We start from the raw sequence: 72,089 nt of genomic DNA, 5'->3' as shown, positions 1-72,089 counted from the left end.
TCCAGAATAAAGAAAAGAACAAAAGAACAAAAGAAAAAAGGAAGATGTTCCCACATATTGGAACAAACAAAGGGCAGGTCGCTCAAAAATTGGATCAAATTCCCGAGCTCCGCCAATCCCGTTTCATTCAATATTGCAGAAATAAACAAGCGCCTACAACTTGCAAGCATCAAGATTCGGATCGAAGTCTACAAGCAGAATCAACTAAGACTCAAGATCAAGTTGCAAAAGAATTATAGATAGGAATTTTGTAACTAGCGGTTGACAGGCATAAATAGTTAGTTCAGTTTCAATTTCCTTTGGTTGTAATAAGGCGGTCAGTAAAGCAACAGTGGCAACAGCAACAGCAGTAACAACAAACATTGCAATCCCACGGTAGTCCCAGCTACCAAAATTTCCCGAACTACATTAACCTGATTCCCCTTTAGCCAGGGATATGTAGGAAACCTTTGAAGCAAAGGTTCGGTTAAATCTTTTTCAAAAAATGCTTCACACGGAGTACTCGGATGGGCAAAAATCGCTCGCTTTATCTTTGCACGAAAACCCTTCGTGTCTTCGGGCAAAGAGGGGCAGCTGTAAGCACGTGATTTTTGCCCTATATGAGAATTACTCCCAAAAAAATTCAAAATAAAATGATTTTCCTTGGTGTGCAATTTTGAGTATTTTTGTGACATTTTTGGATGATTATTTGTATTTTTCCTTGCATGTTTATTTGTTAAATTAATAAAAATACAAAAATATGTCACATTTTGCAGGTAGGATTTAATTCTACAATTGTTAGTAATTAAGTTTGTTTTACAAAAATTAAAAATTACAAAAATAGGCATCTTTTGCATTTTTAGCATTTAATGTCCAAATATACAATTTTATGCTTAGTTATTACTTAATTGTGTGTTAATTGTTATTGGGAGTTAATTTGCTCTTTTATAACTTAATTTAGTTCTTAATAATAATTTAAGTATTTTTATAATTTAATTTTAGAAAAATAAAAGAAGAAAAGAGGGCAAAAATACAAAGAAAAATCGGATTGGGCCACTTCTTCAATTTCAAACCACAGGCCCAAACAATTGTCCAACCTTTCCCACGACCCGGTCCACTTCAAACCGGGTCGATCCGGTCCGCCCCATTAACCCAAATACCCAACACCCCTTCTTCATTTGTGTCCAACACAAAACAAAACAAAAAAAAAGACAAACACAAAAACCCTAAAACCTAAGAAAAACCATCCGCCCCCTCTCTTCTTCTCCAAAAATCCAAAACCACCCACCTCATATGGCTGCCCCTGGCAGCTTCTCCAAGCTCATCCATGGCTGCCCTGCCTATCCCCTCAACACACACACACGCACGTCATTATTCATCACCCTCACGACCCCAGAACAAGCTCCAACACCATCGTCGCTGCCTCGTCGAGCTCGAGCATGAACTCGCATGGTCGTTGGTCGCCATGTCTTCATCTCCTTCGTCGAAGGCGACACCTCGCCATGAACGACCCCTCAAACGACCAAACAACCTGCTAGCTGCTGCTGCGTACCTTCCTCTTCGCCGCTGCTGCTGCTTCTTCTCCTCCATACTGCCCTCCCATGGCTGACCCTTTCTTCGTCGACGACCACTCATCACCATGGTCGCTTTCTGCTTCGACGAGCAGCTGCTCCCAGCCAAACGACCCTACTGTGCACGTCGAATAGCTGAGGCTAAAACAAACCCCGCTGTTGCGTCGTCTGCCTCGCCGCTGCTGCTGCCCGTCGAGCAGCCGGTCCGAGGCCACCCCGTCGCCGCTGCTGCGTCGTCAACCTAGCAGGTCACATTGATTTTGCTGCTTTCATCTTCTTCGCGCAAACAAACCAAACGCACCCCCAGCTGCTTCTGTTTCACCACTGCTGCCCGCGCCATTGCTATTGCTTCGGCGTTGCTTCAGTTGCTTCTTAGGTTCGTCTTCGTCGTCGTTTGTTCGAGTTTTGGTCAAGGTTTGTCGAAACAGTTCATACATATTTCGTTTCGATCCGGTTAGTAGATTTCGAGTTTTATTTTGTCCGTATTTCGTTTTGATATTTCTCGAATCTAAAATCGTTAGATATTTGATTTTTTGTTTTGTTCATGTTCATATGTTTTGTTGAATTAATTTTCAGATTTCAAATGGAAATTTAATTAGTTGTTTTTCATGTTTATTTCATGTTTGTTTTATTGTTTAGGTAAATATTTGTTAGTTTAATGTTTGTTAGATTAAAATTGAAATTTAATTAATTATTTCTTCAATTTGTTTCATGTTGTTGTGTATTTTCCAGAAATTATTAATGTTGTTAAATCATTTAATCCGTCATGTTTGTTGTTTAAAATAGATTTTAATGCATGTTTATTCATTGTTTGAAATTCGTCCAGTAATTTAATTTGAGTTTGTTTTGTTTTTGATTTGTTGATTTAGTTTGAATCATGTATTTGTGTTGTTAATATTGTTGTTTCCTTGCTCATCCATTTTTGGTCTAAATTAACCAGGATTGGTTCCCGATATGGTTAATTTATTTCCATTAATTTGGAGTTGTGTTGTTCATCATGTTCATATGATTTGTTGTTGAAGATTGCTGGGAAATTGGTCATCTTGGCTATATTTTGGTTGAGTTATGATTAATTGATTGTTTAGAGCTGATGGGGGTAGTTTGGTAAATTGCAGTACGTTCAGGGGTAAAATGGTAATTGCAATAAGGTCGGAGGGGTAGTTTGGTAATTGAACATTATTGTAATTCTTTATGTTAAGCATGAGGGACAAAATATAATGGGGTGGAGTTTGATATAATTGTTTAACATAATGGGGGACAAGACAAAATGTAATGGGGAGGAATATTGTAATTCTTTATGTTAGGCATGGGGGACAAAATATAATGGGGTGGGGTTTGATATAATTGTTTAACATAATGGGGGACAAGACAAAATGTAATGGGGAGGAATATTGTAATTCTTTATGTTAGGCATGGGGGACAAAATATAATGGGTTGGGGTGGATGTATTTATTTAATGTAGTAGGGGACAAAGCATGCCATGAGGGAATAATTTCGGGTTGGGGATTCAAGACAAAGGTCTTGCTATATATATAGGGTCATTTGACACTTTAAAGAGGAGGAGGAAAGAGAACTAATACTTGAGAGAAAAAAAAACTTAGACTAAAACTTTGAAAGATTTTTGAGGATTATTTTGAGAGAGGAACACATTCTGAAAATTTGAAGAGAGTGTGATAGAGTTTAAAAAGAGAAAACAAAAACAAAGTGAGAAACGAGTTTAGTTTCGGGTTTTAATAAACGCGTGGTTTGTTGCTGTTTAGTTGGGTTACAAACTTTGGGTTTGTTCTATTTGAGTTGTTCGGTTTTTCTTCAAAGTTTTCTGGGCCTTGAATCTGATTCGAATTGCTGTTGTTGGGTTGCTGTTGTTGCTGCGTATTTACACTATTGCTGCTTCTACTGATCTTCGTCTTCTTTCCTTGCTTTCCAAATACCAGGTACACAAACTGATACACTGGTTCATCTTGTAAGCCACTCGAAGCATGAATGCAAAAAATGAGAAAGATTTGAAGTTGTAATTTAATGTAGCCTTTTCTTTCTTTTCTGTCTGTATGTAGAATATTCTATGTGTTGCCATGCAAACTCCTTAAACAACTCACTTTTGGAACTTAACCATAATAACTCGAAAGTATGTAAATAAAGTAGGACCTTATCTTCATTTATTTTAGAAAACAAAAAAATAGAAAATGTAGTCGTGCTAAGATTACCCTTTTAAAAAAATAATGAGACGAGTCTCGCCAAATAAAAATGCAAATTGCGGGGCCCTCAATAATTGATCATAATAAATACTTAGAATTTGGGATGGACTGTTTAGTGAATTTCATTGCCTTCCCCGAAGATAATAACGCGTTAAACTCTTTAGGCGCAACTTAATTAAATTACATTCTTAAATTCGGGTGCGCATTTATGTGACCCAAATTCAAATCTCAACGGAGTCGAAATGTGTTAACAACTACGGGTGCATTGATTGTGACGTGGTTCGAGATGCATTTTCACGACGTTGCAATTCTATAAAAATAAATGATAATAATAAAAGCGGTTTAAACTTAATAAAAGCACATAAGTCACAACATGTATTTAAATCAGATATTTAGCCATTATAACAATTTAAGCGACCGTGCTAGAACCACGGGATTCGAGGGTGCCTAACACCTTCCCTCGGGTCAACATAATTCCTTACTTAGAATTTCTGGTTCGCAGACTTCATTTGGAAAAGTCGAAAATTTCCTCGATTTGGGATTCAAGATAAACCGGTGACTTGGGACACCAAAAGCCAAACCTTTCCCAAGTGGTGACTCTGAATTAAATAAATAATCCCATTTCGAATATTGTCACTTAAATTGGAAAAACTCCCTCGCGCATTTATCCTTCGGGGTAGGCGCGCAAAAAGGAGGTGTGACAGAAGGAAGGTTAAGATTAACAAGTTCAATGGCAAATATTTTGGATTATGGAAAATGTAAATAGAGAATTATTTGTACCAGAAAGAATTACACTTACCTCTGACCGGGGTAAAACCAGGAATATGGCCTAAGCGAATTGGGATCTATTAGATCGCCAAGCTCTTGGTGTGATTCGTTTGACGCTAACACGAAATGTTGCGTTTAACATCATTAATGAGAAGATCAATGTAGGCCCGATGAAGGCGTTATCAAATATGTACGAGAAGCCATCTGCTTCAAATAAAGTTTATTTGATGAGTTCGATTATTCAATTTAAAGATGACATAAGGTGGATCTATTACGGAACATATCAATGAGTTTAATGTAATATTAACTCAATTGAGTCGAAGTCAGGGCATTGATTCTAATATCATCTCTACCGAAGAGTTGGTCTGCAAAAGTAACTACAGTTAGCAGTTCATCGGGAAGTATCAAACTCAAATTGGATGATATTAGAGACTTGGTTCTAAGTAAAGATATTCGCCGAACAGAATGAAGTGATTTCCCAGGATCTACTTTTAATACCGAAAGCAAGGGGAGAAGCTGCCAAAGAGGACAAAGTCATGGTCGTGGTAGATCAAAGTCAATGAGAAGAGGACAATTCTAAAATCACAAAGACATTACTTGTTGGAATTGCCATAAAAAAGGTCATTATAATAGTCAATGTAGAGATCCAAAGAAGAAGAAGAACGACCAATACAAGGATGATAATTCAGTAAATGTAATTACTGAACAAGTCGGTAATGCACTAATTAGTTGTGTAGATAGTCCAATCGAATCTTGAATTCTTGACTCAGAAGCATCCTTTTACTCTATCGCATGTAAAAAATTATTGCATAATTATATTGATGAAAAATTCGAGAAGGTTTATCTAGAAGATGGCGAACCGCTAGATATTGCTGGGAAAGGTGAAGTTCATATAAAGACTTCACAAGGGACACTATAGAAATTGGAAAATGGCCGACATGTTTCTGGCCTCAAGAAAAATCTGATATTTATAGGTCAGATTGATAGTGAAGGATACACAATGGTATTTGGTAACGGATCATGAAAAATAACCAAAGGAAATTCAACTGTGGCACGAGGCTTCAAGAAGGGAACACTATATGCAACTGAAATACAAAGGGATATTATAATAATAGTTGATCATGGTCGTAATACAACATTGTGGCACAGGGGGCTCGGGCATATGAACGAGAAGGGAATGAAGTTATTGGCATCCAAAGAAAAGTTGCCAAACCTAAAGCGTGTTGAATTAGGTTTGTGCGAAGATTGCATTTACGAGAAACAAAAGAGAGTTAGTTTTTCAAAGACGAGAAGGACGCCAAAGAAAGAGAAGCTGGAGCTAGTGCATACATATGTGTGGGGACCAACTCTTGTAACTTCTCTGGGAGGGTCACGCTATTATGTCACCTTCATTGATGATTCCACAAGAAAGGTATGCGTTTATTTTTTGAAAAGTAAATCTAATGTGTTTGTTACCTTTAAAAGATGGAAAGCTGAAATTGAAAAACAGACAAGTCTAAAGTTAAAATGCCAGAAGTTTGACAATAGAGGAGAGTATGATAGTCAAGAGTTTAAAGCGTTCTGCTCTGAGAATGGGATCAGAATGATCAAGACAATTCCTGGAACACTGAAACAAAATGATGTTGCTGAGATGATGACAGAACCCTGAATGAATGAGCCAGAAGTACGAGAATACATTCTAGATTGCCAAAGTATTTTTGAGTCGAGGCTGTTAACAGACAACTTACCTCATAAACAGGGGACCTCTCTACCGCTGAATTTTGAAATTTCCTGAGGAGGTATTGACAGGAAATAAAGTAACTCTCTCACATCTAAATTTTTTTGGTTGTGTTGCTTATGTGCATGTAAACTTTATTATAGAGATAAGCTTGATCCTAAAGCCAAAAAAATATTTCTTTATTGGCTATGGTGATGATAATTTTAGTTATCGATTTTGGGATGATCAGAATAAAAAGATCCTAAGATACATGAATGCCACATTTAATAAAAAAATGTGATGTACAAGGACAAGCTTGAAGTAGAACCAACTAGCACCAGTAAACAGACATATGAAACAGCTGAGTTAGAAGAAATCTCAGAAAATGAAGTGGCTAGAGCGATTACAAACTGATTCTGAAATTGAAGATGAAGAACCAGATGCCGAATCTGGATCAGAATTAGGGGTGTTCAAAAACCGAACCGTAACTGTTAACCAAATCGAACCGGTGGCTTATCGGCTTATTGGTATCGGGTTATCGGGGTAATGGATGGTGAACAGATTGAGATTTTATAATTAACGATTTAACGGTTTGGGACGAATTACTTAATTTTTTTATCGGATAAACCGTTAACCCGTAAAAATTATTTAAATTTCTTGTATACATGTGTTAACACATCAGCCTAGTGTGTCTTCTTGTTCACTTGTGGAGGGTATTTCTCGCTATACTATTTTCCTCTTATTCTTGATTCTTATTAAATAAAGTTTTACAACATATTGTGAAAAGTTATTAAATTTTTTGCTATGTTACAAGATTTTATCTCATTGGAAAATGCCTTTGAAAAACAATTGAGGCTTATATAATTGCATTTCAAAGCATAATCATGAATCTTGCATAACTTTTACCCACCAAAGGATATGCATTATGATTTGAAACGAGGCTTTCACTCTTTATTGTTAGCCTCTTTTTGATTCTGCAAAAATATTTTATTTATATTTATTTTAGTTGACAATGTATGGTACAATTTTTAGCTTTAGGTATGTCCAAATTTAAAATAATACAATTAAAAAATATGAAATAAGATGGCCTGGCCAAATGATTATCCCATTAAAGTCTGTAGGCATGTAAATTTTATTAGAATTAAATTTATTAAATAATTTGGATTATGTTTTAAATTCAAGATATATTGATCCAAATAAATATTATGGGTTAATATAATTGAATTAATTATATAAGACCAATACTTATGGGTTAAATAAATAAGTCTTAATCCATTGGGCTAGCCCATTTAATTGGGCTAAAGTGATGAGCTCACTTCATTAAGCCCAAGATGTCATCTTCCTAGAGACCCAGTTTGGTGCCACGTGTCAAATGACGTGGCACACCAAGTCAAACGAAAGAGCCAATAAGATATGTCACGTGTCAAAATGACAAGGCATGCCAAGTCACATTAAATGGCCAATGAAACTGCGCCACATGTGCAAGTGACATGTTCTGACCAATTAAATGTGGTCATGTCACACTTCAATTTGATTGGTCGGAAAGAGTTTATTTTTATCACAACTTCTCCCTTCCACAACAATATATAGGGGTTTTTATAACCCAGAAAAGGCACCAGAAGTTATAACAAGAAGCAAGAAAGAGCTCGTGGATCAAATGCCACAATTCTCTGCAAACTGCAAGTGTTCAAGCATTCAAGCACTTCAACACAAATTTTAAGTATTCAAGATCAAGAACAAAGTCAAATTAAATACAAGGCGTTCAAGATCAAGGCTACTTGTTCGTGATACAATTCATGGCAACAATCAAAGTGTTCGCGACAGATAAATCAAATTAAAATTCAAGATCAAGCTCAAAGGCCCTTAAATTTATACTAGAAAATAGAATCAGAGGAATCATAGAGATTGTACACTCAAATATTCGAAATAAAATACTACGATTGTTGCGATATTTTTCGGTCTTGATTTTATTTTATCGACGCAAATTTATTGTCTACAAAGTCAAAAACAAATAATTTTAAATAAGAATGATGCCCTACGGTACAGATACGAGGATGACTTTTATACTAGAAGCTGTTATTTTAATTTTGCCGGTTGAAGTTGGACTACATATAATTTTAATTTTCATTGTCACCTAGTCTTAGATTTAAACGATACACCGCTCGATAACCATCCGATAATTGCTAATCCGATACCGAATCGCCCGCTATCTTATTGGTTGGCTAACAAATTAATACATTTAAAAACCGATAACCGATAAGCCAAACCGTTAAGCGTATTATCTGCCTCGATAAGAACCCCTAATCAGAACCAGAACCAGAGATAGAATCAGATGCAGAACCAGATCTGGAGTCAGGACTTGAATCAAATTCGGGATCAATTACTCTTGAACCTACATAAGGAAATCTAAAAGAGCCACGAATGCTCCAGATAGGTTAACTCTCTCTCTCTCTCCCCACTATTTACTTTTGACTGATGCTGGAGTGTTGAAGCAATGCAGGTGATAAACCCTGATAAGTGGAAGCTAGCCATGAAAGAAGAGATGAATTTTCTTCAAAAGAATAAAACATGGATACTTACAGAGTTACCAAAAGGAAAAAAGGCATTGCAAAATAAGTGGGTGTACATGGTCAAGGAAGAGCATGGTGGTAAGAAGATATATAAAGCACGATTAGTTGTAAAACGCTTTCAGCGGAAGGAAGGAATTGACTACATGGAGATCTTTTCTCCTGCAGTCAAATTAACCACTATCAGGTTGGTGCTAAGTATCGTAGCAGCAGAAAATTTGCATTTGTAGCAGCTAGATGTTAAAACTGCTTTCTTGCATGGTGACCTTGAAGAAGACATCTACATAAAGCAACCTAAAGGTTTTCAAGTTTCTAGTAAAGAAAACCTTGCTTGAAAACCTTGTGTCTAAGTTGAAGAAGAGTTTGTACGGTTTGAAACAAGCTCCTCGACAATGGTACAAGAAATTGATGGATTCATGCATAACAATGGTTTCACGCGATGTGAGATGGACCATTGGTGTTATAACAAAACTCTTGACGAATCCTATATCATTTTACTATTGTACGTTGATGATATGCTAATTGCAGGAAAGTGTTGCTCTATCTGCCATTGAAGCAGAGTACATGGAAATCTCAGAAGCTGGAAAGGAGATGATTTGGCTCAAGAATTTTCTTAAAGATCTAGGTAAAGAGCAGGACAATTGCGAGCTTTTCAGCAATAGCCAGAGTGCAATTCATCTTGCCAAGAATCCAATGTTTCATGCAAGATCGAAACATATCCAGTTGAGGTATCATCATATCCGAGAGTTGATACGTGAAGAAACTCTTTCACTACAGAAGATACCAGGATCGAAGAACCCGACAAATATATTGACCAAAGTTATCGGTTTGACAAACTGAGGCTCTGCACTGCCTCAGTTAGCCTTCGAGATTGATAATATGAAGGCGCCAGCAGAGGATGACAAATATTTTTTTTATTTTGATGTATATGGGTTTAAGGAGAGATTCTAGGACAAACTCATGTGAGCAAAATAAAAAAGTAAAAAAAAAAAAAAGGAAGTAAAGATAGAAAGAGACCGAAAGAAATAAGAGTAAGGAAAGGCAGGCTGCAAAATGTGAAAGAAGAATTTGACGTGCAGTTTGTAGTGTCGTCCTCTTCGTATTCACATTCGCTGTAATTTTTTTCCAGTATTCGTTCTGCCTATAAATAGGCATCCCCTTCTTCAATTGTATATCATCCCCAAATTTCTTCTTTCTCTTCAGCATAATAAAATATTCTCTGTGTTACCGTGGAGTAGGCAAAAATTGCCGAACCACGTAAATTTTGTCTTGTCATGTTTTGCGAGTTTTTATTATTTTTCTCTTGAAATTATTATATACTTCATTTAGTCCGACACGCTTCCCAACAAACCAAACATGAAAAAATTGGAAAATATTTTTGTTCGTACCAAACACACACTTTCTCTTCATTACTATATCTATGTTTTCAAGGTTGAAAGTAGCTTCAACAGAAATAATTTTGACCCTTTCCTATGGGTTAAACTGAACTTTCAGAGAGATACAGTCCTCTCCACGGCTCATTTTCAACGGAGATATGAGGATTTCGTTGCTTTGTACTCTCATAGTTTTGCTGGATCAAACATAATGGACATCAACATATAACCAAAGAATTTTCCTACGGACACATTGGTTTGTTCAAGATGGGGAAATTCAACAACTTTAATCCTGCTTCTGTGTTGGAACTCCTCTTGCAGTGGCCAAAGCAACTAAATATCAATCTAGACCTATTTAAGGAAACTTTAATAAAACATTTTCTTAAGACATTATCTACGTCCTTGTAAATGGTAGAGATGTGTGCAGAATGGATCAAAATGGTAGCGATGGATCGGAGAAGTTGATTTGCATGTAGTAGTCTACTTGTTCTTCTAGCTAGCTAGCTCTTGATAGTACACATTGATCCAAATTGTCATCATCATGTAAAGACATGAGTGCTCCCGCTAACTCATTAACATTCAGGGGTAATATATGCAAATGATTATTGTTGAAGACAATTGGAAATTAGTATTTTTGGTGTTGTAACAACAAAAAAACCATTTCCTGGAGATCTGGTTATATTCACTAAGAGCAACAGTGATGATGTTGTGATCACCTTGAATGGAAAATAAGCACGACATTATCAAGAAAATCTTTTACGAGCAAGAATAAATGTTGTTATATGCAAGAAATATACGAAGATAGCTTTAGTCGCCACTACAAGACGTCCCTTTTACTAGCTAGCTGGCAGTTATTGGATTTTTAAATGACAATAAGAAAGCCGCTAAATATATAAATTAAGACATTTCTGCGATGACTTTAGTCGCAAATTTAATCGCCGATAAATGAATATTGCTAAAGCTCAATTTTTTACTTGCAATAGTCGACATCTTTATTGTTATTGTGTATTCATTGATAAAATCTTTATTGACACCAAATATAGAACAAGATGTTGATTAACTAACTACTGGCAAAGAGTGTAGCGAAAATTTAACTACTGCTAGTGGACATATTTATTATTGCTAATTTTTTTTTTTTGTTATGGTGTTGTAGTTTTTTCTCGTAGCATATATACTTGAATGTTACTTAGTACTACTCCCTTTTACATTGTTACACATCAAAAAATACAGTTACAAATAAGCTTGTCAATCTAGTAACACAAGATTTTTTTTTTACCGAACTAATGAAAGATGGTTCGAATCTCAAAATTCATACTGTTATACAGACATTATTAGAAAAATTCAAGGTTTAATTACACCAAGAAAAGTGCTCTTCCCCTCATTTTTAGATTTTCTTATGATTCATAGTTCATATTAATGCAAAGAGGAGGGTTCCCAGCTTCTTTTACCCTACTTTTACTCATTAGGCTTTTGTAAACAATGGGGATTAAAGTGCATTATAAACATTATTGTAAAAGAGGATTAAAGTGTATTATAAACTTTATTTTCCACTTAGTTCGCCACTTCTCCTACTTTTACATTTATAAGGCATATAGTTTTTTTTTTTTTTTTTTTTTTTTTTTTACATTGTAACGGGATGGGTACCCATATCGCTTTTAGGATTGTGGAAGTACGAGGTGGTCTCCCTTTCTCTATTATAAAAGTTGTTCAATTTATATACTCACTTTGAGCTCCAATAATTTCTTTAACAATTATACAAAAAAAAAAGAAAAAGTTTTTTTTTTAAGAAAAGAAGAAACTAGAGAACAATAACAACAACCCAGTAAAATCTCATAGGTAAGGGGTCTGGGGAGGGTAGTGTGTACGCAGACCTTACCCCTACCCTGATGGAGTAGAGAGACTATTTCCGATAGACCCTCGGCTCAAGAAATTGAAAAAGACGAAAAGAGATAATATATCAGTACCATCAACAGAAACCATAGAAATAATAACAGCATCATAAGAACCAGAAAATAGATGAAACGCAATAACGATAACCAGTAAATAAGGTCCGGTGCTATGAAAAACGGAAGAATAGTGTGAGCACAACATTAACCACTAGCTAGCAGTCTAAGACAAATCCAATCAGACTAGCCTCACATCCGGTACGAAGTAGAAAAATGCCCAACTACCTCCTAACCTACAACCCTAATGCTCGACCTTCACATCTAGAAAAGTTGTATTGAAATTTATACCTTCATGTTGCACCCAAGAATCAAGTCCAATAGTTAACGAAACGAATTGAAAACCATGAAATCTCATGTTTGAATCTCATTTCTTCCCATTTAAAGTCTTGGACAAAGTTATATGAAATTAATTGAAATACAAGCAAGTTGGTCCTGACAGCACCATTATAAAATAAACTTTCATACCTTCATGTCCATTTTTTCGACTTTACATTTTGTGCGACACTTGGTACTATTATGGCTTCATAATCTAACTAAATCCCTACTAATACTCTCGTTAACATGTACAAGAGGGGCAATTACGAAGAAAAATTGTGTCCAAATTTCTGCACAAAACCATCCTTTCAATTCCATCAACCAATGCAAGATTCCCCACATTTGTCTCCTTCCATAATTAATACTATCCCGGCTCAGTTCTGTTATTTTCCTCCTCACTGAACCGGTCCATGTTACTAGGTTCAACCAAATGTAATTGCATTTTTGGCTCCCATTCCATTTTTTTTTTCTCTGAAAATTCAGAGCTAGTTTTTCCCCATGAGATCTATTGGTTTGAAGGGGGAAATTAATTAAGAGAAACAATTTATTTATAATAATAACAATATTAAGAAGAAGAGAAAATGGCAGGAGGAGCCGATCCTGGTGCAAGGGAGTTGGATCAAACACCCACATGGGCTGTGGCTTTGGTCTGTGCAGTTATTGTTCTTATTTCCATTTTATTGGAAAAGGTTCTTCATGCTGTTGGAGAGGTATTTTTTACATATCATCCTTTTTTTTTACGTATAAATTTTTATTTATGTGATTCTTTCTTGAATTTCCCTTTCATATTTTGGTCATAGAATTCTCAAAAAGATAAGTTTTAAACAATTACATTGAGAGAACTACAAAATGTTGTCCTTTAGCAGAAAATAATGAGGTTCGTACGTGGCGCGAATTCGAATTAATCGAGCCAATAATTTCGAATACAGGATGGTTAAACAAAAAAAACATTTGGTTTAATGAAGGATTTGGACACTCTCATATCACATAGAAGTTGATTCTCTAGCAATTGAAATTGATATGTGATATGTTACATTGTTTGTTATTTTTAAATACAGACATTTGAGAGAAGACGAAAGAGTGCATTGGTGGAAGCATTGGAGAAGATTAAGGGTGGTAAGGGTTTTGTAATAATTAACTTACCAAATTTTTACTATTACTTTACATCAAGAAATTAGGAGGGGTTTAACTAATTAGGGATTCCCTCATAATTAATGGTTTTCAATGTTGTTGTAGAGCTTATGGTTCTGGGTTTTATATCGTTGCTTCTGACGTTTGGACAAAACTACATTTCCAAAATATGCATACCTGTAAAGGTTGCAAACACTATGTTGCCATGTCCTGCTCAGCACGGACATGGTCATGGTCATGGTCATGGTCATACAGGAGAACATCATCGGAGGCTTCTATGGGATCATTTTAGGATATTAGCAGCTGATAGTCCTGCCAGAGCCTGCAAGCCTGTGAGTACCTTTTCTTCGATTAAAACTTCGATATAGATAGTCAAGATTCATATAGTCGGCTACAACTTCTTGGCATTGAGGTGCAATTCTTGTGTATACATTAATAGTGTAAATAATTATACTTTCAATCAGTGACGGATTCAGAATTTTTAAATCATGGGTGCTTAGTTATTTTTTATCTAAAAATTACTATTGAGACTAGGTGCTCAAGTAATATATTTATATGAATTACTAATTATTTTATATAAATAATAGTGTGTGTGACTCCAAAAGTAATGGATGCTTAAGCACCCAAAACCTATAACATGCATCCGCCATTGCTCTCAATGTAATTTAGTTTGTTGTAACAGGTAAGTTACCTTATTTTCCAGGTTACAAATCCCATACATATGGTTACCTGTAATTATTTTTAGGTAGCCTGATTGTGAAATCTTTTTTACACTACCAGCATATTGAAGTTAATTTTTCTTTTTGTGCACCTCGATTATCGGGTGATTCTGCACGCAAATGAAAAGAAATCACCTACCTTTTTGGTCTATGTTTGAATTTAAACTCCGATTTCCATAATTTCACTCACTTCATTAACCGGCACAACTAGTGACGTACCTTTTGCATGATTTAACAAACTTGACTTCCAGATTTCATCTGCTTAGAGTAACATGCTAACATCCTACTCATTTTCTTCTACTCCGTTGTCTGCTTCAATAAATCATCAGTAAGTTGTTACTAAATTTATTTTGATACTGGATTATCATTAATTAAACCAAGAAGGTTATGGATTATCGTTTTCCTCTTTTGCTTAGATTGCTTAAATAAATATTCCTCGAAAATATACAGGCTAACAGTAATCACATTGACAGGGTCACGTTCCACTAATATCCCTCAATGGTTTGCATCAGCTACACATCTTCATATTCTTTTTGGCCGTGTTCCACGTTATTTACAGTGCCATTACTATGCTTCTTGGAAGATTAAAGGTGAGAGTTTTTCCGCATTTTCAGTGTACCGAGGACAAAGTTTTACCGTTTTAGGTCTATCAAAATATCGTTGCTCGCTGTAGTTGCAGCTTTGTTTGAGGATCAAGATTGGTTTGAAACACCCTCACAATGTTAATTCCAACTTCCACTTTTGTACTAAATACTTGAGCATTATTAAGAGACTAAACTTTATCATTGTGACATGCAGATTCGAGAGTGGAAAGAATGGGAAAAGGAAGTTGAGCATGATTATGAAGCATCCAATGGTATGGTGTGAAATCATCATGACTTAAATTCTTTTTGCTTCTTATATGCCCTAGTTTTATGCAGGCATGAGATAGTTGATGAGGCAAGTTATTGTTACGAAAAATTATTCTTGAAATTCAAGAACTACTAGGTGTCGTGTTCGGTGATATTCATGTGATTTTTAGGATAGCTATGTGGGTGCGTGATTCTTATGTTATTTAAGTGTGGATTTTGTGTTTTTAATGTGATCAAGTTCATATTTGTGTATATATGTGAAAATGGTTTGAAGAAGTAAGTTGAGAAGAGGCGCCTATAAACATATGAATACCCCTTTGTCCTTGTCATTTGGCAATCAAGTGAGTTGCAAAGAGTTCTCTCAGTAACAAAGTATTCTCCTCCTCTCCTCTAGCAGTTCTCTTCCTGTAACAAAGTAGTGGAGAGCCAAAAGTCCTCGGAATTGAAACAAGAGTGCTGAACAAAATAGAGAGATGGACCACTTGGTTTCTAATTTCGTGGAGTCACAAAGAAAATTATGAAAATTTGGTGTCTTTGCATGAAAGCAATGCTTGGCTGTGCGGAAAATAGTTGAACAGGGGCTTGAGAAACCGATAATGAAGACCTTCGTCTCAGTATTAGAAGGATATTTTGGCAAAGACAAGGAAAAAAAAATCAACAAGTCTCGCTCTCAAGTGTCATCCATCAATATTTGGGTGATACTATGTTTGAGAAGGCGGCCAATACAACCACCTCAAAAGAAACTGGGAGGTTTTGCAAAATTATCTCCAATGAATGGACAAGGTGAAGAAGGTAAGGCTTCAATCTTTAAGGGGTATTTTGAAGCTTGAAGACTGAAAGAATTCAAATCAATTTTGGATTATTGTACAAGGGTGATGGCCTTTTGAATAAATTGAACAGATATGGATCAGTTAAAAGTAGAAAACATTCATGAACATCCTTCATTCTTTGACAAGAGCAACTTTGAAAGATGACTGAGGTGAAAAAGATCAATAGAGGATGTGGACAAACGTACTATTTGTTGTCAAAGAAAGATGTAATGGTAACAAATCCAACAATGAGGAGAAAACCTAATAATCATTTAAAGGTCGTGCTCATGATCGGGAAGAGGAAGAGGTCATGGTTACTAGCAAGAAGCAGAGGAAAACATAGGTATGACAAATCTCAGATTGAATGCTTTAGTTGTCATAAATTTGGTTATCACTCCTAAGACTGTCGTAGTAATATTGAAGAGACCCAATCTTGTTGATCACAAGAATAAGGAGACAACTTTGTTGCTAGCACCCAAGTAGGATGATAAGGATACTTTTAGTCCGTGGTATTCTGAGAGTAGCATCAAGCAAGAAGTCAGTCATTGGCATGACACATGCTGCACCGGGCATTATCGTTGAATGTGGCCTGGCATCATAAGCCAATGCCTTCCCCTCTCGACATATCATTAGGCCTTGGGCTTGCATGTTACACCCCGAAAAACATCTAGTTACGACATTATCGTTGTATGCGGCCTAGTGTCATATGCCAATGCCCTGCCCTGAAGTGGCTAACAAGCAACACCCTGAGAATATATATTAAGATGGTGGCTAAGCTTGAAGTAGAATGCTCTAAGCTCAAGGCATTTATTCTACCAGCTAAAGCACAAGTCTAATGATACTTCCTTGGTTTACGTTGAATCTTTCACTGATAGTTTGTTATATATTTAAGAACGGTTGCAATTAGTAGCCGCGACATGAGTAGTTTGGGGACAAACAATCATGACCAGTACAAATTTGACTGCCTGTCTGGATTGAATAAACATAAGCGTGAAGAGCCTCATATGAGAGACTTAGAAGCATCTATGGAGATAAATCTGATGGATGATTTTCTTGGAATGGAATGCTTGCAGCACTTAGTGATGAACTCACAATAGTGAACCCATTTAAAATCTGAACTTGGAGCCAAGATGTGAACTAGAGGAGCTATTTATTGGCAAAAATGGAGGCAGAGATGTTAAAGCTAGATCTGGAAGTAACTGAGTGCAAGGGCGAGTTTAAGATATCTAAAGAACAATTAGAAGAAATAAAGAATTACCCCGTCTACTGAAAAAAAAAACAGTTTCCACACCAAGGAGTACTACAAATCATTAGAACCTATCCTATTGAATTATATACATATCCCTGTTCTGGTATCTTTAATGTTGCCAAGGGAGGTGAAGTAGACCAAACCAAATTACAGATATTTTATAAAATCAGTCAAGTTAGAAGATTTTTAAGGGGGTGTCAGGAAATTTTAATCTTGAAACTCTAGAACTACTAGGTGCCTGTTTGGCGTAATCCATCTGACTCTTAGGATATCTATGCTAAGGTGCATGACTCTTATGTTACGGAGTTGCATGAATCCTGGGTTTCCGATTCGGTAAAGTTCATAGTGTGCGTGAGTGAGTGATTGTGAAAGTCAGTTGCAGAAGTGAGCTTACAACATTCTATTGAGTTACAAGGAATTCTCTCTAGTCAAGTGTTCTTCTTTCTATCACTCTTCTTCTCTCGTCTAGCATTTCTCTTCCTTTTTACATTTATTTCCCCTTGGGCTCAGTGTGGCATGACATAAGATATTCTCCAAAAATGCATTTTCTTGGTGAATCATTTACCGATAAAAAACTATTGAAAACATCTTGCTTAAGAATATATATTGCATTAGATGAGGTGAATGACTTATAACCTTTTAAAAGTATGAACAATTTCCGATTCAAATCTTCCTATTCCTGTTACATACATTTGCTCCAATCATGCAAAGATTAGCTTCATTTTTTGCTATACACTATCGTCATTGAACACCCATTCCCCGTGCCCCTTGCTATCCTATTGTTGGATTTTGTTAAGTCCAACCATTCAGGCGAAAGTGATCTAAGAACTCTTCCTTTTTGTAGGATACTTTACATTTCACATTAAACCAAGAGGGATTTAATCTTTAATTCTTCACCTGTATTTCTTTTCTTTCTTATATGACCTTTCTATGCAGATTCCTCAAGATTCAGGCTTACAAAAGAGACATCATTTGTTAGGGATAATACCAGTTTTGGGACCACCCCTATCCTTTTCTACAGTGTAAGAAAAACTAAACCAACCGGGTTTTTCTTTTTTCTTTTTTGCATATTTTATCAGTATGTTTTGGATGAATGAATGGGGTTTTTGATAGGTTTATCTGTGATAATAAAAGTCGATTGTGTTTCACTTTAAGTTTTCTGTACAATTACTTATACGGTGGAATTAGTTGGTGATACAGTAATCTAACATAATGTAACGAGTGAAATGTTGTAATACGACCATTGCACGAACTATTATTTCATCTTCTCTAACTAATTTCCCACTATTTTCAGGTGTGCTTTTTTCGGCAATTTTTTAGGTCAGTTCGGAAAGCTGACTACTTGACCATGCGCCATGGTTTCATCTCGGTGAGGTTCACAAATTCAAGGCTTCTTACAATCAAATTTGGTTCTTTTGCTTATTGATTTCCTCTTGTTGCAGGTCCACTTAGCACCTGGAAGTAAGTTTAATTTTCAAAAGTACATAAAAAGATCTCTAGAAGATGACTTCAAGATTGTTGTGGGTATCAAGTACGTTCTTTTCGACGTGAACTAAAGAACATTCATCTTTTTTATGTTTTCATTTTATAAAATAACTTAAGTCTTTCTCAGGTTTTGATGCGCTACTAATGATTTACCTTTGTTATAATTGCAGCTCATTGCTATGGTTTTCTGCAGTTGTTTATCTTCTGATGAATGTTCATGGTAATTCTAGCAATCTCGATTGTTTCTATTAAGACATATAGTCTCTTGAAAGTAATTTCGATCAGAAGAATTATATTAGTTTTGATTTTGAATACAAATATATTGTGTTTCAGGATGGCAAGCTATGTTTTGGCTGTCCATATTGCCTCTAGTTGTAAGAAATCCTTATCATTATTTGATTACTTGTTTCATTCTACTTTGTTTTTAACGAAGAGAGAACTAACCACTGGATTGGTTAAAGATAATATTAGCAGTTGGGACAAAGCTTCAAGCAATTATAGCTCAGATGGCTCTTGAAATTCAAGAAAGACATGCTGTAGTCCAAGGCATACCTCTTGTCCAAGTTTCAGACAGACATTTTTGGTTCGGCAAACCAAAGCTTATTCTTCATCTTGTCCATCTCACCCTCTTTCAGGTACTCCGCGCCACCTCCTGTATCTAACGTCTGCTGTTTGCGCATCTTTGAAAAATAACATTAATGAGTTATATATAACTCCAAGTAAAACAAGTGAGAGAGATTAAGAGGCTAAAAATATGAGAGCATGAATGTAGTCTGGACTGTTGAAGGAAATTGGGAGACTGCAGAGCAGTTTTAGATTTCAACATTATTGCGAGACCAAGTTGGGGTTTTCAATGAATTTAGGTTCTAAAAGTAGTAGAGATTTAGTACAGAGCTTATTCTTTTCTGTTAAAACATTTTCATGATGTTTTTCGTAAATAATATACATAGAAGAATATAGTTTTCTATATCTGGAAGCTTAATCTTGGTGAGCTTCCATGTGGGCAATGCTTTTGTCCGAGATCTTGCTTTCAAAAGATGATCATTGGAAGCAAATAAAAGGGCAGCCCGGTGTGCACTAAGCTCCAGCTATGCGCAGGGTCTGGGGAAGGGCTGGACCACAAGGGTCTATTATACGCAACTTTATTACGCAAGATGCTGTTTCCACCTAAGTTGCTCCGACATGGCAGTTTAGGTGCCGTACCCGTGTCGACACGTCACTAGTATGGGTGTGGGTATGGGATCCGTACCGGATCTAATCAAACAATTTCGAGTACTTTGACCACGACGGATGGAAAATTCGAGACGAGATACAATTTGGTTCCCAAAATCAGAATCCTAATAACTAGGGTAAAGTTGAAGAAAATAGCATACATTATTTAAGAAATCAATCATTTACTTATCTACAACTTGAGAACAAAAAAGAAATCCACACTTTATAATCTATACTTGAGCATTTCACATAATTTCTCATAATTTAGAGACATTTTTTATATTTTTATTTTTTTGAATTATTTTTAGCCGGATCCTTGCACCCGTATCCGTACTAGGATCCATATCCCCGAATCTTAGAATTTACATCTCGAAGGATCCGATCTCTAGATCCGTACCCGTATCGGACATCCGCACCCGTGTCCGAGCAACTTAGGTTTCCACAGCGAACCCTTGACCTCCTGGCCACATGGCAGCAACTTTACCAGTTACGCCGAGGCTCCCCTTCCATCTTTCAAAATATGACCGTTGGAAGCAAATATTAAGCTAAATTTTTTCCTTTATGTTTTGCAGAATGCTTTCGAGATCACCTATTTCCTTTGGATATCGGTAAGGACACTTTCCTCAATTTCTTTTTCATTTCCATTTTTTTGTTGTTATATGTGGTGTAACATGATGATATTCCATTTTCTGCAGTATGAATTCGGGCTTCATTCCTGCTTTCATGATAATTTTTATCTCGCCTTATTGCGAGTTGCTATAGGGTAATGAACAAGTACTTATCTTCATTGTGTTAAGTTCCAAAAGCAACCAATTAGTTGAAGTTCCTTTACCATACACTCTTACTCTAGCTGATAAAAGAGTTGCTTGTCAGGTTAGGTGTTCAAATTTTGTGCAGTTACATTACACTTCCGCTGTATGCGCTAGTTACCCAGGTAACTAAAAGTTACTTATTTCATTACAAAATAAACTCAAAAACATGTTAAATACTTCATTTTCTTTCTTTTTTTGGAATTTTCAGATGGGATCAACTATGAAAAGATCTATATTTGATGATCAAACTTCCAAGGCACTGATGAATTGGCATAAAAATGCAAAAAAGAAGAAACCTACAAAGCCTGGAACAGTAGAAACACGAAAATTAGGAAGTCCAGGGGACTCACCTGAAACATCCCCGAGCACGAAAGGTGGTCATCAATCCAGAATAGAAATGTCTAACATAGAGCCATCGTCCTCTAGTCAGACCGCCAACATTGTTGCTAGTGTGGACATTCCAGAGGAAATACCTCACAACGATGGCAGGTCACGGTCCACGAACCCTGACCTACTTACAGGTCCTTGATTGGGACAATGAGCAGAGATAACTCATGTCACATAAAAAGGAAAGAAAGAAGGGGAAACGTATATTAATGTTGAAATGCTGTAACTTGAGCCAGAGATTGGCCGTTACCCTGTTTTTCTGCGCAACATTGCAGAGAAACTAGCTTTTTTGCCCCAAATTCCAGTTTGATGCTCAATTTTGTAAACTTCATTTGTACTATTATTAAAAGAGAAGTAACATGTACTTGTGAAGGCTATAAAAACCATGTTACCCTTAAAAGTGCCTAGTTATACACAATTTGAGTATTAAATCCCATGTCCTATCTTACCAGCAATAGCATTAAGGTATCATAGTGTACTTACATACTAGTACCTTTACTCCACTGTAAACTTAGATATGATATGTCTCTTGGGATTGAAGGCTGCCTAACCATAATAGGATTTTTTGGATAAATTAATCCGATTGATATATGCTTCAACTTATTGATTCCCAATTGCGAGTCTAAATATTGTAGACTGACACTTCAAAAAAAAAATTAGGGATGGCAAACGGTGCAGTAGCAGGGCAAACCTACATAAACTCTCAAAGATTTCAACCTGCTAACTTCGCACAACCAGTTAAACTATACTGCTGTCATGCCTTCATTATCACTTTTTCAGAAAAGGGGAAATCTAGCGAGTAGGGTCTGAAATGGCGTGTGATAATGTTCTTTCATCTCAAAAATTTTGCGTCTTTGTCATTATAAAAGCTCGAGGGTTCTTTGCAAATTTAAGTTTTTCGTGACCCTGGTTCATCAAGGCTATAAAAGAAAAACAGAACCTCCACAAGCTATCAGAATTTCCCAATCTGGAAATTTCTGAGATCGCTTGATTGTCACCCCAAAAACAAAACAAAAACTTGAACAAAAAAGTTCCAACACAGAATGACAATGAGAAGATGATGGCCGTTTCAAATTCCAAAGGGCATTCCAAATGTAGAAGAGAACCATTTAACACTTCTTAAATATTTTATATAATAATAGATTAACCAACCAGAAAAAACTATAGGAAAGAAAACAAACAAAACATTCTAGAAAGTATACGTTGTCTACAAAATCTTCCATTTGCGCTCCACAGCATTTGTGATCATGGATATGCAGTATGCAGCACTCAATGGATAATCAGAAACTGCAAGATAAATTAAAGACGAGGTTCAGTTGCAGTAAAAATGCAATAATTTGCGACGATGATAATTTCCCATAGAAGAAACAGTATGGACCTAGTTTAGCATTTACACAGAATATGCATACATACGTCGCTTCCAGAGGGTAGGTAGAAATGAAGGAGCCTAGACTATAACTCGTCACTTATATGCATAGTGAGCTCTCATATTCTAAGATGCAGTTTAGAGCCTGTATTGCTTCAGAGTTGACATGTGATACTGAACCAACCAACTCATAGGGAGAGAACAATCTCTCACTTTACAATACATTTTGTATGGAATATACTAGAATAACATCACAAAATCAAAGATTATGTGACATTCCAACCATATCTACATTCAAAACCAGCCACAGCCAATTTAATTTTCATTTGCCAAAGTAATAAGTGGCTCTCAAGAAGTACTTCTACTCTCAAGGAAGATCAATAGTACCCTAGTGTCATCAATTGAGCATACAGACACAAGTAACAGATGTACGAAACACTCCTACACGTTAAACACTAGCTACGCAAATCAAGACAAAGGCAGAAAAATCACACAATAGCACTCTAATTGTTATTGGACAAAAAATTACAAGAAAAGAGGAATATTAGCTTACTCGATAGATAATCTTCGACATAATCTTTATCAATTTTCCCGTGGGCCATTGCCCCAACCTGCATATGTCAAATATCCAGAAAACTATAACTTCACACAAAAGGAAGTTGTCTATAGAAAATTACACTAGAACATACCACAAAAACAAGGTTCATGTCCTTGTTGATGCCATTAACATATTCCTGAATATCCACCAGCTTCTCAGAACTATGAGAGAGGCCTGATGCATAAGAGAAGTGGTGTATTAGTCAATTGTCAAGAGCATTCCATTAGAAAAGAGAAGGAACTAAAATAGATAAATTATTCACCTATCTTTCTACAGTCAATGGGTAGGTGCTTTGAAACAGGGTTTTCTATAACACGTAACAGTTTCTCTCGCTTACCAACAGCAGTTATGCTCCGGTTTAGTAGCAGCTGCACTGAATTTGAAGCAACATCAGAAAACAGCAAAATTAGACAAATCAGAGATGGTAATAAGCATGAAAAGAGATGGGTGAATTTTTTTGCTCAAGGTAATTTAACTTACACATAATGCCAGCAAATCGTTTAAACGTCCTAGGAATACGAACATGAGGTTTTACTTCAAATAGGTCACCTTTCTCAGTCTTCACATACAAAGCTTTTAATCTCCCAGCTTTATTCACTCGGCTATCTAAAATTGAAAGCATTGCCTGTGAAAGGAAAGAAGAACTTATATAAATTCTTTCGGAAAAAGATGAACTAGGATTTTTAACTAATTGCATTGCCTCATAAAACAATCATGAACTTTTTGCGATAATTAATTGCAAATGAAGTTTGTGAACACCAATTCCTTTCTTTCATTAGCTTTGGAACTAACTTATTTTGCTTACGTACTAAGGACTGAAAACAGATGGAAGCAGTAATTACTGTCCCAAAAGGAGGGAGGATAGGGCAAGAAAGCACTTTCACAAAAGGAGGCTTGGGCATCAATTAAAATGTTTAGATCCTACAAGTCCCGAGGTGGGATCAAGCAAATATAGCTACATCTGATCTTCTTCCTGCTTTCTCCCTTCCGCTAGAAGGATCTAACAGAAAGTGGATCAGTAGAAGGTTAAAGAGGAAGCAACAGCTCTCCACTGCAATTTCATCTATGCTCCCAGTTCCAATAAACAGTCAGAAACTGAACCAGAAAGAAGTAGAATAGAAGCAAGATCAACTGACAAACTCACCCTAAAGAACTAACATCAAGCAAAACATGGAAGGGAAATTCACAGCCAAACCAATCCATAACTGCATCTTTTCATGTAAGGTAACGGAGAGGCTTTAGAAAGAAATAAAGCTTACAGACAAGACAACATCCGACAGTTGATATTTTCAAATGTATAAATCAAACAATCAGGATAAAGAGAAAGAGCCTGAGTTGCACAGAACCGGAGGGTGGTGGGTTGAGAAGGCATCTGATTTCATATCCCCCCCCCCCCGCCCTCCTTTTTAACACTTAATAGTGGCTGAAATTTAATTGTGAAGTGTTGGTTGGGCACCTAAGAGAAAAACACGTTTACCCACTTATCCATAGTCCTAACTCTGTCATGTTCTCTAAACTCTTCAGTAGAATTTTCTTTTTGATCTCTTGGACATAAAATACCAATTATAGATGGACGGCATATATAAGATGCTGCCCCAATTGCAAAGTAGATTATAGAGTTAAATAAGTGGACTCTAGAGCAGGATTGTAAAAAGCACTCGCTTCCTCACTTAAAGCGAGAAGCGAAGCGAAGCGACCCCTTACCCGCTTCTGCTATAGGAAGCGACTCAGGTAGACAAAAGCGTGCGCTTCCCACTAAAAAGCGAGAAGCGACGAAGCGAAGCGAATCGAGTGAAGCGTGCGCTTCTTTGTTTTAAACAACTGCCAGCCTATTTAATTAAAAAAGAAGGGTGTTCAGTGTTTTTTTATTAAAACACGACCAGCAGCAACAGGAACTAGGGTTCCCTTCTCTTCTTCTTCTTCTTCTTCTTCTTCTTTCAGCGTCCAAATAGCAGCGAAATGCTGGCGATCTTTTCTTTTTTACCTTCGGTTCTTTTTTCTAAGTCTTCTCCTCTTCGCTGAAATGCTGCCCAGTTCTTCTTCCATTGTTTTTATGCTGCCCAGTTTTTAACAGAATGGTATACTGCCCTTCCTTTTATTTTAATATTTTTTTTAAATTCCGCTTCACTTCAAAAAAGCGAGCGCTTCGCTTCTCGCTTTAAGCGAAATGGGGGTTGTCGGTTTTCCTCCTTCACGCTGTTCACAACACTGCTCTAGAGTGAATAAGCAAGATGTTGCCTTTTCAGCAAGTTAGACTTCAGAAAGGCATATGCATGATGCTTGGGAATATGGCATTTGTCAGAAGATGGAGAACAACTGGAAAAGGTTATGCGTAACTATGTAGAGATTCCATTCTAATAACAAAAATTGCCAGAGGAAGAAACTGGAGAGTTTTGGAAGGAAAAGAGAGATCCATAGTGCAAATGAAAATGATTTTGTTGTTTATCATTTACATTTGGAGCACACATGATGTTCCCACTTGTATAATGACGGGGTAAATAAAAGAACTCATCTTAATAGAGTTTGAAAGAAATCATCTTTGTAAAATTTGTTTTTTTAATAAGGTAATTAAATGTCATTAAAAGGCATCAAGAAGATACAAATATTACAAAAGAGGGAAAAATGTCAGCTACAAACGGCAAAAACTATCATAAGGGTAACGAGCTGACAAATTACAGGGCAAAGATTCACCCAACTAAAAAGGTTAACCAAACATTTAGCTTTTAGGGAGCTCCTAGAAGTTGAATACCATCATAACATATGTGGTTTCTTTCAATCCAAATAAACCAAAAACTATAAGCAGGCGCCATAAGCTAGATATGCTTGATGTCTTTATCAACTCTCCTGAGACCCCATGCTTCATAGACCTCTCTGACACTATTAGGCATAAACAAATTCAGTTCAAATATGAAAAAACAATCTTTGTAGAATTTTTTTGTACACATCTCATATCGGGAAATTCTGTTTTTTTAATATAAAAAGATATACGGAGTATTATTTATGAGATGTGTACTTATGGACTAGAAAAATAAAATCTAGAGAAAAGGTAAGCGTATGTATGGTCTAAAAGACGCGGGTGTTCTCATTCCTAATTTCATCTTCTCTTTCTCGTTTAATACAACATCATATTGTATCCTTAAAAGAAATAGAAAGTTCCATCAGAAAAGTGAATGTGTAATCACTTATAAGTCTAGATGATTTTTTTAGAATAATCACTAGTAAATATATATATGATCAAAGAGCAATTAAAATGACTACTTGGAGATTTTATGGCCAACTACCAGATATCTCTTTCCTTATCATTATTCTTTTTTAGTAATTGGGGCACTGAATAATCACAGGTTACTCAGACTCAACTTGAACCTGTGATCGTATCTCAGCTTGCTTGTTTTAGCTTTGGCCGGACAAATTGACCAACTTAGTTCACTCATAATAACATATCAAGTCTCTACTCATGACATACTACTTTCACTTGCAGGACTCAATACCTGACCAAGCCACTCCACCAGACAAAAGTTTTGACACATGCAAAAATTGTCTCAAATGACACACTTAAAGTCTGAAAGTCTACAGGAACATCATACTATAGGTAACAAGATAGGCAAAAGTCAACTAACCTGATGAGCAATATCAGGTCGATAATCAGAAGGGTTTCGATTATTCTTCTTCAGAAAGTTGGAATGTTCATCTGAGTTGAGAAGTTGGGAAGTCTGCATAAACAAGAGGAAGATATCATTACACACTATAGGGTAACTCTTATTCCTTTATATTTATACACAGACAAAGATAAAGACAATTAATAAGATGAACTGTAAGAGCATATACCGAAGATAATCAAAAGCTACAAGCTTCTTGTAAAGCAGACTGTGTAATCAAAAGCAAAATTGAACAAAGAAAAGACAGACCTTACCTTTCCAATTTTAGCAATTTCCAGAGAAGCTCTTTCGATGATGAAAATAACACCAGGTTTGGTGCTTTGATCAGTTGAAACAGCCGGAATACCAGCCAGTAAATCTACAACTCGTTCTGCTGCCTCTGCCTCTGTGTCTGCTTCTGTTCTCCCTCTTTTTCCTGACTCCTTTTCCTCTATTTCTTCCTTATCATAATTCTCTCCTTTCTTTTTCCTCTTTTCCCCTTTTACTTTGTACGCTCGCACCATTTCAATTTCTTGTCACACCTTCAAGGAACTGCAACGGCGGCTCTAGGGTAAGGCAAATGAATTATTTTAAGGCCCCCAAATATTTATTTAAGGCCCCAACAATTACTATATTATTATATAATATATACTCCATAACGTATATTTATATAATTATTAGTAAAAGATTTCAAATTTTAAAATTTTAATAGAGATAGGATTGAGTGAGTTATTAGATAATTTTTAAAATTATCTAAATATTATTAAATAATGTATTTGAGTTATTGAATAAATATTAAAAAATATAAGTTCCTAAAAATAATGAATATTAATCTCACCTAAGCTAGCTCAATAAAACAAGGAAATCATACTTCATGTAAGTCTTTCTATGCCTTATCATGATTTATGAGGAATGAAATATCTTGTGAAAATAATTGTTATCTTTGTTATCGGAGACTATAAACAAATAACATAAAAAATACTTTTGCCATAAATATTCAAAGATAATAAAACAAAATGAAAATTTGAATCTTTTGATCTTTTATAAATTTTAGAGGGATGGGATAGAACTATAGTTCCTAGAAAAATATTGAGAAATAATTGTTTAAAGTCTTAAATGACAAATATTGAATTATAAGAAATATATAATACTATATTAAAAATATAGGAAGCCATTCACATGGAATCCATTGCTTGTTAAGGACTCTCATTCTTCCACTCTAGCATGTTTGCTTGCCCTTTGCAAATGGAGAGTTGGAGATAACCAAGTCCAAAGAGGTAAATGACACAAAGTTTAAAGAAAAATAATTCTCTTTGGAATTTATGATCTTAAATATGCTATAATATTTACTGGATTATGAAACAAGAAGTTTAAAATTAAACTTTGTTCAAATATATAGAGGTGTCATCCATTCTGAAACAGAGACTTAAAAAAATAAATAACATCATTTGAATGGGAGCAGAGATAATAACTTTTTTCTGTGTAATGTCAGAATATTCAAATTTTACTTGTTTACAAATCAGTAATCTTGTTCAAAGGTTTTGGTTTTAGTCTCCCTTCTATGTACTAATAAAATTCGCTTTATATAAAGTAGGGGCTAATGCCAAACTCCCCATTACGATGGGCCAGCATAGCCCAGGGTGAATGGCTTCAATTTAAAAAATTGAATTGAAGCTTTATTACATGGAATTTATTCAAAATAACCTATTTTTGCAGTATTAATTGTAACAGGCTTACCGCATCATAAGTAAAGGGATAAGAGTTGTTGCGGAAAAGATGAAGAGGAACACGCACTGAGATTCTGCCGGAGTTGGCTGCAGGAAGAGGCAGAGAGAAGTGAAGTAGCGACAGAGATATTTGGATTTTGGAGGGTTGGGGATTTATGCTGATGCCTTAATCTTCACCCGACATAGTTTTTGGGCCGAGGCATGTCATTATTTGGGCTTGGGACAAAATTAGTAATTAGTCATTTTCTAGTCAAAATAACACGGGTTAGCCAGTTTGGTAATTAAAAAATAGCCAGCATTTGGAAAGTTATTAAAAAATAGCCACTATATTGCTGAAACAACATACTATGTTGGACCTCCAGCACACGGAAAGTCCCAGCATAATATGCTGGGTTATAGAGCTCCTACGTATAAACTTACAACATATTATATTGGAACTCCAGCACATTATGAAATTCAAGTATATTATGTTGGAATCTCATATGTAAAATATTCGAACTCCAGCATATTATGGTGGAATTTTTCCAGATTTTTAAGGGTACTTTTGTTCAAATTTTATCATTACATGAAAAAATTGCTAAATTTCGGTTACTTTTGAAATTGTGGTTATTTTCAATTACCAGTTGTAAATTTGGCTATTTCTAATTTTTTACCCCTACTATTAGCCTTTAGGCACGATTTAAAAAGCTATTAGACTTTAGGCATTCTATTTAAATGTAGGTATATTTTGGATAAAAGTACCCTCAATATATTGAGCAACTTTAACAATCGCTACTGGATTTTAAATATTTTACAAGTAAAACTCCAGCATAATATATTGGAGTCCAAAAAACTCTTTACAAGTGAAATAAAAAATACGCGGTACTGAATGATGTTTGGCTATATTTTATGATATTACTTGTCTTATATTTTTAATGATAATGATAATATATGTGGCGTTTGAGCTTAAGTAAATTGATTTTATATGTAGGAATTTTTGAATGTGAAATGAAGAGAAAATTACACAAAAATATCAACAGACATTGAAATAGAGCACGAGAGAAAAGTCGGTGAAAGAGAAAGTTGGTGCACAAATAACGCCCCAATTTTTCCAGGGCGCCAACAAGGGCACGTTAGACGACGCTCCCACACACAACATATGACGCCTCCCACGACACCTAGCAGAGAAAACATGTCACACGACGCCTCGCGCAGTTGCACCCTTGTTCGAGAAAAAGTTGGTTTCCTTGTTGGTTTTGGACTTGGACACTTCGATCCTACCCATTAAACACCCCCAACTTGTTTTGAATGGGGCTAAACCTATTTAGAGTCAACGACATAGTTGGATCACAGAATCATCGTACTCTGCATCGCTTTCTCTAGTATTTGTAGTTTTATGATAAAATCCCTCTTATTTTAGGGTTATTGTCACACCTCCTTTTTGCACGCCCGGCCCCGAAGGGTTAGATGCGCGGGTGGAGTTTTTCCAATTTAAGTGACAATATTCGAAATGAGATTATTTATTTAATTTAGAGTCGCCACTTGGGAAAGGTTTGGCTTTTGGTGTCCCAAGTCACCGGTTTATCTTGAATCACAAATCGAGGAAAATATTCGACTTTTCCAGATGAAGTCTGCGAACCAGAAATTCTAAGTAAGGAATTCTGTTGACCCGAGGGAAGGTGTTAGGTGTCACACCTCCTTTTTCCGCACCCGAGGGGCGCAGGGGAGTTTTTTCCAATTAAAGGACAATCGAAACGGGATTTATTTGTTTATTTCAGAGTCGCCACTTGGGAGTTTTAGGGTGTCCCAAGTCACCAATTTTAATCCCGAATCGAGGAAAAGAATGACTCTATATTACAGTCTGCGTACCAGAAATCCGGATAAGGAATTCTGTTAACCCGGGAGAAGGTGTTAGGCATTCCCGAGTTCCGTGGTTCTAGCACGGTCGCTCAACTGTTATATTCGGCTTATTTATCTGATTTTAAATACAATATGAACTTATGTGCAAAAATTAATTTTAAACCGCTTTTATCATTTACTGTTATTTTATAAGACTTGCAACGTTGTGAAAGCATATCTCGAACCACGTTGCATCAATGCACCCGTGATTGTTTGACATATTTCGACTTGGTTGGGATTTGGATTTGGGTCACATCAATGTGCACCCGAGTTTAAGGAAATTAGATTATTAAAGGCGCGCCTAAAGCGACTAGCGTATTTATTTTGGGTAGGACCGTGGAATTTTACTAAACGGTCCATCCCGAAGTCTAAGCAATTTTTAAGGCAAATATTTACTGAGGGCCCCGCAATTTGTATTTTATTTGGCGAGGCTCATCTCATTCCCCTTTTTTTTTTTTTAATGAAATTGCAACGTCATGGACACGCATCTCGAACCACGTCACAATCAATGTACCCATGATTAGAAATACATTTCGAATCCGTCGAGATTTGGATTTGGGTCACATAAATGTGCACCCGAGTTTAAGAAGGTAAGGTTTATTAAAGCGTGTCCTAAAGAGACTAACGTGTTGTTATTTTAGGAGGGTTGTGAGATTTGCTAAACAACCCGTCCTGGAAACTAAATGCTTCAATAATATACATTTAACAAGGGCCCCGCATCTGCGTGTTTTGTTTATTTTCATCGAGGCTCATCTCGTTCTTATTTTAAAAGGATATCCTATAGCAACTACGTTTCTTGTCGTGTTCGTCTCTATCAATTGAAAACGGTAGATAGTCCTAATTAATTACATGCTTGCAAGTTGTTTGTAATGGAATTCGGAAATGCTTAACAACAAGTCGGGACCGAAGCTGCGTGCACAGTCGGCCAAACCAATAATCCTGGGCCCAAATCCAGCCCACGCGCGGTTGGCCAGACCTGGGCCACTGCTCGCTCGATGCGGGCCTGCCTGATCTGTCCTCGACCTGGGCTCGACCCTTGTGAGGTTGAAGCCGTGAACTTGTTCTGGGTTCTATTGGCGTGGTTTATCAGTTATAAAAGGATCGCCTATTAAAGGGAAAGAAATTAACTAGTAGTGGATAGTTTTCATGCTTGGCCTACATTAAAGAATATACTGCACAGTTAAACTAAGCCTAAGATACAACCTATTATATTGGGAATATTTTCACCTAACAACATACATATATAAACTAACATTCAGCTAATCTACATTGATATATACTGGGCATACAGGCTACTTCCATTATCAAAACAGGAATGAAAATTATTATACAGTACATGATATCTAATGTAACAATCTATGTATAAAAGTCACTCTTCAGGTCTTTTCTTTTGTATTCATGCTCAACTTTCCAATTACATTTGACAGAGTATTAGTCATGTACCTGGTATAGAGAAACAAAAGAAGAAGGAAATGATCAGCTGAGTGGTACGCAGCAAGCACAACAGCAGCAGATAAATGGCACAACACAGCAACAACCAAACAGCCACAAAGATGAAGTTCACACGTTGGTCGAGCAACAGACTAATAATCCCAGGAAGACAGGATAGGAAACAAAACCAGTCGAGAAAGGAAACAGAATATTTTGTGCTATAGCCACAGAAGTTCAATAACCACCAAGGCTCAGCAAATAACCAGCACAGTTTCGACAATCAAGGAGACTAAAACTCAAACCAACAGCACACAGAAAGCTCAGTGTAGCAACAATCACAGCAGAAGAAACACAGACTTCTCTTAATGGAACAAAGAACAATCCCAGTTAGAATAACCAACTTGGTTTCTTTGTGCAATTCTTGGACAGTGTTCAGTTACAGTATTTCTGGAAATTTCTTTCTGTTTTTTTTCCAGTTTTCTTCAACTCACAAGACCTCTCTTCAAGACCAAAATTTCCAGCCTTTTCTCTCTTTTTCTGAAGACTAAAAGTCTAGCCTAAGACTCAAAACTCCAGCCCTCCCTTATGTTCTAAAACAGCTTATTTATAAGCTAATCGACCTAGTGCAGCTAAGCTGCCTGCCTCCTCAACTTTGCAGTCTGCCCATCCCTATTAAGCCCATCCTAAGCATCTTTTGATGCCAGCCCTTTTGTTCCCCACGCCTGGCTTTCTTTAATCAAGAGTTATGGGTTCATTTTAGTATTCATTTTAAATTCCCATGCTCTTATGTCTTGTTCCCCATTGGCATTAATTTAATCCCAAATTAGTACCCTACTTGTCAGCTCATTTAAACTAATCATTTTTGTTCTTTTCAAACCCCAGACTACCCTTGCTAGCCCTTGATTATCACTGCCCTGCCCATTGCAGTATCAGGGCACTTTGGGCTTTAACCATTCGATTTCAGAATTGCCCCAGCCTGGCTTTTTTAATTGCTTACAAGGTAGTTACAAACTAATATTCATAGGCAATGCCCAATTCAAACCACAATACAGGCTTATTAGTCATGCGACATTATTAGTTCGTTCGTTTCATTAGTTATAGAAAACTAATCGACGACATTTATCGAGTCGACTATACTAATTATAGCAGGTAATAATCAATCGCTCACATAAACAATACATTTAGGGACCTAAAGGGCATCAGACAATTTTTGTTCAATTACTGGGGCCTATATGAGTTAACTTATCTGACGATTAAACTAATCGACGATCATGTTTATCACAGAGTACATTCAGAATCATACACAGAACACAATCGACCAAATAAAAAGGTCTTTACAGAGATGAAAGAAATCCGAATGAAAAAATAACAAAAAAAATAAAAAAAAAAACAAATAAACATAATGACACATGCTGACCACTTAATCAAAACTATCACAAAAGAAAGGAAAACTTACCGAAAATGTTTAAATCAAACAGACCCAAATCTGATTCAACTTCGAACTTTTGAGGCCGAACAAACTTTAACCAGGGTGTTCTCACATGAGAACACCTTGATTAAGGTCTATTAGACCTCAAACCCTTGTCAAGACTGGCCGGGTTCCCCAGGTGCATGTGTTTCAAGTTCTGGATTTTCAGATCTGGATTTTTAGGAGTTGTGGGTAGATTCGGACCAAACCAAGCTTGGTTTGGTCACGGGGAAGGTCAGGGGGGTGTCTGGTATGAAGATGGGGTAACTTGGCATAGGTACTGTCACACCTCCTCTTTCCGCACCCGAGGGGCGCAGGGGGAGTTTTTTCCAATTAAAGGACAATCGAAACGGGATTCGTTTAATTATTTCAGAGTCGCCACTTGGGAGATTTAGGGTGTCCCAAGTCACCAATTTTAATCCCGAATCGAGGAAAATAATGACTCTATATTACAGTCTGCGTACCAGAAATCTAGATAAGGAATTCTGTTAACCCGGGAGAAGGTGTTAGGCATTCCCGAGTTCCGTGGTTCTAGCACGGTCGCTCAACTGTTATATTCGGCTTGATTATCTGATTTTATACAAATATGACCTTATATGCAAATTCTAACTTTTAACCGCTTTATTATTATTGTTTTTACAAGAATGTGAACATCGCTTAAAATATATCTTTGGACTGTGTCACATGAAATGCACCCACAATCCGAAACATATTTTATTTGATGTTTTAGGATTTGGATTTGGGTCGCATGAAATGCACACCCGAGTTTAGGAAAATTAAATTATTAAAGACGCGCCTAAAGCGACTATCGCGTTATTATTTTGCGGAGGCCGTGAAATTCGCTAATCGACCCTCCTGAATTCTAAGTAATTTTAAACAAGTATTTACTGAGGGCCCCGCAATTTGTATTTTTTATTCGGCGAGGCTCATCTCATTCTTATTTTTTTAAAGAATTTGCAACGTCATGGAAATACATCCCGGGCCACGCCACAATCAATGCGCCCGTGACTAGAGACATATTTCGACTCCGTTGAGATTTGGATTTGGGTCACATAAATGTGCACCCGAGTTTAGGGAGATAACATTATTAAAGGCGCGTCTAAAGCAACTAGCGCATTATTATTTTGGGGTAGGGCCGTGAAATTTACTAAACGGCCCGTCCCGGAATCTAAGTATTTAATACATATATTTTGCGAGGGCTCCGCAATTTGTACATTTTTATTTAACGAAGCTCGTCTCTTTTTTATTTTTTTTATTTATTTATTTGTTTTTATTTACTTTTTTTATTTATTTATTTTTTTATTTTTTTTATTATTATTATTTATTATTATTATTATATTTTTTTATTATTTTTTTTTTTATATTTTAAAGGGATGCCATTTTTACGCCTTTAACCATACTAAACCTTACAGCCTCTTTACAAATACCATCTCATAACTTGTGAGGATTTAACAAAAGAAGTTAAGCGAATGAGTGTTTCGGGCGTAGTAACAACAGGTACTAATACTAATTTTGTCCAAATAAACTAAGACAATGAAGGAACGAGCGAATCAACGTCAAACTGTGTCTTAGGACTACTAATACAACTAAATCAAATGAAATCAAGTAAACAATAATAACATAACACAAAAATGAACTAAAATGCATACGGTGAAACATAAGCAGAATCTCAATTGATATATTGCAACTTCAAACATTCAACGTGAAATTTCTTTAATCCAATACATCGAGACTTACTAACCTGAATAAACAGAAATGCTTAGATCCATGGACCGAACCTCAACATCGACTTCAACGAACAAACTCGACGCGCCGGACCTCGACGAACAAAGACGACCTCAACGGACTCAACATCGACTTCAACGAACAAACTCGACGCGCCGGACCTCGACGAACAAAGACGACCTCAACGGACTGCACGACAACAGTGAAAGAATAACGATAACATCAGCTGAAGCAGTGGTGGTCGCGTTTGGACGGTGGGGTTGCGGGCAGTGGTTGACGGGCCTGTTTGGCGGTCGACGACCGGACTGGGACGACGAACAGCTGAGGTCGTCGGAGTGCAGCGATGGAGGGAGTTTTTAGTGGTCGTCCATGGTGGTTTTGAGGCAGCAGGTTGACGGGGATGGTACGTGGGGGTGCCGGAAGGTGGTGACTGGTTTTGGACGTGAGGGAGTGGTCGTTTGGTGATGGGTGATTGCTGGTTGGAGGTGGGTCACGATGGTTGGACAGTGACGACGAGGGAGTCGTTCGGAGGAGTTTGGGTGAGGCTAGAGCTGAGGTCGACGACGAGCAATGGCGTGTGCATGGGGGTGCGACTGGTTTCAGTCGGTGTTTGGACGTGGGGGGTGGTGGTTATGGCGTTCTTTTGGGTGGTGGTTATGGACGGAGGGAAGCTGGGGAAGGTGACGGGGGAAGTCGGAAATGGAGTTTCTTTTTTTTTTTTTTTTTTTTTTTACAGTATCGTTTGGGTGTGTCGTTGGTGGTGGTTATGGAGTTTGGGCAGGAGGTGAGGAGCTGGGGGGGGTTCAGACGGTCGTTGATGCTGCGTGATAGCAGTGGACGGAGTTGGAGGGGACGGGTGGTGTTGGGTGACGATGGTGGAGTCCGGGAATGTCTAGGGTTTTTGCTTCTTCTTCTTGAGGAAGAAGAAGCGTGAACAGTACACGTTTTTTTTCAAAATAAATCCCCAGGTCCCCTGTTCGTTCCTGCTTTAGTCTCCTTTTCAGGTTTTCTTTTATTTTTTTTCAGAAAAAAAACCAGGAAGAAGATGAAGGAACAGTCCCTTTTTCCCCTCAAAAATTCAAAAGTTCCCCCCGTTCTTTTCGTCCCATCCGTGTATTTAGCATGGGTTTTGCCCAGAAAAATGAGCCCACGCGTGGTGGGGTTCAAGGCATATGTCCCCCACGCGTGGTGGGGTTCCCCATGTGTCCCGGACACGGTTTATTATGGGCTAGGTCCGAAAATTAGGCCTAAAACCGGATAGTTTAAACCCGAATATTATTCTTTTGCCCGGACCCGAGAAATAGGAACACGTTGCTTAACTAGTCCTATGTAAGCAAAAATAACTACCAAAAATAAGACTAGTATTCAACAAAACTATATATTTTTAAAATATTTTTTAAAGATTTAAAATAGCTACAAAATATTAATGAAACTATTTTTTTTTGTAATTTTCGTTTTTCTTAAATATTAAGATAAAATATGAAGTAATATTTTTTTGTATTTTTCAAAGTTAAAATGATTATAGAATATTAATAAAACTATTTTTTGTAATTTTCGTTTTTAATAAAGAAAAAAATAAAAAGTAATATTTTTTGTATTTTTCCAAAATTAAAACGACTACAAAACATTAATAGAATTATATTTTTTTGTAATTTTTTGAATTTATATAAAGTACAAAAATAAAGTGCAATTTTTTGTATTTTTCAAGTTTATGAGAAATACATAAACTAAAATTATATATATATTTTTTGTGATTTTCTTTTTTTTCTTTGAAATAAAGTAAAAATAGTTAAAATAGCTATTCTAGACCCAATTTCACATATTCACGCTAAAAATGTGAAAATTCTCGGGGAGGGTCAAAAATCACGTGCTTACAGCTGCCCCTCTTTGACTGGAAACACGAAGAGTTTTCCGACAAAGAACGACTGGACGTGTTTTTGACCCGACCATTACTTGGACGGACTACACTTAAGGAAAGGGAGGGAATGTGACCGAGCCCTGGTACCTGAGCTGCCTACATATCCTTGGTTATACAGGAATCAGGCCACGTGTAGTTCGGGAATGAGAGAGATAGTGAAGTGTACCGAGGTGGAGAGCCGATCGAGGTGCCGTTCCGTCGAGGTTCCGGTCCGCGGTCCTGTCATTACAACAAAAATGAAAACTGAAAAAAGACTAACTAAGCCTATCAGCTACTAGTTACAAGGATTCCTATCTCTTAAGTCTTCTGAAACTTGGTCTTGAGTCTTGAATGGTGCTTCATACAGACTTTTGGACTTGAACCTTGATACTTTTGTAGGCGCTAGTTCTTGAGCAGATCACATTTGTTCTCCACATCCGTGCTTCGGATTCATTCATTTTTCTCTTTTTCTTTTTCTTTTTTTTTTTTTTTTTTTTTTTTTTTTTTGTGACTAGCTTTTGTTGACCCTCTCAGACTGTTGACTCGCATTCTTGGGGCGAGATTCTTGTTGCTTCTATCTTGGATTGAGTGCTGGGGATTTTTGTTGTAATCCTTCTGCTCTCCAGTGGGTCACTGCTTGATTTTGAAAAATGTTTTCTCCGTTCTACAGGCGGGTCCCTGACAATCAAAACAAACAAAACAAACAAAATTTCCTAACCCAGTTTGTACTGGGAAGGTTTGTGAGTCGTTAGCAAAATTGTAACTCACTTACACTACTGATGCAATGATGAGAGTAAACTAAAGACTAGGCTAGGATGTGCATCTCCTAGGAGTAAAACCAAAACTCTTGCTAGCAAATGTGTCTGCTAAAATAAAAACCTCAATGACTCAAACTAGAAAGTGTGTCTTCTATGGTTGAATCGGACTGAGCTAAACTAGGAAGTGCGTCTCCTAAGGGTGAAAACTTCAGTGATTAGAACTAGGAAGTGCGTCTCCTATGAATAAAATCTCGATTAGGTGCGTCTCCTATTGGTGAAACTTGTTTAGGAAGTGCGTCTCCTATTGGTGAAACTTGCTTAGGAAGTGCGTCTCCTACTGGTGAAACTTATCTTAGGAAGTGCGTCTCCTACTGGTGAAACTTATCTTAGGAAGTGCGTCTCCTACTGATAAAACTTGCTTAGGAAGTGCGTCTCCTACTGGTGAAACTTGCTTAGGAAGTGCGTCTCCTACTGGTGAAACTGAAACTTAGGAAGTGCGTCTCCTATTGGTGAAACTGAAACTAGGAAGTGCGTCTCCTATTGGTGAAATAAACTTAGGAAGTGCGTCTCCTATTGGTGAAACTTGTTTAGGAAGTGCGTCTCCTATTGGTGAAACTTGCTTAGGAAGTGCGTCTCCTATTGGTGAAACTTGCTTAGGAAGTGCGTCTCCTACTGGTGAAACTTATCTTAGGAAGTGCGTCTCCTACTGGTGAAACTTGCTTAGGAAGTGCGTCTCCTACTGGTGAAACTGAAACTTAGGAAGTGCGTCTCCTATTGGTGAAACTGAAACTAGGAAGTGCGTCTCCTATTGGTGAAATAAACTTAGGAAGTGCGTCTCCTATTGGTGAAACTTGTTTAGGAAGTGCGTCTCCTATTGGTGAAACTTGCTTAGGAAGTGCGTCTCCTATTGGTGAAACTTGCTTAGGAAGTGCGTCTCCTACTGGTGAAACTTATCTTAGGAAGTGCGTCTCCTACTGATAAAACTTGCTTAGGAAGTGCGTCTCCTACTGGTGAAACTTGCTTAGGAAGTGCGTCTCCTACTGGTGAAACTGAAACTTAGGAAGTGCGTCTCCTATTGGTGAAACTGAAACTAGGAAGTGCGTCTCCTATTGGTGAAATAAACTTAGGAAGTGCGTCTCCTATTGGTGAGAACTGAATTTAGGAAGTGCGTCTCCTATGGTAAAACTGAACTTAGGAGGAAATGCATCTCCTATGGGTAAAACTAAAACTTAGGAGGAAATGCATCTCCTATGGGTAAAGACGTGGAATGTATGCCTCTGTTATCTGGGCGGGCTCCCAATTTCAACACTTAAAAGTAAAGACTGAATGTATTCCTCTCATTATACAGGTGGGCGCCTGGCTGTAAAGATATGAAAAATGATATGCCCGCATTATACTGGTGGGTGACCTAGAATATGAAATGAACAGACACAAGCGTATTCCCGCATTATACTGGTGGGTGACCTAGAACAGAAATGAAAAGACAGAAATGTATTCCTCTCGTTATTCAGGTGGGCGCCTGTCTGTAAAACCTGAAATAAAAAGACTGAAACCAACATATCCTATTTGAGGGCGGATGAACCCGACAGATCCTATTTGAGGGCGGATGAACCCAACATATCCTATTTGAGGGCGGATGAACCCGACATATCCTATTTGAGGGCGGATGAACCCAACATATCCTATTTGAGGGCGGATGAACCCGACAGATCCTATTTGAGGGCGGATGAACCCGACATATCCTATTTGAGGGCGGATGAACCCGACATATCCTATTTGAGGGCGGATGAACCCGACATATCCTATTTGAGGGCGGATGAACCCGACAGATCCTATTTGAGGGTGGATGAACCCAACATATCCTATTTGAGGGCGGATGAACCCGACATATCCTATTTGAGGGCGGATGAACCCAACATATCCTATTTGAGGGCGGATTAACCCAACAGATCCTATTTGAGGGCGGATTAACCCAACAGATCCTATTTGAGGGAGGATTAACCCAACAAATCCTATTTGAGGGCGGATTAACCCAACAAATCCTATTTGAGGGCGGATTAACCCAACATATCCTATTTGAGGGCGGATGAACCCAACATATCCTATTTGAGGGCGGATGAACCCAAAATATCTTTAAGACTTGAAAATGTCTTACCTTGAATACTTGCTGGGGATTGGGATGAATTTTCCTTTTCTACCTTCCCCATTTTTATTATTATTCTTTTTTTTTATTCCTTTTTTATTTTTGTTTTGTTTTTGCATAGCTTCTTCCTTCAAAGACTACCTCCCTTGATTTACTTACCTGTTGGGGGTAAAATGTTATCAGCTGGGGGTACCTGACTTCCAGAAAATTTTCTAAATGGAAGGAAAATTTTCTGCCCCAGTTTGATAATATCCCTTGTGGCATGCGTTTCTGCCTCAATGCCATTTCCCTTACCTGTTTCAAATCAAACAAAATTGTTAGTTTAAAACATGGTGGTTGGTTGTGATACTCCCAATGGGATGGCTTTTCCTTTTTTCCTTCCTTGCTTTGCGTTGCACAACTTGTTGGGGATGATATTATGTGCTAGGGATAATCCCTTCCTGCTGGGGGATATCCCTCTTCTTTTGTGGCATAGCTTGGAAACTGGCATTTTCCCCGACCTTTTAGTCTAGCATTGATTTCGCCAAATCATGCTCACTGCTCTCCTTGCTTTGAGGTTTATAACCTTGGTTTTGGCAAGGATATCCCTCTTGACGCTTGTCAATCCTTTTGTCAATTCCCTTTGCTGGGGATATGTTTCTTGACACTGGCCTCGCGTTTGCTCCCTACTGACTATACCACTTGGATGTACTAGTCAGATCTCATTTTGGAAAGCTGATGGCCTATTTGAAGTCATTTCATACCTGTTCTGACCAGACATACTCTATTGGGGATTTTTCTATGAAAGGAAAAAGATGAAAGGGAACAGGATAAAAAGACAAAGGAAGAAACATGACTCTTTAACAAAAGAAACTATAAATAAAAACCCTATCAAATGCAGATACCGACTCTAATGGCCATGACATGCGTATGTGGCCTATCCTCTACCGTCAATCATCTTTCAAGATCTTCCATTGGCGATTCCCCCTCTGATTCTCAATCTTATTCGACTTGTAGTGCCCGAAGGGTTTTCACTATCAAGTCTCTCTCATTTTGGTTTTCTCTCAGCTTTCATCGCCTTATGGTGCCTGTGAAGGTTTTCACCGATAAGACTCTCTCATTTGTATCACTTTCCAGCTGGGGATTTGGAGTGTCGCCGGTACGACTCTTTCTGCTGGAGATTAGAGTCCTTTCTGCTGTGGAACAGAATGTTATGTTCGCCGGTAAGATTCTTCATTTGTCTGACTTGGCATCTTTTGAAGACTGATCGGAAGGTCTTTCTTTGGACCGTAATGTGGGTTTTTGGATTGGGCTAGAAAGAAAGGGCATTAAAGGCTCAAAATGCATTCATTTTGGGTTATTAATTACAACCTTCGGAATTAGATTTATTTACATCAAACGCAACATCTGCCCCAGTTTCTTGCTTGGGGATATTTTAATTGTTTTTTTTTTCATTTTCAAAACTATGACCGAGCCGTGAAGCGCCTACGTATCCTCTTTGAGGAATCAGGTCAAACGTAGTTCCCAATTCCTCTTTTTCATTTAATTTTCCTCTTCTTTTTTTTCTTTGTTATCAATTTTCTTTTCTTTTCTTTTTTCTCTTTTCGTTTTGTTGTTTTCTTTCCTTCTCTTTTTTTTCTTCGTTGCTACTGATTCCGAACGAGGGGTATGAAAGAAAATAAATAAGGCTCAAAAGGGGTTAACGAAGGATAAAGTGTTTGGGTAGCAGAACAAAATGCCTTCGTCATTCCAGTCTTCAAACATGCAAAGTGCAAACAATACAGTTTAAATTCGTAGTCTCTTCTGGTGGTGCTGGACTTGACAATTATATTCAACATTTGTTTGGTCATTTGTCCCTTCTAAAGCACCGTTGGGCGACACTCTCATTCTCCTTATTATGAATGACCCTCATGCCAATTTAGGCGAATCTTTCTTTAACGGTTTTGTGTTTAACTTGCCCCAGTTCCACATGACTCGGGCTCCAAATAATCTCAAACCGTTCTTATTTCCTTTAAATGGATTGATCGCCTTTCTGGGGTTTTATGATTAACTTTAAAGACTAGGCCCAAATTGGGTGCGCATGTCATGTCCCTAGAATCGGTATTGAATAAAAAATGATAAAAGGACTAAACAAAACTTGAAATAAAAAGGACCGGATTTTGCATTAGATTACCGGTGAAATGGTTTGAATGACCAGACAAACAAAACAACCAGAATAAAATTCTAACCCAGCCTCGACAAAACTTAAACAAACTTATATGTCAAAATGGAAAGATAGGAAGGTTTGACACAAGACAAATCCGAATTACAATCCTAATAATCCGAACAGCGGAAATGACAACAAAATAGACCATCAAAGATCCTCTCCGGTTGACCCAAAATGGAGTGTCTTTCCAACTGCAAAGCATGACATTTTAGCCATTGATCTCTATATCAACATTGCCAAGACCATCCCCAACTTCAGTATTATCAACATCAATCAACAAGTTCTCAAGATGATTCGCCTGCTCCCTGTCACTATCGTCGATCACAATTGCCCCTTCCTGAATCATTCTTTCGATTTCCTTTTTCAAAGAACGACAATCTTCAATGCTATGTCCTTGGACATTAGAGTGGTACATGCATCGTACAGCAGGATTGAACCCTTTTGCATATGGATCTGGAGTATAGCCAAGGAGCGGCTCAATCAGTCCTGAAAGCTTTAGCTTTTCGAACAAACTTGCGTAGGACTCCCCAATTGGCGTGAAATTGTTTCCTTGCCTTTGTTTTCCCCCATGCCCCTGTTTTCTAGGGTCGTTGGGTGCTTGAAAACGTTGTGAAAGGCAAGGATGCATTACGTGGTGCTGGCTCTCGCCAACGGGGGTGACCTGATGGTTGACCCTGCGACCGGACCTTGTTCGGAGGATAATATTGAGGCGGATTATATGGAGCTCGGGGGCAGGCTTGGGCATGATGGTCTGAAAAGAGTGGCTCTGATGGTGGATAGTAGGGTTGTGGAAGGTTGTATGGAGTGTGGGGCCTGGGCTGGTAGTGAGGGGAAGGACCTCTGAATTTGGACCCAGTACCTGCTTCGATTGATGCGACCTCTAGCACACCTCCCGCGCCGCTCTGAATAGCTTGGGTCGTTGCCTTGAGCGCTGAGTAATTTAGGATTTTGTCAGACCTTAGGCCCTCCTCTATCATGACCCCTATCTTTACCACTTCATTGAAGGATTTCCCAACCGTTGTCACCAAGTGACCAAAGTAAGTTGGATCAAGTGTTTGCAAGAAGTAGTCCACCATTTCTCCCTCTTTCATGGGAGGATCAACTCTGGCCGCTTGTTCTCTCCAGCGGAAACCAAACTCACGAAAACCTTCCCCAGGCTTCTTTCCAGTCCTCAACAATGTGAGACGGTCCGGGACTATCTCGAGATTGTACTGGAAATGACCTGCGAAAGCCTGCGCCAGATCATCCCAAGTATACCATCTGCTGGAATCCTGCCTGGTATACCATTCTAGTGCCGATCCACTCAGACTTTGGCCGAAATAAGCTATCAGCAGCTCATCTTTGCCACCTGCCCCTCTCATTTTGCTACAGAATCCCCGCAAATGCGCCATGGGATCACCGTGCCCTTCGTATAAATCAAACTTGGGCATCTTGAACCCTGCCGGTAGTTGGACATCTGGGAAAGGGCACAGATCTTTGTATGCCACGCTGACTTGGTTGCCCAGCCCGTGTAAGTTCCTGAAGGATTGCTCCAGGCTTTTGAACTTTCTCAACACTTCATCCTGTTCAGGGGCCTTAACCGGCTTCTCAACCTCTGCCGGAACTTCCAAATGGGGATTGTAAACCTGTGGTTCCGGTGCGTGGAATGTAGGCTCAGGGGGATAGTATTGTGTATCGTGAGCCTGAAACAATGGCTCACTGGTCGTTCGCTGCAAAGGGGCTGATGCAGGTCCCACAAAAATGGGAATATTGGATGTTGGGAGAGGTTGATGGGGTGGTGGAGCTTGGGAATCATGAGGGCTTCTTTCTTGATGATAGAGGGGGTTTGGGCGGCTTGTGGAAGGGCCAGAGTGAGGGTACTCCGGCACGTGTCCCAGTGTCTCAGGGCTCTTTTGCGTTTTGGCCAGGGCTAGCTGCATTGCATGCATCTCCAGTCCCATCCTCTCAATCTTTTCCATTGCCTCTTTTAGCAACTGGCTCATCGGCCTTTCTTCCTCATTACTATTCTCAGAAGTGGTCATGCTTGTTGCTACCGGTCCTTTGGATCTGGTTTGGTATGAATGTGTTGCCAGAATTCTTTAACAACTAACTGTCTGGTATCAGACAACAACAAACTTTGTTAGTGTTAGAGCTTAACAGATTTGATCATAACACATAGAGGATGCAATGCACCTAGGCAGTTAACCGTTTCTACATGCTTTGCTTCAAACCACATGCGTCATCCCGGTTTGTTCATTTGTCTTTTTAGAGTATTCTGTGAAACCCCGCGTTTTATTTTATTTACATTTTCTTTTCTTTATTTATTAAAAGCGGTCGAATCTTATGGGGATTGCCTACGTATCACGTCCCCGCGCGAATCAGACCAGGCGTAGTTCTGCCAAATAAACGATAAATAATAATAAAACATTTTTTTTTTTGAATTTTCAATTTCATAATAAAACAAACTTGATTACAAAAGTTTAAACACTAACAATACTAACAGATTTTGACAAAAGACAACAAACGGTCTCGAAAATCAAATAACCCGCATACTCTAAAATATTATAAACTCAAAACAAAAGGCCAACTCCCTTTCTCCGTTTGACAAATGAAACCAAACGGTCATTTTTGCAAATGTGGCCCCTGGCAAACTTCACATGAATTTTGAGGCTGGGGAGGATTATTTTGACACTTTACAAGCTTGTCCATTCTTTTACGAAAATAACCTTTCGACAACTGAAAGATTCTCTAAGGCTATTTCGGCAAGAACGGTTTAAGACGCGGCCGAAGCTGGCTCGGCTTATTATGACAAAAGACGGTATTCACATGACCGCTGACTCTTTGATTTTTTTTCTTTTAAAAATTACAATAAAAGACTTGGCGTTGTAAACACGGCCCTTCAGCGCCTCGGGGACGAAGATTTATAAGGCTGTGTGGGTCAACTTTGACCAAAAATTCTAAACATGACCCGAAGGTGGCTATTTATGCAAAGTCAGCCTTCCGGCGTCCCTTTCGGGAACATTCGGCTCTTTACGACAAAACAGCATCACCTGACTTATTTATGGCTCTTTTGTCGTTTTCAAATTAGAAAACTCAATATTGCAAGCACGGCCTTTCAACATCTCGGGGACGAAGATTTTTAAGGCTGTTTGGGCCAATTGGACCAAATCCAAAACATGACCTAAAAGGTGGCTGTTTACGCAAAGTCAGCCTTCCGGCGTCCCTTTCGGGAACATTCGGCTATGTCTTGATAAAACAGCGTCACCTGACTTCTTTATGATAAAAACTAAAATTTGACATGTATTTTTTTGTTATTATTATTATTATTTGTTTTTTTTTTGGCTTTTTAGCAAAACGGTGGGGTTGGACCCGATGAGGGTTGCCTACGTATCTCACATCCGGTGAGAATCAAACCCGCGTAGTTCGGGCGAATAAACTATTTTTGAGAGGACCCTTTTCCATTTTCTATATTTTTTGTTTTTATTATTTTTCCCACAACAATCAAATAGACGACTATTATTCTATTATTTTCATTTATAACAAACAAACGAATTAACGAAAAACATAAAACATTCCTTCTTTTTTGAGAAGGTGGGGTTGGACCCGATGAGGGTTGCCTACGTATCTCACATCCGGTGAGAATCAAACCCGCGTAGTTCGGTCAAATAAGAATAAGTAGGCAAATAATAATAAGCAGATGAACTAACTCTTTTTTTTGAATTTTCGTTTAAAAGAACTACTTTAAAAGAAGCAAGGAAATATTATTTTTTGATTGATTTTCTTTTTAAAAGAAGGACTAATATTTTTTGGATTTTCGTTTTTTTTTTATTCTAAAGAAAGGAAGAAAATATTTTCGGAATTTTACCTTCAATATAAGAAAGGCTTCTAAAATGTTTGTTTTTTTTGAATTTTGAATTTCTAAAGAAGAATCAAAATGTTTTCGGATTTTTATTTATCTATTTTATCTTTTTGAATTTTGAACTTTCTTTTGAATTTTTTTTTTGGATTATATATATACTTATTTTTGGAACAAATAATAAAATCACATTCAACGCCGGACTCTTTTTATTTTTATTGTTTTTATTTTTATTTTGACATTTTCATAAACAGATAAACAAATAAAAACCCATTTTAAAACAAAACCCTTTTTTTCATTTTTATGGCAAAACAAATATTTTCTTTTCTATATTTTTTTTTAAAAAACAAGACAGAACAATGATGATTTTTTTTTATTTTTCCTTTGCTTTTAATATAACAAACTAACAAGACATTTTTTCATTTTCAAAATTTCGGCAGAGTTTCGACTCTACTCGGACTTCTATGCTGTTATTTTCTCCTTTTTTCACGATTTTCTTATATGTGGAAAATGATGACAACATACAAAATCTTTTTTGAATTTTCATGCTTTGTTTTTTATTTGTATTTTTATTTTTTATATTTATTATTTCTTTAAAAAAATGTGGCATGGGAGACATAATGATTTCCAAGACTTCTTGGATTCCGCAAATGCTCCCCATGCGCTTTTCCCAACATATGAAGCGTGGGGGACATATGGGAATTCCAAGACTTCTTGGATTCCACAAATGTTCCCCATGTGCTTTCCCAAAAAGCAAGCGTGGGGGACATAGGGAATTCCAAGGCTTCTTGGATTCCACAAATGTTCCCCATGCTTCGATTAAAATAACATCATGCTGGAAATGACCAAATGACACATACGCCCTTGACTAAATACAACATGTAGCACATAGGATGCCGAAAGATTGTCTATTATTTTCAGGTTGCTTGTCCTAGATGGACTCAACCCCTATGTTGAGTCCCCTAAGTCAAATGCACATGATGCAAATAAACGTTCCTACTAGGGATCCAGCATGTGGCTTTGTTATACTAGGTTCAAAAACCTGGGTCGGTGTTCTAGACAGTGTACCCGAGCGGACAACTCGAGCTGAGGAAGGAGCTCCTTTCCGGGAACCAAAAGGCCAGCCGGCTTAGAAACTTTCCGAGCCTCGTTTATTTAGGGTATGACACTAACAGAATAGGGAGTCTCAACCAGTAAGCACATCCCCGGAGGTAAGAAGAGAAAGGTTTCGGCACAGTTTATATACAGTTCAAATAATATCAAAGCGGTAAAAGCAGCATTTAGCACATTAGGCTCAAAACATGTAATAATCAGATAATAAATAAAGCCAAATAATAACAATTATTCTAAGCTCGAATTCTTAACCCTGAACCAGTGGTTCTGGGTGTTTCGTCCCCAGCAGAGTCGCCAGAGCTGTCACACCTCCTCTTTCCGCACCCGAGGGGCGCAGGGGGAGTTTTTTCCAATTAAAGGACAATCGAAACGGGATTCGTTTAATTATTTCAGAGTCGCCACTTGGGAGATTTAGGGTGTCCCAAGTCACCAATTTTAATCCCGAATCGAGGAAATGAATGACTCTATATTACAGTCTGCGTACCAGAAATCTAGATAAGGAATTCTGTTAACCCGGGAGAAGGTGTTAGGCATTCCCGAGTTCCGTGGTTCTAGCACGGTCGCTCAACTGTTATATTCGGCTTGATTATCTGATTTTATACAAATATGACCTTATATGCAAATTCTAACTTTTAACCGCTTTATTATTATTGTTTTTACAAGAATGTGAACATCGCTTAAAATATATCTTTGGACTGTGTCACATGAAATGCACCCACAATCCGAAACATATTTTATTTGATGTTTTAGGATTTGGATTTGGGTCGCATGAAATGCACACCCGAGTTTAGGAAAATTAAATTATTAAAGACGCGCCTAAAGCGACTATCGCGTTATTATTTTGCGGAGGCCGTGAAATTCGCTAATCGACCCTCCTGAATTCTAAGTAATTTTAAACAAGTATTTACTGAGGGCCCCGCAATTTGTATTTTTTATTCGGCGAGGCTCATCTCATTCTTATTTTTTTAAAGAATTTGCAACGTCATGGAAATACATCCCGGGCCACGCCACAATCAATGCGCCCGTGACTAGAGACATATTTCGACTCCGTTGAGATTTGGATTTGGGTCACATAAATGTGCACCCGAGTTTAGGGAGATAACATTATTAAAGGCGCGTCTAAAGCAACTAGCGCATTATTATTTTGGGGTAGGGCCGTGAAATTTACTAAACGGCCCGTCCCGGAATCTAAGTATTTAATACATATATTTTGCGAGGGCTCCGCAATTTGTACATTTTTATTTAACGAAGCTCGTCTCTTTTTTATTTTTTTTATTTATTTATTTGTTTTTATTTACTTTTTTTATTTATTTATTTTTTTATTTTTTTTATTATTATTATTTATTATTATTATTATTTTTTTTTTTATTATTTTTTTTTTTATATTTTAAAGGGATGCCATTTTTACGCCTTTAACCATACTAAACCTTACAGCCTCTTTACAAATACCATCTCATAACTTGTGAGGATTTAACAAAAGAAGTTAAGCGAATGAGTGTTTCGGGCGTAGTAACAACAGGTACTAATACTAATTTTGTCCAAATAAACTAAGACAATGAAGGAACGAGCGAATCAACGTCAAACTGTGTCTTAGGACTACTAATACAACTAAATCAAATGAAATCAAGTAAACAATAATAACATAACACAAAAATGAACTAAAATGCATACGGTGAAACATAAGCAGAATCTCAATTGATATATTGCAACTTCAAACATTCAACGTGAAATTTCTTTAATCCAATACATCGAGACTTACTAACCTGAATAAACAGAAATGCTTAGATCCATGGACCGAACCTCAACATCGACTTCAACGAACAAACTCGACGCGCCGGACCTCGACGAACAAAGACGACCTCAACGGACTCAACATCGACTTCAACGAACAAACTCGACGCGCCGGACCTCGACGAACAAAGACGACCTCAACGGACTGCACGACAACAGTGAAAGAATAACGATAACATCAGCTGAAGCAGTGGTGGTCGCGTTTGGACGGTGGGGTTGCGGGCAGTGGTTGACGGGCCTGTTTGGCGGTCGACGACCGGACTGGGACGACGAACAGCTGAGGTCGTCGGAGTGCAGCGATGGAGGGAGTTTTTAGTGGTCGTCCATGGTGGTTTTGAGGCAGCAGGTTGACGGGGATGGTACGTGGGGGTGCCGGAAGGTGGTGACTGGTTTTGGACGTGAGGGAGTGGTCGTTTGGTGATGGGTGATTGCTGGTTGGAGGTGGGTCACGATGGTTGGACAGTGACGACGAGGGAGTCGTTCGGAGGAGTTTGGGTGAGGCTAGAGCTGAGGTCGACGACGAGCAATGGCGTGTGCATGGGGGTGCGACTGGTTTCAGTCGGTGTTTGGACGTGGGGGGTGGTGGTTATGGCGTTCTTTTGGGTGGTGGTTATGGACGGAGGGAAGCTGGGGAAGGTGACGGGGGAAGTCGGAAATGGAGTTTCTTTTTTTTTTTCTTTTTTTTTTTTTTTACAGTATCGTTTGGGTGTGTCGTTGGTGGTGGTTATGGAGTTTGGGCAGGAGGTGAGGAGCTGGGGGGGGTTCAGACGGTCGTTGATGCTGCGTGATAGCAGTGGACGGAGTTGGAGGGGACGGGTGGTGTTGGGTGACGATGGTGGAGTCCGGGAATGTCTAGGGTTTTTGCTTCTTCTTCTTGAGGAAGAAGAAGCGTGAACAGTACACGTTTTTTTTCAAAAAAAATCCCCAGGTCCCCTGTTCGTTCCTGCTTTAGTCTCCTTTTCAGGTTTTCTTTTATTTTTTTTCAGAAAAAAAACCAGGAAGAAGATGAAGGAACAGTCCCTTTTTCCCCTCAAAAATTCAAAAGTTCCCCCCGTTCTTTTCGTCCCATCCGTGTATTTAGCATGGGTTTTGCCCAGAAAAATGAGCCCACGCGTGGTGGGGTTCAAGGCATATGTCCCCCACGCGTGGTGGGGTTCCCCATGTGTCCCGGACACGGTTTATTATGGGCTAGGTCCGAAAATTAGGCCTAAAACCGGATAGTTTAAACCCGAATATTATTCTTTTGCCCGGACCCGAGAAATAGGAACACGTTGCTTAACTAGTCCTATGTAAGCAAAAATAACTACCAAAAATAAGACTAGTATTCAACAAAACTATATATTTTTAAAATATTTTTTAAAGATTTAAAATAGCTACAAAATATTAATGAAACTATTTTTTTTGTAATTTTCGTTTTTCTTAAATATTAAGATAAAATATGAAGTAATATTTTTTTGTATTTTTCAAAGTTAAAATGATTATAGAATATTAATAAAACTATTTTTTGTAATTTTCGTTTTTAATAAAGAAAAAAATAAAAAGTAATATTTTTTGTATTTTTCCAAACTTAAAACGACTACAAAACATTAATAGAATTATATTTTTTTTGTAATTTTTTGAATTTATATAAAGTACAAAAATAAAGTGCAATTTTTTGTATTTTTCAAGTTTATGAGAAATACATAAACTAAAATTATATATATATTTTTTGTGATTTTCTTTTTTTTTCTTTGAAATAAAGTAAAAATAGTTAAAATAGCTATTCTAGACCCAATTTCACATATTCACGCTAAAAATGTGAAAATTCTCGGGGAGGGTCAAAAATCACGTGCTTACAGCTGCCCCTCTTTGACTGGAAACACGAAGAGTTTTCCGACAAAGAACGACTAGACGTGTTTTTGACCCGACCATTACTTGGACGGACTACACTTAAGGAAAGGGAGGGATTGTGACCGAGCCCTGGTATCTGAGCTAGGGCGGCTGCTAGGGTTTGGGGGGGGCTTCAGTGTTTGGATGAAGACGATGAGTGGGGGGTTAGAATAGGGGGCGTGGGGTATGATAGGAGGCTTATATACGGGGAGGCTGATTCAATCCTGGTCGTTGGATTGATTAAAATTGATGGCCAGGATTGGGGAGGCTAGACCATACGGTGCCGTTTGGTTAATCGAGGGGTCGGTCAAAAACGGGAATGGGTCGGGTCATGAGGGCTAATAAGGGCCATCGGATCAATGGAAATGAACGGCCCAGATTAACCGTCCCTGAAACGACGTCGTTTCAGGAGGTGCCTGGGCAGGCCTGGTCTGGACCGGACTTGTGCTGGTTTGGGCCCATTTTTTTGTTTTATTTCCTGGGCCTAACCCGTTTTTCTATTTTATTTTTTCTTTTAAAACAAAAAATGAAATAACAAACAATAAAATAATGAAATTAAAACCAACAACAATGCAACATTTTAACACAATTATCACAAAAAATATTTCGGTAAGTTAACTAAAAGCCTAGAACGAACGATGCACATATATTTTTTGAATTTTCTTTTACTGACCGAATTATGGTTTAATCACCCTGACATGCATATTTTGTATTTTGTTTGTTAATGATTAAATGCAAAATGGACAGATCCACAAATGACTAACAACACATGTCACGAAAAACTCGAACAATTGTACAGCGAAATCATTTGTCACTATTTTTATTTTCTTTTGGAGCGATTGCTCGTAAAGCAAAAATCACGTGCTTACAGCTGCCCCTCTTTGCACGAAGACACGAAGGGTTTTCGCGCAAAGATAAGCGAGCGATTTTTGCCCGTCCGAATACTCCGTGTGAAGCATTTTTGAAAAAGATTTGACCGAACCTTTGCTTCAGAGGTTTCCTACATATCCTGGGCTGAAAACAGGAATCAGGTCAATGTAGTTCGGGAAATTTGGTAGCTGGGACTACCGTGTGACTGTAGTGCTTGTTGTTGTTGTGCGCTGTTGTATGCTGATGTAGGATGCTACTGCTCAACCGATCTCCCTGTTACATTGCTCTAAAAGGGAAAAACAAGAAGCTAAGCTAGACTGAGGATCATGAGATCTTATCCATCTTCCCCTTGTTTTTGTTGCCTTGCTTTCTTGTCGGCTAACGCTTTCCTCTTATGGCTTTATCTTGTGACTTTGGGAGAGGATGTTGGTCCTTTGCTGACATTTGAATGCCAGTTTTCACCACTTCGCCTGGTCCGCTGGGAACATGGCCTTCTTCTTTAAATCTTCCACTGGTTTCTTCAGTGGTATGGCTCTTCATCAGTATTGTCATACTGGTCATGCTACAATGTTTCCGAACTGCTTCTTCTGAGACGCGTTCTTTCTTCCTTTTGAATGTGCGCTTACTTTGGCAGACTTCTGCTTCTTGGCGCTGGGGATTTTATTGTTTTTCCTGCTTGGGGCTTTCTGTTGTAACCTTCCGTCTTCAGGTGGGGCTACTGATTCCAACTCTAGAGCTGAAGTATTCCCGCATTATACTGGTGGGCGACCTAGAACTTAAAAGTATTCCCGCATTATACTGGTGGGCGACCTAGAACTTAAAAGTATTCCCGCATTATACTGGTGGGCGACCTAGAACTTAAAAGTATTCCCGCATTATACTGGTGGGCGACCTAGAACTTAAAAGTATTCCCGCATTATACTGGTGGGCGACCTAGAACTTAAAAGTATTCCCGCATTATACTGGTGGGCGACCTAGAACTTAAATGTATTCCCGCATTATACTGGTGGGCGACCTAGAACTTAAAAGTATTCCCGCATTATACTGGTGGGCGACCTAGAACTTTAAAAGTATTCCCGCATTATACTGGTGGGCGACCTAGAACTTAAAAGTATTCCCGCATTATACTGGTGGGCGACCTAGAACTTAAATGTATTCCCGCATTATACTGGTGGGCGACCTAGAACTTAAAAGTATTCCCGCATTATACTGGTGGGCGACCTAGAACTTAAATGTATTCCCGCATTATACTGGTGGACGACCTAGAACTTAAATGTATTCCCGCATTATACTGGTGGGTGACCTAGAACTTAAAAGTATTCCCGCATTATACTGGTGGGCGACCTAGAACTTAAATGTATTCCCGCATTATACTGGTGGGCGACCTAGAACTTAAAAGTATTCCCGCATTATACTGGTGGGCGACCTAGAACTTTAAAAGTATTCCCGCATTATACTGGTGGGCGACCTAGAACTTAAAAGTATTCCCGCATTATACTGGTGGGCGACCTAGAACTTAAATGTATTCCCGCATTATACTGGTGGGCGACCTAGAACTTAAAAGTATTCCCGCATTATACTGGTGGGCGACCTAGAACTTAAATGTATTCCCGCATTATACTGGTGGGCGACCTAGAACTTAAATGTATTCCCGCATTATACTGGTGGGTGACCTAGAACTTAAAAGTATTCCCGCATTATACTGGTGGGCGACCTAGAACTTAAAAGTATTCCCGCATTATACTGGTGGGCGACCTAGAACTTAAAAGTATTCCCGCATTATACTGGTGGGCGACCTAGAACTTAAAAGTATTCCCGCATTATACTGGTGGGCGACCTAGAACTTAAAAGTATTCCCGCATTATACTGGTGGGCGACCTAGAACTTAAATGTATTCCCGCATTATACTGGTGGGCGACCTAGAACTTAAAAGTATTCCCGCATTATACTGGTGGGCGACCTAGAACTTTAAAAGTATTCCCGCATTATACTGGTGGGCGACCTAGAACTTAAAAGTATTCCCGCATTATACTGGTGGGCGACCTAGAACTTAAAAGTATTCCCGCATTATACTGGTGGGCGACCTAGAACTTTAAAAGTATTCCCGCATTATACTGGTGGGCGACCTAGAACTTAAATGTATTCCCGCATTATACTGGTGGGCGACCTAGAACTTAAATGTATTCCCGCATTATACTGGTGGGCGACCTAGAACTTAAATGTATTCCCGCATTATACTGGTGGGCGACCTAGAACTTAAATGTATTAAAATTGCTTCCCCGTTCTTCCGAGAAAATTCCATGGCGTTGCATCTTGCTGCCATCATCAATCCTTTGTTTTCCTGCAGCAGACAAAAGGATTTAATTAGTTGTGGTGGTAGAGGGTGCCTTTCTGGCGAGCAATTTTTCTCTCTTCCCCTTTTCTTGCTCTTTGTCCCCATAATTGGTTGGCGGGCAAAGTTGCCTGTTGGGGGTCTCTAGCCTGCTGGGGATTGGTTTTCAATTTATCCCCTTTTCTGCTTTCTTTTAAAACACATGATGTGGGAGTCTGCTTCTAACTCCCGAAACCACTCCCTTTTGGAGCTTACTTCTTCCAACATTTCCGAGCACAATCCCTGCATTGCCTGGGGCCAGCCTTTAAGACTGTTTGTATTATCCTGCATTGGATGAATTCCCCTTCGGTTTCTGGTAGTAAGCTTTGACAAATCCTTCAAAGACACATTTTTTAGGAAAAGAAATTAAGATATGGAAAAGAGAAAATCTTTCTGAACCAATATTTTGTGGGAGAAGACAATCAAAAGAACTTATCTGGAGGACACAACTGGTCCCCGTGAACATGACGTGCACCATAGATTCCCGACCCAGTCTATTTGTATCAATCGATTTGCCGAATGGTCTGACTTGCTGGGGATGATAAGTGACTGTCCATGCTGTTGCAAATGTGGTAGCTTTTGTTGATTCGTCTTGTCGCCTCATAGTGCCCTTCGAGGGGTTTTCACTAATGAGACTCTCTCTTTTCTCTCATCTCCCGGCGCCTTATGGTGCCTGCGAAGGTTTTCACCAATAAGACTCTCTCATTTCATATCCCTCATCTTACATTCGCCTTTCGGTGCCTGTGAAGGTTTTCACCGATAAGACTCTCTCATTTTATTTCTTTCGAGAATCCGGTGTGTTGTAGATACGACCCTCTCTTCCGGGGATTCTTTTGACTATCAACTCATTCCCAGTCTTACGATCCTTTTCTTTGCTGGGGATCAGTGTATTATTCTCGGCCTTATTTGCCGGATTTGGCATCTCTCGAACATTGATCGGGAGGTCTTTTGGATGTCGATGTTGGTTTTGGTGTGGGATTGAAGAAAGGCTATAAAATGAAAACAACTTGAAGGGTGATGTGCTACAACTTTTGGAATCAAACCTTTGTTGGAACTTAAAACATAACCTCTGCCCCAGTTTTCTTGCTTGGGGGATTTATTTTTTACGCTTATGTTGAGTTACGTGCGTTACGCACATTGTGCTACATTGTGCACACTATGTACATTATGCATCCTATATTTGCTATGATGCACACTATGACCGAGCCGTGAGGCGCCTACGTATCCTCTTTGAGGAATCAGGTCAAACGTAGTTCCCACGGTTTTATATTCCTTGATTTTTCTTTTCTTTCTTTTCATTTTCTTTTCCTTTTCTTTTTCTTTTTTTCATTTTTCTTTTTTTTTTTTTTTCGTATCTTTCCCATTAGTGATTCCAAAAGAGGGGTATTGAAAGAATTTGCTTAAGGCTCAAAGGGGGAAGCGAGGGTTAAAAGTGTTTGGATAGAAGAAAGAATTGCCTCCGTCATCTCATTATTCAACAAATGCCAAATACAAACAAATAAACCAAAAATTGCCGTAATTAAAGAAATTACGCATAATATCTCTTGACTGCATCTGAATTGATAGCCATGTCGACACATCTACCCTCGACATCTGTCAAACACAAAGCACCGTTGGACAATACTCTGGTCACGATATAAGGCCCTTGCCAATTTGGGGCGAATTTGCCTTTCGCCTCGACCTGATGTGGGAGGATCTTCTTCAATACCTGCTGCCCTACTTCAAACTTCCTGGGGCGCACCTTTTTATTATACGCTCTAGCCATTCTCTTCTGGTACAGCTGACCATGGCACACTGCTGCCAATCTTTTCTCATCTATCAGGCTCAACTGTTCCAAGCGAGCTTTGATCCATTCATCATCATCAATTCCGGCTTCAGCGACAATTCGGAGGGACGGAATTTCGACCTCCGCTGGTATCACGGCCTCAGTTCCATACACCAACAAATAAGGAGTTGTGCCTATGGAAGTCCGGACGGTAGTGCGGTAACCCAACAAAGCAAAGGGTAATTTCTCGTGCCACTGTCTGGACCCTTCCACCATTTTTCGCAGTATCTTCTTGATATTCTTATTGGCTGCTTCGACTGCTCCATTTGCCTTAGGACGATATGGGGTGGAATTGCGGTGTGTAATCTTGAATTGTTGGCATACCTCTCTCATCAAGCTGCTATTAAGATTCGCACCGTTATCCGTGATGATCACTTTTGGGATCCCAAATCTGCAGATGATATGGGAGTGAACAAAGTCCACCACTGCCTTCTTAGTTACTGATTTGAAGGTTTTAGCCTCAACCCATTTGGTGAAGTAATCAATGGTCACTAGAATGAACCTATGACCGTTGGACGCTGCTGGCTCGATGGGCCCAATGACATCCATGCCCCATGCTACAAACGGCCAGGGTGCTGACATCGTATGTAACTCTGTTGGCGGAGAATGAATCAAATCTCCATGTATCTGGCACTGATGGCATTTCCTTACGAAAGTGATACAGTCGTGTTCCATGGTTAGCCAATAACACCCTGTTCGAAGGATCTTTCTTGCCAATATATATCCGCTCATGTGTGGCCCACAAACTCCGGCATGTACTTCCGCCATAACCGTCGTTGCCTGCCCGGCATCTATGCATCTCAACAATCCCAAATCCGGGGTTCTTTTGTACAATACTCCTCCACTGAGGAAGAAACCATTCGACAAACGCCGAAGGGCTCTTTTTTGGTCCCCAGAAGCATGTTCTGGATATATCCCCATCCTGAGGTATTCCTTGATATCATGAAACCAGGGTTCGCCATCTGCTTCTTCTTCTACGGCATTGCAGTAGGCGTGCTGATCACGGACCTGGATGTGTAGAGGATCAACATACATTTTGTCAGGGTGGTGCAACATTGATGCTAAGGTGGCTAAGGCATCCGCAACCTCATTGTGAACTCTCGGGATGTGTTTGAACTTTACCGATCGAAATTTCTTGCTCAGATCATGCAAGCATTGTCGGTATGGTATGAGCTTTAGATCTCGTGTTTCCCATTCACCCTGAATTTGATGTACCAAGAGGTCCGAGTCTCCCAAGACCAAGACGTCTTGGACACCCATGTCAGCAGCCAAGCGCAGACCCAGAATGCAAGCCTCATATTCGGCCATATTGTTGGTGCAATAGAAGCGTAGTTGAGCCGTAACAGGATAATGCCGTCCTGTTTCAGAAATGAGTACTGCTCCTATTCCAACCCCTTTTGCGTTTGCAGCTCCATCGAAGAAAAGCTTCCAACCCGGTTCCTCGGGTAATTCCAACTCATTCGTATGCATCACCTCTTCGTCAGGAAAATACGTTCTTAAGGGCTCGTATTTTTCATCAACGGGATTCTCTGCCAAATGGTCTGCCAGTGCCTGGGCTTTCATGGCCGTCCTCGTCACGTAGATGATATCAAATTCTGTGAGCAGAATTTGCCATTTTGCTAACCTTCCCGTGGGCATAGGTTTCTGAAAGATATACTTCAACGGGTCCAAACGGGATATGAGATAAGTAGTGTATGAAGACAGGTAGTGCTTCAACTTCTGAGCTACCCAAGTTAGGGCGCAGCATGTTTTCTCGAGTTGAGTGTACTTGACCTCATGTACTGTGAATTTCTTGCTAAGATAGTAGATGGCCTGCTCCTTCCTTCCTGTGTCATCATGTTGCCCCAGTACACAACCAAATGAATTTTCCAAGACCGTCAGGTAAAGGATTAGGGGTTTCCCGGGCTTAGGCGGGACCAATACGGGTGGATTAGACAGATACCCTTTGATTTGGTCGAAGGCCTCCTGACACTCTGCTGTCCAACCTACTGCAGCGTCCTTTCTCAGCAGCCGAAATATGGGCTCACAAGTTGCTGTGAGTTGAGCGATGAACCTGCTGATGTAATTGAGTCTACCCAGCAAACTCATTACCTCTGTTTTGTTCCTTGGCGGTGGCAAGTCTCGGATGGATTCAATTTTGGATGGGTCTAACTCAATCCCCCGTCGACTGACGATGAATCCTAGCAACTTTCCTGATGGAACCCCGAATGCGCATTTGGCCGGGTTAAGCTTGATATCATACCTCCGGAGTCTTTGGAAAAATCTCCTTAGGTCTGCCACATGGTCCTCCTGATGCCAAGATTTGATGATCACATCATCGACGTACACCTCTATTTCTTTGTGTATCATGTCATGAAACACAGCAGTCATTGCTCGCATGTACGTTGCCCCAGCGTTCTTTAACCCGAACGGCATTACCCGATAGCAGTAGGTTCCCCATGGCGTAATAAATGCTGTCTTCTCAGCATCCTCTTCGTCCATTAGGATCTGATGATAGCCCGCATAGCAATCCACAAAGGATCCGATCTCGCGCCCAGCGCAATTATCGATCAGGATATGAATGTTGGGTAGCGGAAAATTGTCCTTGGGACTTGCTTTGTTGAGGTTGCGGTAGTCGACACATACCCTGATTTTTCCATCCTTCTTAGGGACTGGTACCACATTGGCCAACCACTCGGGATATCGAGTGACCCGAATGACCTTCGATTGCAACTGCTTAATCACTTCTTCTTTGATCTTTACACTCATTTCTGTTTTAAATTTCCTTAGTTTTTGCTTGACCGGAGGGTATGCCGGGTCAGTGGGCAATTTGTGAACCACTAAATCGGTGCTCAATCCAGGCATATCATCATATGACCATGCAAAAACATCTTTGAATTCCCTGAGAGTTTCGATCAATTCTGCTTTGACATTCGGCTCAATGTGGATGCTAATTTTGGTCTCTTGGATGTTATCAGCGTCTCCTAGGTTCACAGCCTCAGTGTCATTTAGGTTAGGCTTGGGTTTCTCTTCAAATTGGCACAGTTCTCGATTTATTTCTTCGAAGGCTTCCCCTTCGTCACATTCGGATTCATTATCACAAACGACCTCTTGCATCATTGAGTCAGATTCAGATTGATTTATTAGACTAGGTCGAAGATCCGCTGTGCATGCCATGTCATTAGGACCAGTAAAAAGAGAACTGTTCAGAAAGAAAAAGAACAAAACAAGAAATTAAAACGGGACAAAAGAAAAGAACTTTATTAAATTTGCAGGATAAAAGGGTTCACACTTTTACAAAACGAAAGTAAAATTGGGATTACACCCTTGAATAATCCGATCAAACAAACAAACAAACAAAACATTAATCAAAGCCTACTACCAAGACTCCCCTCGGACAGGAAGAGGAGTAACCGTCCAATTGTTGGTCTTGGCCTCAGGCCCCACAAATTGTATCTCTGCTCTGCTGGAACCCTCTCCAGCTTCCACCATACTGACATCCGCGAATAGTCTCTCAAAACTCTGATTCAGGTCTTCACTTATGCCGATCAAAGGTCCTCGAATCTTTGGGATCGCTGACCCCTTGGCACTAGCTTTAACAAAAGACCTTGAGAGGCGTGGCACTGGTTTAGGCAGAGACCAGACCCTCTTTTTCATTTTTCGCGCTTGCTTCCTGTCTGCTGCGGTTGGTTTGAACCCCAACCCGAAAGTTTCCAGATTCTTAGGAAGGGAGACAGGTTGGACTATCCCTTGAAGTTCAACTCCCAGGCCTTTTCCCGGCACAAACCCATTACCCAGCATTTCTGATACCATCATGACTGTTGCGGCAGCCACCCTAGGGTGCGGGATGATTTCTCCTTCAGAAATTTTGTTGGCCGACCCTGTATCGAGAATCTGGTAGACCCAGGGACCCTTGTCATCAGTGGTCTCTATGAAAGGCACAATGGTTCCGCCCATGGTGCATGTTGTATCCTCGCCGTGCAACACGACCTCTTGTCTTTCCCACTCGAACTTCACTGTCTGATGTAGGGTGGAAGGCACCGCTTTAGCTGCGTGAATCCAGGGTCGTCCTAACAGCAAGTTGTAAGATACCGTGGCGTCCAATACCTGGAATTCCATGGTAAACAGGACCGGGCCAATGGTTAGTTCAAGTACAACATCCCCCACAGTGGCTGTTCCGTTTCCGTCAAACCCCCGGACACAGATGCTGTTCTCCCGGATTCTTCCACGGTCAATCTTTAACTGGTCCAGGGTGGATAATGGACAAATATTGGCGCTTGAGCCGTTATCCACCAATACTCGGGTTACCACCGAGTCTTCACATTTGACAGCTAGGTATAGAGCTTTGTTATGCTCCGTACCTTCCACCGGCAGGTCATCATCTGAGAATGTTACCCTGTTCACCTCGAAAATCTTGCTGGCAATGGTTTCCAGGTGGTTTACAGAAATCTCACTGGGTACATGGGCCTCGTTCAATATCTTTAACAGGGCCCGGCGATGTTCCTCGGAATGGAGGAGTAATGACAATAGTGAGATCTGGGCAGGTGTTTTTCTCAGCTGCTCAACCACAGAATAGTCTTGCACTTTCATCTTCCTCAGGAAGTCTTCAGCCTCTTCTTCTGACACTGGCTTCTTGGTTGCCACTGGGTTGGTTTTTCTTAACTCCACCGGAGCAAAACATCGACCTGATCGAGTCAGCCCTTGCGCTTCACAACTGACTTCTTCCACCTGTTTTCCTTGGTACGTCACCACTGCTTTTTCATATTTCCAGGGCACAGCCCTGCTGTCAAGCATTGGCAGTTGGACCACCGGCTTTATGGTCACCCGTTCTCCACATACCCCTTTCAACATGACTGCCGGTGTGGGCAGGATCCCTGGTATTACCAACTTGCTTGGCTCGGGTTTGCTTGCTATGACGGACGGGCTCTTCCCCCATATTACTACCGGCTTGACGCCTTCTTCCTGCGACTGTACATTTGTTCCTCCACTGGTTAAGACTTCTTTTGGGGCAGCCTGGATCATCATCACTGTTTGTGAGGGTTTTCTTAATTCTCCTCCCTCACACACCAACTCAATCATGTGAGTTTCGTGGTGTGCTGGCAGTGGGTTTTGGTTGATGTTAGGAGCCTCCGGTGTCTGGACCTCGATCTTATTGGTGTCAATAAGATCCTGTATGGCATGCCTTAACTTCCAGCACTTCTCGGTGTCGTGCCCGAGCATCCCTGAACAGTATTCACAACTGATTGAACGATCCAAATTCTGAGGCGGGGGATTTGGTTCCCGAGTATGGACAGGACTAACCAAACCTAATTGCCGCAGCTTGTGGAACACAGCGGTGTAGGTTTCTCCCAGTTCGGTGAAGGTTCTTTGCTTCCGCAACCTGTCATTTCTGGCATCTGGATTTCCCCGGAAACCTGCCCCTGAAGGATTTCTATATGCCCTTGGTGGAGGGTAAGTGTTTTGTGGTGGTGCATATATGTTCTGGGGAGCCGGTGCGCGCCATTGTGGGCGAACCGGAGGCTGAGTGTATACCTGGGCTTGGTGTACGGAACAATGTGGTTCTCGAGGTGGATAGAAATTTTGTGGTGGGTTGTATGGGTAATTTGACCTGTGAGGCCTGGGTTGGTTGTAGTGCGGCCTGCCAGCCCTGGACCAACTGCCTGCCTCGATCGTGGCAACCTCTTCTTTCTTTCTTCTTAGCGCACCTCCCGTGCCGCTTTGAATAGCCTGGGTTGTGGCCTTAAGTGCCGAATAGTTTAAGATCTTGTCCGACCTCAAACCTTCTTCTATCATGACCCCTATTTTGACCACCTCGTTGAAAGATTTTCCAACCGTTGTCACCAAGTGACCAAAGTAGGTTGGATCCAATGTCTGCAAAAAGTAGTCTACCATCTCTCCCTCTCTCATGGGAGGATCGACCCTAGCTGCTTGTTCTCTCCAGCGGAACCCGAACTCGCGAAAACTTTCCCCGGGTTTCTTCCCAGTTCTCAGTAACGTGAGACGGTCAGGAACTATCTCCAGATTGTACTGGAAATGACCTGCAAAAGCCTGCGCCAGGTCATCCCACGTGTACCACCTGCTGAAATCCTGCCTGGTATACCATTCCAGTGCAGATCCGCTCAGACTTTGGCCGAAATAAGCTATCAAAAGCTCATCCTTGCCTCCTGCCCCTCTCATTTTGCTACAGAATCCCCGCAAATGTGCCATGGGATCACCGTGCCCTTCATATAAATCAAACTTGGGCATCTTGAACCCAGCCGGGAGTTGGACATCTGGGAAAGGGCACAGATCTTTGTATGCCACGCTGACTTGATTGCCCAGCCCGTGTAAGTTCCTGAAGGATTGCTCCAGGCTTTTGAACTTTCTCAACACTTCATCTTGTTCAGGGGCCTTAACCGGCTTCTCAACCTCTGCCGGTACTTCCAAATGGGGATTGTAAGCCTGTGGTTCCGGTGCGTGGAATGTAGGCTCAGGGGGATAGTATTGTGTATCGTGAGCCTGAAACAATGGCTCACTGGTCGTTCGCTGCAAAGGGGCTGATGCAGGTCCCACAAAAATGGGAATATTGGGTGTTGGGAGAGGTTGATGGGGTGGTGGAGCTTGGGAATCATGAGGGCTTCTTTCTTGATGATAGAGGGGATTTGGGCGGCTTGTGGAAGGGCCAGAGTGAGGGTACTCCGGCACGTGTCCCAGTGTCTCAGGGCTCTTTTGCGTTTTGGCCAGGGCTAGCTGCATTGCATGCATCTCTAGTCCCATCCTTTCAATCTTTTCCATTGCCTCTTTTAGCAACTGGCTCATCGGCCTTTCTTCCTCATTACTATTCTCAGAAGTAGTCATGCTTGTTGCTACCGGTCCTTTGGATCTGGTTTGGTATGAATGTGTTGCCAGAATTCTTTAACAACTAACTGTCTGGTATCAGACAACAACAAACTTTGTTAGTGTTAGAGCTTAACAGATTTGATCATAACACATAGAGGATGCAATGCACCTAGGCAGTTAACCGTTTCTACATGCTTTGCTTCAAACCACATGCGTCATCCCGGTTTGTTCATTCGTCTCTTTAGAGTATTATGCGAAACCCCGCGTTTTTATTTTATTTACATTTTCTTTTCTTTATTTAAAAAGCGGTCGAATCTTATGGGGATTGCCTACGTATCACGTCCCCGCGTGAATCAGACCAGGCGTAGTTCTGCCTTAAAGTAAAGACACATAGAAATTCTTCCGGAGTCACTTAATTTCATTATCAAAATTTGCTATTACACATTACTTCAAACAAAATAGCAACAGTACAGACTCCAGGGTTTTAAACTTGGTTTGAGGAAAAGAAAACAACATTGGGGAAACAACAAACAAAACAACCAGGACTCGATCAACAACTAATTTTCCAACTTAGGGACCCACGAGGCATCTTTCGGCCCTTTCGCGGCCCTAGGTGTAAGGTCTCTTTGCAAGCCCTTCAACTCGTTCATAATCCGATGGACGCAGCCCATGATGGAAGCAATGAGGTTTTCCCGAGGTGTCTGCTCGCATGCCAAACATTTTAGGTAGATGTAATGCCCGACTTCGTCAATTCTTGCCCGAATGTTGTCCCTTTCTGCGAACAATTGCCTTATCTGTCGGCTTTTTAACCCTAGCGTTTGTGCATTGGCGGCGAGCTGATCCTGGAATATATCCATTTGCCTTTCCATCCTTGTCATTGCATTGTAATAGCGTCTCCGGTCGGCCTGGGCATCTTGTGTTTGCTTGAAGATCCGCTCTTGCAAAGCGGAATTTGTTTCCTTTGCTGCTTTGACGCTCAGTTCACAATTCCTCATGACTTGCTGTAGGCGCTTTCTCCGGGCCATTGTACCTTCTGCCCATTTGGCCTTCATCCTTGCTATGCAAGCCTCTGATAGGTCTAATTCTACCTGGCTCTGGATGACCTGATTTCTCAAACTGGCTATCAATCTTTCGTCGGAGCAACGCCTCTGTCGGTCGATGTTATTCTTACTGGCTTGGCGAAGCCGGGCCCTCAGGGTTTGGTTTTCTTGGGCTAACTTGTCTTTTTCAGCCTGCTCTTGGGCGACTTGTACGTTGTTTTCGAATACCATCCTTTCCATTTGTCGCTTCAGCTTCCTAATTTCAACCAGGTAACCTTCCTCTTTTGCGAGCCAGTCCCATTGTTCTTGCGATGACTCAACAAAATTTCGGAGGTGAGGCCGTTTGGTTGGCCGTTTTACGATGTTCTTCTTGTTCTGCCAAGTGATATAGGCCGGCGAGACTTCACCCCTAGACAAATCATTTACTCGGGTATTCGCCGTTAAGTACTGGCATTCACTCCATATGCAACGAACTGTCTTTTCAGGAAATTGGCCGTCACTGCTGACCTCGACTGCATAAGTGCTGAGATCTTCGTCCGGGTGTAGTACTTGACATCTTCCCAACTGCCTCATTACCCTGTAAGGGGCATAAGGTTGAATACCCCTGAGTCCCATCAAGAGGAAGTGAGGACCAGTGGCGGGCATGTATATGATTTCTTCCACAGAGAGCCAACCCAAAGTCCAGTTTACTTGGTCTGCGGTGATGACCCGGAGATAGGATATCCATTCTTCAAACCCTCCCGGTGATCGGAAACCTGAAACCCTTAGGCTATAACCCTCGATGCAGCCCCCATTTGTAGACATGTAGCGCATATACTGAGGGTGGTGACACAAGTGTTCGATCATCCACATCTGTAACAACAAATTGCACCCTTCGAAGAAGTCTGCTCCAGCCTTACAAGCCGTGAGGGCTCGGTATATTTCTGACATTATCATGGGAGCAAGGATGCTTTTATCGTTGGTAATCAGGATTTTGACGATTCCAGCCACCTTTAGGTCGATATTTCTATCTTTTCGGGGAAACACCACAAGGCCCAAAAATGCCACCATAAAAGCGAACCGCCTATGCTCATTCCATTTTACCAGATTTCCCCTGCTGCAAACACCACTTTCTGGATCATTGAATCCTCCTATGCTCCCGTACCTCTGGTATATGAATTGTAGGGTAGAAAAACCTCTATCCAGTTCAGCGTATGGGACTCCTTTGCTTATCTTCAACAGATCCATGAATTTGTGTGAATTCACAGCCCTTGGAGCGATCAGGTATTTGTGTCTCAAACCTTCAGTGACGTCCATGTAACCCGCCATTTCCTCTAAGGTTGGGGTGAGTTCAAAATCTGAGAAACGGAACACGTTGTGGGCCGGATCCCAGAATGTAACCAAAGCCTTTATGATGTCGCACCGAGGCCTGACTTTCAACAAATCAACCAAACCCCCCAGGTGCAGTTTGACCTTGTCTTGCTCTGGCTTTTCCAAATCCTCCCACCATAATCGCACTTCCAGGGGGATTTTGCTTCTAACTGTTATCGGCAAACTTGGACTCATGCTCATTCTGCATGTTTATTGGGGTGATTAAGCGAAGATCCAGACTCATTAGACTCAAATACACAAATCGACACACTATTTTCTAGAAAAACGAAATTTTGGTTGTTTCTGAAAAGTATGATGTTACCTTAAAACTTTCGTTATTTGGTTTGTACCTCTATTTTGAAAGAACAAGTTGAGCCCGATGGGGGTTGCCTACGTATCCCGCACCATGCGAGAATCAAACTGACGTAGTTCGGGCATAAATCGAATTTTGGGGACACCCTATTTTTCTCTTAAAAATGAATCAAAGACTCTTTTTTTTTTCTTTTTTTTTTAAAAACAAATTAATAAGACACCCGTTTTTTCAAAATTCTGGCAGAGCTTTAACCATTTTTGTGACTTTTCAAGAATAAATAATTACCCCCTTAACCGTTATTCCTCTTCCTTTTCCAAACATTCCCGATATTCAGAAACCGGTCAGCATGCAAGCCTTGAAACAAGTAAATGCATAAAGCAAACAGGATGTAGCAGGATGGTCTTTATTCTCAGGTTGCCTGTCCTAGACGGACCCAGCCCCTGTGCTGAGTCCCCTAAGTCAAATGCACATGATGCAAATAAGCGTTCCTACTAGGGATCCGGCATGAGGCTTTGTTATACTAAGTTTTAAAGCCTAGGTGTTTGTTCTAGACCTGGCTTACCCGAGCGGACAACTCGAGCCGAGGATGGGAGCTGTGTACCGGTAACCAAAAGGCCATCCGGTTTTGCAACTCCTCCGAATCCTCGTTCTATTTTGGTATATGACACTAACAGAAAGAAGTCACGACCAGCGTGCACTCCTCAAGAGAGAGAAGAGAGGGGTTTCGGCACAGTTTATATATACAATCCAAGTAATATCAAAGCGGTAAAAGCAGCATTTAGCACATTTAGGCTAAAACATATAATAAAACCAAATAATAGATAATAAATAAAGCCAAATAATAACAATTATTCTAAGCTCGAATTCTTAACCCTGAACCAGTGGTTCTGGGTTATCGATCCCCAGCAGAGTCGCCAGAGCTGTCACACCTCCTTTTTCCGCACCCGAGGGGCGCAGGGGAGTTTTTTCCAATTAAAGGACAATCGAAACGGGATTTATTTGTTTATTTCAGAGTCGCCACTTGGGAGTTTTAGGGTGTCCCAAGTCACCAATTTTAATCCCGAATCGAGGAAAAGAATGACTCTATATTACAGTCTGCGTACCAGAAATCCGGATAAGGAATTCTGTTAACCCGGGAGAAGGTGTTAGGCATTCCCGAGTTCCGTGGTTCTAGCACGGTCGCTCAACTGTTATATTCGGCTTATTTATCTGATTTTAAATACAATATGAACTTATGTGCAAAAATTAATTTTAAACCGCTTTTATCATTTACTGTTATTTTATAAGACTTGCAACGTTGTGAAAGCATATCTCGAACCACGTTGCATCAATGCACCCGTGATTGTTTGACATATTTCGACTTGGTTGGGATTTGGATTTGGGTCACATCAATGTGCACCCGAGTTTAAGGAAATTAGATTATTAAAGGCGCGCCTAAAGCGACTAGCGTATTTATTTTGGGTAGGACCGTGGAATTTTACTAAACGGTCCATCCCGAAGTCTAAGCAATTTTTAAGGCAAATATTTACTGAGGGCCCCGCAATTTGTATTTTATTTGGCGAGGCTCATCTCATTCCCCTTTTTTTTTTTAATGAAATTGCAACGTCATGGACACGCATCTCGAACCACGTCACAATCAATGTACCCATGATTAGAAATACATTTCGAATCCGTCGAGATTTGGATTTGGGTCACATAAATGTGCACCCGAGTTTAAGAAGGTAAGGTTTATTAAAGCGTGTCCTAAAGAGACTAACGTGTTGTTATTTTAGGAGGGTTGTGAGATTTGCTAAACAACCCGTCCTGGAAACTAAATGCTTCAATAATATACATTTAACAAGGGCCCCGCATCTGCGTGTTTTGTTTATTTTCATCGAGGCTCATCTCGTTCTTATTTTAAAAGGATATCCTATAGCAACTACGTTTCTTGTCGTGTTCGTCTCTATCAATTGAAAACGGTAGATAGTCCTAATTAATTACATGCTTGCAAGTTGTTTGTAATGGAATTCGGAAATGCTTAACAACAAGTCGGGACCGAAGCTGCGTGCACAGTCGGCCAAACCAATAATCCTGGGCCCAAATCCAGCCCACGCGCGGTTGGCCAGACCTGGGCCACTGCTCGCTCGATGCGGGCCTGCCTGATCTGTCCTCGACCTGGGCTCGACCCTTGTGAGGTTGAAGCCGTGAACTTGTTCTGGGTTCTATTGGCGTGGTTTATCAGTTATAAAAGGATCGCCTATTAAAGGGAAAGAAATTAACTAGTAGTGGATAGTTTTCATGCTTGGCCTACATTAAAGAATATACTGCACAGTTAAACTAAGCCTAAGATACAACCTATTATATTGGGAATATTTTCACCTAACAACATACATATATAAACTAACATTCAGCTAATCTACATTGATATATACTGGGCATACAGGCTACTTCCATTATCAAAACAGGAATGAAAATTATTATACAGTACATGATATCTAATGTAACAATCTATGTATAAAAGTCACTCTTCAGGTCTTTTCTTTTGTATTCATGCTCAACTTTCCAATTACATTTGACAGAGTATTAGTCATGTACCTGGTATAGAGAAACAAAAGAAGAAGGAAATGATCAGCTGAGTGGTACGCAGCAAGCACAGCAGCAGCAGATAAATGGCACAACACAGCAACAACCAAACAGCCACAAAGATGAAGTTCACACGTTGGTCGAGCAACAGACTAATAATCCCAGGAAGACAGGATAGGAAACAAAACCAGTCGAGAAAGGAAACAGAATATTTTGTGCTATAGCCACAGAAGTTCAATAACCACCAAGGCTCAGCAAATAACCAGCACAGTTTCGACAATCAAGGAGACTAAAACTCAAACCAACAGCACACAGAAAGCTCAGTGTAGCAACAATCACAGCAGAAGAAACACAGACTTCTCTTAATGGAACAAAGAACAATCCCAGTTAGAATAACCAACTTGGTTTCTTTGTGCAATTCTTGGACAGTGTTCAGTTACAGTATTTCTGGAAATTTCTTTCTGTTTTTTTTCCAGTTTTCTTCAACTCACAAGACCTCTCTTCAAGACCAAAATTTCCAGCCTTTTCTCTCTTTTTCTGAAGACTAAAAGTCTAGCCTAAGACTCAAAACTCCAGCCCTCCCTTATGTTCTAAAACAGCTTATTTATAAGCTAATCGACCTAGTGCAGCTAAGCTGCCTGCCTCCTCAACTTTGCAGTCTGCCCATCCCTATTAAGCCCATCCTAAGCATCTTTTGATGCCAGCCCTTTTGTTCCCCACGCCTGGCTTTCTTTAATCAAGAGTTATGGGTTCATTTTAGTATTCATTTTAAATTCCCATGCTCTTATGTCTTGTTCCCCATTGGCATTAATTTAATCCCAAATTAGTACCCTACTTGTCAGCTCATTTAAACTAATCATTTTTGTTCTTTTCAAACCCCAGACTACCCTTGCTAGCCCTTGATTATCACTGCCCTGCCCATTGCAGTATCAGGGCACTTTGGGCTTTAACCATTCGATTTCAGAATTGCCCCAGCCTGGCTTTTTTAATTGCTTACAAGGTAGTTACAAACTAATATTCATAGGCAATGCCCAATTCAAACCACAATACAGGCTTATTAGTCATGCGACATTATTAGTTCGTTCGTTTCATTAGTTATAGAAAACTAATCGACGACATTTATCGAGTCGACTATACTAATTATAGCAGGTAATAATCAATCGCTCACATAAACAATACATTTAGGGACCTAAAGGGCATCAGACAATTTTTGTTCAATTACTGGGGCCTATATGAGTTAACTTATCTGACGATTAAACTAATCGACGATCATGTTTATCACAGAGTACATTCAGAATCATACACAGAACACAATCGACCAAATAAAAAGGTCTTTACAGAGATGAAAGAAATCCGAATGAAAAAATAACAAAACAAAAAAAAAATAACAAATAAACATAATGACACATGCTGACCACTTAATCAAAACTATCACAAAAGAAAGGAAAACTTACCGAAAATGTTTAAATCAAACAGACCCAAATCTGATTCAACTTCGAACTTTTGAGGCCGAACAAACTTTAACCAGGGTGTTCTCACATGAGAACACCTTGATTAAGGTCTATTAGACCTCAAACCCTTGTCAAGACTGGCCGGGTTCCCCAGGTGCATGTGTTTCAAGTTCTGGATTTTCAGATCTGGATTTTTAGGAGTTGTGGGTAGATTCGGACCAAACCAAGCTTGGTTTGGTCACGAGGAAGGTCAGGGGGGTGTCTGGTATGAAGATGGGGTAACTTGGCATAGGTACGGGTTCGACTCAAATCTTCAAATGAAGATTCGAGACGAACGAAAGTGATTCGAGGCAAATGGATAGTAGATCCATGTTCAGGAGAGGGAGGGGGTCTTAGGGTGTTCAGGAGGCGGTCACCGGCGTTCGTGCCGCCGGGTTCTGGTGAAAGGGAAGCTAGGGCGGCTGCTAGGGTTTGGGGGGGGGGCTTCAGTGTTTGGATGAAGACGATGAGTGGGGGGTTAGAATAGGGGGCGTGGGGTATGATAGGAGGCTTATATACGGGGAGGCTGATTCAATCCTGGCCGTTGGATTGATTAAAATTGATGGCCAGGATTGGGGAGGCTAGACCATACGGTGCCGTTTGGTTAATCGAGGGGTCGGTCAAAAACGGGAATGGGTCGGGTCATGAGGGCTAATAAGGGCCATCGGATCAATGCTTTTTGTTTTCTATTTTATTTTTTCTTTTAAAACAAACAATAAAATAATGAAATTAAAACCAACAACAATGCAACATTTTAACACAATTATCACAAAAAATATTTCGGTAAGTTAACTAAAAGCCTAGAACGAACGATGCACATATATTTTTTGAATTTTCTTTTACTGACCGAATTATGGTTTAATCACCCTGACATGCATATTTTGTATTTTGTTTGTTAATGATTAAATGCAAAATGGACAGATCCACAAATGACTAACAACACATGTCACGAAAAACTCGAACAATTGTACAGCGAAATCATTTGTCACTATTTTTATTTTCTTTTGGAGCGATTGCTCGTAAAGCAAAAATCACGTGCTTACAGCTGCCCCTCTTTGCACGAAGACACGAAGGGTTTTCGCGCAAAGATAAGCGAGCGATTTTTGCCCGTCCGAATACTCCGTGTGAAGCATTTTTTGAAAAAGATTTGACCGAACCTTTGCTTCAGAGGTTTCCTAACGTCGTGAAAATGCATCTCGAACCACGTCACAATCAATGCACCCGTGATCGTCGACACATTTGGACCTCGTTGAGATTCGGATTTGGGTCACATCCATGTGCACCCGAATTTAAGAATGTGATTTAATTAAGCCGCGCCTACAGAGTCTAACGCGTTATTATCTTTGTAGAAGGCCATGAAATTTATTAAATGGCCTATCTTGAATTCTAAATAATTATCATGGTTATTTATTGAGGGCCCCGCAATTTTGCATCTTTATTTGGCGAGGCTCATCTCTATTTTAGAAAAGGATATCCTAAAATGGCTACATTTCTAATGCATTTGTCTCTAAAACTAGAAGAAAAGGTACATGCTAATTCAATTATAGGCTTTTGCCTAATCCGGATTTTTGTCAGTTTCTGATTAACTACTTATAAAGTAAAAACGTCATGCCTTGCGAGGATGTTTCAGTCGAACAAAAAGACTACATATGAGATTGATGAAATGCAATACCTAATCCGAACATTTCTTGAATTAAACTTAACTGAACTTATTTGGACTAGATTAAAGGATAATTGGCAAAGTAAAATACTTTAGTTTGGCAAGGAATCATGTACGAGCTAAACGAAATACAACACTTAATCCGAACACTTCTCGAGTTGAACTTAACTAAACTTATGTGGACTAGTCTTAACTAAACAAAAACTAAATGAAACAAGAACAGTATTGTATAAGGTCGAAATATACATGCTCCTACTGACAAACAACTACAGAGTTAAAATACAACAGGGTAAACTCAGTCAAATATCAACACATACTCTCGAACTGTTGAATCATAAACTAAATCAATTTTCACATGCCTGTTAATGTACTATGAATATTACAACAAATACTTGAACTTCTTCAACCTTTTTTCATTTCATGCTTTCCAACTGTTTTAATTACATCAATATGGGACTTGAAATGTGTACCTGGAAATGCTGAAAATGCAAAGGAGAAGAAGAAGAAGATGTGGAAATCAGCAGCAGAAAGAAACAGGACTAGTAGTAGCAGCAGGACAGGGCAGCAACAATAGTGAGCAGAATAGCAACAGCAACAAGAAACAGTAGAGTAGCAACCACAACTCACAAAACAATTGGAGTTAGATCAACCCCAACTAAACCAAACTTTCGAGTAGAACAAACAACAAACAAAGCAGACTCAGTTGTGAGAAAGCAATGTTGCACAGAACAGGTCCAGATTTAGTGAAGTCAGGAACAAAAGGGAAGGAAGCAACTTCTGGTTTTGTTTTTGTCTGAGTTATCAGACAAAAATTCTTTTCTAGTTTTCTGTTTTCAAAAAATTGATCTCTCAGGTGTTCCCTCTTAATATCTCTTTGTATGTCTTTCCAGTTCTCTCTTTCAAACTCTTCACTGTGTGTGTATATTTTCTTTTACAGCCTTCAAGGTTCAGTCCTCTTTCTGTGTCCTCATTCTGTATATCTCCCTCCCTTTATAACCTCAAAACTATCTCTTTTAACAGCCTGTTTTCAGAAATCACAGTACCCCTCCCATGTGCCTTCCATTTTCAATTCCAACTTTAGCTAATTAAGTATTAAACCCCATCAACATTCCCTGACAGATTTCACTTTTAAAAGGTTTAAATACTCCTTTAAACTAAAGCCAGGCATGGGCAGTAGAATGTATCTGACAGCATATGCTGTCAAATTGTTTAAAACTTAACAAAGACCTTTATGCAGGCCACAGGCTGTGCACAAAGCACATGAGGTGCACCAATGCACATGCTGTGCACGAGTGCACATGCCTTCCAATTCAGAATTTAAACCAA

The 72,089-nt window shown here is 39.5% G+C and overlaps 2 protein-coding genes across 4 annotated transcripts; one reads left to right on the top strand and one right to left on the bottom strand.

The window, feature by feature from the left end:
• Positions 1-11,956: 11,956 nt before the first annotated feature.
• LOC104228510 (MLO-like protein 9) lies at positions 11,957-21,253 on the top strand. The gene is made up of 15 exons (XM_009780991.2): positions 11,957-13,120; positions 13,469-13,526; positions 13,647-13,873; positions 14,734-14,850; positions 15,059-15,116; positions 18,106-18,191; positions 18,464-18,538; positions 18,612-18,700; positions 18,825-18,874; positions 18,988-19,028; positions 19,116-19,289; positions 20,439-20,474; positions 20,562-20,629; positions 20,740-20,800; positions 20,887-21,253. Exons 1-15 carry the CDS (start codon positions 12,992-12,994, stop codon positions 21,205-21,207), a joined length of 1,590 nt encoding a protein of 529 aa, XP_009779293.1. The 5' UTR covers positions 11,957-12,991; the 3' UTR covers positions 21,208-21,253.
• On the bottom strand, positions 19,149-28,546 carry LOC104228511 (uncharacterized). 3 transcript variants are annotated; one of them, XM_070152868.1, is made up of 9 exons: positions 28,402-28,539; positions 26,940-27,216; positions 26,647-26,739; positions 23,510-23,654; positions 23,292-23,402; positions 23,121-23,203; positions 22,985-23,042; positions 22,268-22,352; positions 19,149-19,334 (listed from the first exon to the last, which is right to left on the bottom strand). In XM_070152868.1, exons 2-8 carry the CDS (start codon positions 27,186-27,188, stop codon positions 22,273-22,275), a joined length of 819 nt encoding a protein of 272 aa, XP_070008969.1. In that variant the 5' UTR covers positions 27,189-27,216; positions 28,402-28,539; the 3' UTR covers positions 19,149-19,334; positions 22,268-22,272. The 3 variants fall into 3 exon arrangements, with proteins under 3 accessions (XP_070008969.1, XP_009779295.1, XP_009779294.1); XM_009780993.2 differs by lacking the exon at positions 19,149-19,334 and having other exon boundaries at positions 22,110-22,352; positions 26,940-27,230; positions 28,402-28,546; XM_009780992.2 differs by lacking the exon at positions 19,149-19,334 and having other exon boundaries at positions 22,110-22,352.
• Positions 28,547-72,089: the final 43,543 nt, after the last annotated feature.

Source organism: Nicotiana sylvestris, chromosome 8 (genome assembly GCF_000393655.2).
Source record: "Nicotiana sylvestris chromosome 8, ASM39365v2, whole genome shotgun sequence".
NCBI lineage: Eukaryota > Viridiplantae > Streptophyta > Magnoliopsida > Solanales > Solanaceae > Nicotiana > Nicotiana sylvestris.
The sequence above is the reverse complement of the archived record's forward strand: the minus strand, read 5'-3'. Positions and strand labels throughout refer to the sequence as shown.

Bases quoted from the DNA above. Each gene is read 5' to 3' on its own strand.
- LOC104228511 (XM_009780993.2), bottom strand. From the start codon at position 27,188: ATGGTGCGAGCGTACAAAGTAAAAGGGGAAAAGAGGAAAAAGAAAGGA. The intron at 23,655-26,646 runs GTTAGTTGACTT...TTCCTTTCACAG, and splicing joins GACCTGATATTGCTCATCAG to GCAATGCTTTCAATTTTAGA. The intron at 23,204-23,291 runs GTGAATAATTTA...CTTATGCATCAG, and splicing joins CATTGACTGTAGAAAGATAG to GCCTCTCTCATAGTTCTGAG.
- LOC104228510 (XM_009780991.2), top strand. From the start codon at position 12,992: ATGGCAGGAGGAGCCGATCCTGGTGCAAGGGAGTTGGATCAAACACCC. The intron at 20,475-20,561 runs GTAAGGACACTT...CATTTTCTGCAG, and splicing joins CCTATTTCCTTTGGATATCG to TATGAATTCGGGCTTCATTC. The intron at 20,801-20,886 runs GTAACTAAAAGT...TGGAATTTTCAG, and splicing joins TGTATGCGCTAGTTACCCAG to ATGGGATCAACTATGAAAAG.